The sequence below is a fragment of the Chaetodon trifascialis genome, chromosome 4, assembly GCF_039877785.1.
Source record: "Chaetodon trifascialis isolate fChaTrf1 chromosome 4, fChaTrf1.hap1, whole genome shotgun sequence".
Lineage (NCBI taxonomy): Eukaryota > Metazoa > Chordata > Actinopteri > Chaetodontiformes > Chaetodontidae > Chaetodon > Chaetodon trifascialis.
The window spans coordinates 15,823,373-15,895,235 of record NC_092059.1 but is presented as its reverse complement, the minus strand read 5'-3'; the positions used below and the strand labels follow the sequence as shown (position 1 = coordinate 15,895,235).

General features: G+C 42.7%; 3 protein-coding genes and 1 long non-coding RNA gene across 4 annotated transcripts in view; 1 reads left to right on the top strand and 3 right to left on the bottom strand.

The window, feature by feature from the left end:
- The first annotated feature begins 14,786 nt into the window (after positions 1-14,786).
- LOC139330702 (uncharacterized) lies at positions 14,787-43,374 on the top strand. Its single transcript, XR_011602144.1, has 4 exons — positions 14,787-15,107; positions 27,543-27,663; positions 39,270-39,392; positions 42,343-43,374. It is a non-coding gene; the product is annotated as an uncharacterized lncRNA (long non-coding RNA).
- A 5,501-nt stretch (positions 43,375-48,875) lies between these two features.
- Positions 48,876-57,389, bottom strand: LOC139330701 (uncharacterized). Its single transcript, XM_070961757.1, has 9 exons — positions 56,977-57,389; positions 56,070-56,222; positions 55,673-55,778; positions 55,285-55,408; positions 52,211-54,670; positions 51,753-51,921; positions 50,965-51,127; positions 50,729-50,861; positions 48,876-50,171 (listed from the first exon to the last, which is right to left on the bottom strand). The coding sequence occupies exons 1-9, from the start codon at positions 57,039-57,041 to the stop codon at positions 50,005-50,007; spliced, it is 3,540 nt and encodes a 1,179-aa protein (XP_070817858.1). The 5' UTR covers positions 57,042-57,389; the 3' UTR covers positions 48,876-50,004.
- Positions 57,390-58,409: 1,020 nt separating this feature from the next.
- Positions 58,410-64,312, bottom strand: LOC139330092 (alkaline phosphatase-like). The gene is made up of 11 exons (XM_070960825.1): positions 64,237-64,312; positions 63,685-63,801; positions 62,326-62,441; positions 61,810-61,984; positions 61,405-61,577; positions 61,062-61,187; positions 60,842-60,911; positions 60,215-60,353; positions 59,741-59,931; positions 59,491-59,610; positions 58,410-58,672 (listed from the first exon to the last, which is right to left on the bottom strand). Exons 1-11 carry the CDS (start codon positions 64,310-64,312, stop codon positions 58,410-58,412), a joined length of 1,566 nt encoding a protein of 521 aa, XP_070816926.1.
- A 3,526-nt stretch (positions 64,313-67,838) lies between these two features.
- The window catches only part of alpi.1 (alkaline phosphatase, intestinal, tandem duplicate 1), an 11,627-nt gene continuing 7,602 nt past the window's right edge, over positions 67,839-71,863 (bottom strand). The window contains exons 6-11 of the mRNA XM_070960839.1: positions 71,431-71,565; positions 71,266-71,341; positions 70,242-70,376; positions 69,747-69,938; positions 69,356-69,472; positions 67,839-68,139 (exon numbers count right to left, since the gene is read on the bottom strand). Of these exons, the coding sequence (XP_070816940.1) occupies positions 67,865-68,139; positions 69,356-69,472; positions 69,747-69,938; positions 70,242-70,376; positions 71,266-71,341; positions 71,431-71,565 (930 nt within the window). The 3' untranslated portion in view covers positions 67,839-67,864. The remainder of the gene's footprint in view (positions 68,140-69,355; positions 69,473-69,746; positions 69,939-70,241; positions 70,377-71,265; positions 71,342-71,430; positions 71,566-71,863) is intronic.

Below are 71,863 nucleotides of genomic sequence, written 5' to 3'. Positions count from 1 at the left end.
GATTACACCAAAAACTGTAATTTACAAAACTTACATGCAGAGTACAGAAGATCAAAACTTTCAGCATCCATTGAAATAGTAAAACTTGAAATCTGCTCATGTATCAAAATAAGAAAAAAAATCAGTTGAATGCCATTTAAAATTCTTTATTGCGATGAGGAAGTTGATATTTGACATATTTCAGTAATCCAGGGGGTCCAGGCAGCAATAACTACCTCATACAGTGCAATGTAAATGAACTATAATATTCCAGAATAATTTATGCTTATTACTGGTTATTGTAGCTTTTGCAAAAGGGAAGTAAATAGAAGCTGCAATTATCGGGTAAATGTAATCAACAATACACACACAACTCAAATGACTAAAATTGCTAACAGCCTCAAAATGGGAACACTTAAAGTACCAGTACCATAAAAATGTCAGAAAAAGCACTGAGCTGTGGCCCTCTAGTGTGTGAGATTCTGCTTTTCCTCGAACAATTCACATGTAAACCTGCGTGGTGCTGGAAGGCCAGATACAGACATTGCACCTACTTGTTAGTGAGACTTTGTTTCACAGTATTTACATTATGCAAATATGCATATGCTAATTTCCATATACTACATGCAGTTTTTTGTGCTGCTTCCTTGTCTCCATAATTAAAATTTCACTGCTACACCAAAGTCATCCTGACTTCTATCAAGTTTTAATAATTATTCCCAAGGCAATAGATGCATATCTGTCCACAATCTAGTTTACCAATCAGCTTATCTGATACGCTGCAAGTGAACTTTGTTCACACCCCACATGTGCTGTCCCTGTCCCCTACACCATACCCCTCCTCCCCTTTTCCCTTGCTCCACTCCTTTCATCACTCCACATCCACAAGGGAGATGTAAAGCTTTTGGAGTAAATCAAGGCTTTCTCCTTCATAAACGCCTGTGCAATTAACTTAGCTCCTTCTCCCACTGATTTACGGCAACCATGTTGGGGACTGGAGTCAGCCAGGCCCTCTGGGTTTCCAAAGAGAGGGTTAGTTGGCTAACTTCCCTCTCTCTCTCTCTCTCTCTCTCTCTCTCTCTCTCTCTCTCTCTCTCTCTCTCTCTCTCTCTCTCACACACACACACACACACGTTCAGCCATAAACTGTAGGCGCACATGCACACGACGCATTCACATCTGCTTCTCTGAAAAGAAAATGATGAGTGAAACGGAAGAAAAGAAAGAGCTGTGAGTGAAATGATGAGGCATAATGGCAGAATGATTGGAAGCCGCGCCACAAATTCACCTGACATCAGCCTTCTTACAAAGGTGTGTGTCATAAAACATACTTAGCATTGAGCCTCAGCCATTGTGTTTATATGTAAAAATAAATTTGCCGTTAATAACGTGTTAAACACGCACTAAAGATAATTCGGTGTTGGATAAAGGTTATTTAAAAAGTGGCAGTCGTTCCTTTTGTCTTAAAGTAAGACCCTTCTGCAAATTCTTTCATACATCAAGCTGTTCTGGCAACATAGTGCCATGTGGGAGTGATGGTGCACACATTTTGGAAAAAGCCAACCACGTCATTCTCCAAGTGGTTGGTGCGAGTTGGAAAATCAGGGTTTATTGGTTGACCCAGAATTTTCCCACACAGACAGTCGTTGCTCCTCCCATTCAATGAAACAGCTGCCGTCCACAGGCTTTGTGTGTGTCTCCACTCCTGTCAAAATCCCACTCACAATGAAATGTGAACATGGGTGATGAGAAAATGTGACAAGTTCAGCACGGAAGAAAAAAAAAACACCCACCTACGTTGCATAAATGTTGCACAACATGGCTGCTGTACAGAGAACACCTGCAGTTTGGTGGCTGTCTTTCATGAACTTTGAGGCTTTGCATTACACCCCACTGCATGAACCCCTCTGTGTGAGCTGTGTAATATATAACTACATGGGAAAATGTTCTTTAGCGTGGTTGCTCATAAACACTCACTGGTGTTCCCATGCAGTGCACAAGAGAGGAAGATTCCTAATTCCTAATACAACACCATGCATTATGGAGTTTAGTGTTATAGTTCCTTAAATGGGACTTGTGATTAAAACTACATCACAAACACAGAAAACGAGAAAAGTTGAAAACACAATCAATACGAATGCAACAAATGGCTACTGGTTATGGCTTTCATAGAGTTTGAAAGGGCTCCTGGATGGAAAGGGGTCAGAGATATAACCCTGTGAACTTGACATTTTGTGTCTGAGAGAGTGTGTCCTGCTGAAGTGTCCTCGGGCAAAACACGGTAACACCCTACCTGCTAACTGAGTGTAAGCAGCTTCGGATAAGAGTGTCGGCTAAATGGCTTAAAAGTTAAAAGAAACACTGACATAGTGAAGTCAGATTTAGTTTCGTAATCTTAATCACAGTTAAATGTTGGAGTAGACTGTGACAGGTTAAGAGGCTGACTCCAAAGTACCTTCGAGAAATCTGAGCAAGGGAAAAGGAGATTTTAAAGGCATAGTTCAACTGAGATTTCATCCTATACTCAGGTAAAGTTTGGAGGATTTGAGAATGAATTTTTACTAGACTAACAGGTTCATGTGTTCGACAGCTACCCAAGAATACAGTACCCCAAAGCAGGACTGTCCGGATGGTTTGAAGCAGTAGTTTTTCGGCAGCATGTGCCACGAAACTCAATAATTATGCATTTTCTATATTTTCCCTTAGGCTGAGCTAGACCTATGGGTATTAATGTGCCATGTTTGCTGTTTCTGTGAAGTTCAGTGGAGTTTGAGCTGACAAGAAGGTGAGACGACAATGACAGAATTTTCATTTTGAAGTTCAGTATTTCTTTAAAGACAGTTTTTTTTTTCTTTTTGCTCAAATCCTTTGAGTGCTTCTTTTAGACAAGCTGCTAAATTTAGCATGGAAACATCCATGATTTTAATAATTTATTCCTAAACTAGCCTGTAAGGACCAACTCTCACATCCTTCAAGGGCTTTGTGCTGTAGATGCGGCCACAGATCTCCCACTTTGTCATAATACTCCCAGAATGTCTCAGAATCTATTTGCGACTCCGTCTATTTACTTAATTGCATTTCAGACGTATAGGCCAGGGCCCCTCCCAAAACCTACCCACATTTCCCAGCCCTCTGCACCCCCAACACACACATACATACACACATGCCCCTGCAAAACCCTGGCCCTGCCCTTGTCTGCTGGCTGCCCTGCTGCACACTGGCTCCATTCTTCCAGGCCACGGATTGAGAGGGGCTGGTGTGTCTGTGTGTGCATTTGTGTGTGTGTTTAGGAGTGTATTGGTGCATACAGTGCATTGAGTGTGCTGGGAAGCCAGTGTATATGTGTGCTTGAGTGAGGCCATGCATCAAAGACTACAGTTGTGTGTGTTTCACGTTTTTTGGAGTGGTTCTGCTGTTAATGTGTGTGCAGAAGGCACAGACTGCAGATGGGTCTAATGCATGTGGGAGGCTAATGTGTGCATGAGTGTTTGCATGTGACAGAAAGAGGGAGGGAGACCGACGGATTCGGCATGTCAGGATGTGTGCAGAAGTATTCAGGCAGATGACCCCTAAACCTCTCTCCTTTCCCTGACAATCCAGCCCGCCATCCCTCCACTCTGTAGCCCCCCCCCCCCCGCAAACCCATCCACCCCTCTCACATCTCCACTCCACTCCCCGGCCTGCACACAATGTTCTCACCGAGGCCAGCCTGTCATCTCCTGGCACAGGATTTCAGAATGGAGGTCTCAATAACTTCACAGTCACCCACATTCACTCTGTAACACAACAATTTGAATTGAAGAATTCCGAGTGTTTCGTCATCTCTTGATCACACCTTGACTGGAGTTTTTAGGGACACGTAACATTTTGTCAAACGTAAGAAAACGTCTCTCCCAAAACCCATGATGCCTCTTGTCACAAAGACGATGTTACTCCTCCATACAGCTTCTTGGGATTCCTTTGATGATCGAGAACAAGTGTAAAAACAGATACATATATGTAACTTGAAATACTGTTAGAACGACACAGAGAAATTAGGATACTTGCATAATGGAACTGGAAAAAAAGGATTTCTGTTGAAGTTTTGTGCCACAGATCCAAAGTGCTTCACCTCATTAACGACCAAATGGGATCCAGATACACACCATGAACAGTAGAATGTGATGCTTGTCTTGACAATGGTATAATAGCTTTTTTTTTTTTTTTCAAATGTGTCTCAAATTAACGTGCTAATAATTTTCGATCTTGAATGCAGCAGAAACTTCATGTAATTCCAGAGTTCAAGAGTTGAGCACAGATGTAAAGCATCTTTCTAAGATGCATTTTTGTTTCATCTGGAAAAATATAGTAAAGTGTAAAACTGTGTATCCACAGTCTTTGATCACTGAAAGACATAACCATTGAAGTAGTTTACCATCAAAACTAAAATGCACAGCGTGATGCAGCGCAGCGTGGTGCTGAAACCCTGAACCTGAAATCTACCTTTGCTTTCCACTTCTTGCACCACATGGGCACTAAATCACAGAGACAGGAACATAACAGCAGCTTACCTTTGTGTCAGCCCAAGGCGCCGAGCGCTTTCTCCCTCCCTACATCTTCACTTTGTAGCCCATGCCAAACACTGTCACCCCAAATCTCCTACTAACCTGCCTCCTTATGGCAGCAGTCCTCAGAAGGCGACCGCGGTGGCATGGCAGAGCCGCACGGCACCATCTGCTTCAGCGGGGCACGTGGTGGAGGAGGAGAGGGACGGGCTTCCTCCCTGCCTCACCCACCCCATCCCCTCTTTCTCCCTTCATCCAAATCCTTCATCCTATGTCCCGTAGATCACCCCCCTCCACTCCCCAACCCCCCCAAAAAATCCTCCTGATAATTTCAAGGAATGAAGGGTCCCTCTGCGCTTGGATTTATGAACTCCAGTGGTAGCCATGGCAACCACGGGCAACTTTGTATTTGAGGAGGGGAATAAGGGGGGAGAGTGGGGTGTTTGGGTGGGCAGAATGGTAGTAAGATGTGTGTGGGGAGAGGAGGGGGGCAGAGAAAGAAGCAGCATTGTTGTATTGGTATTCAGGGTGTCAGCAAACCAGAGTAATTGCTGGGTCTTTATAAAGGGGAAGAGGTAAAAGCTTTTTTCTGGGGGGGGCGACTCTAAATACTCCCAGCACATGGCTGGAGGGAATAAACACTCGCTCTGTTTATATTGCCTGTTGACGGGAAATTATTTTTATAATTTTTCTGGCACAACAGCAATGGAAGGGTCAATCCAATTTGGCTGGCAGCAAAATGAGACATGGCATGGCTTTTTTTTTTTTTTTTGCTAAAAAATGTCCTCACTAACACTCGCTGCCCATGTCAGGTGCAAAGATATAAGTTAGCCGGCCTTTTAGCATCACCCCACGTTAACGCCTCTGTATCATATGCCACATGTAAATCCTGAAAACATAATGTATGTGATCTGTTTGCCGTCTCCCTGACTGTGTATCTGTGGCTCACTCCAGGATGTATATATCTGCCTTCAGCCTCTTATCAGGCGCTCACAGTGTTCGCTGTAAAGCACAGACTCAACCACTATAGAGACGTACTCGCTGTGAAAAGACTGTGAGGGAGAGAGAGAGAGAGAGAGAGAGAGAGAGAGAGAGAGAGAGAAGGAAAGAGGGGGATGGAAAAATGAAAAAAAAAAAAAAAACTCCTGACACCTCAGACTCCACTTCACAGCCAGTGAAGGAAGAAAGTGAGCGAGCCGCTAAGCCTTCCCTCCCTGCAGCCGCCTGCAAGGTGGAGATATTACCGTTCACATTTGGACAGATGTGAGAATCCTACTGTGGTGCGTGTGTGTGTGTGTGTGTGTGTGTGTGTGTGTGTGTGTGTGTGTGTGTGTGCAAGGTTAAGGCCTTCAACTGTCAACTGATTTTCTCATAAAGTGAATGTCTATTACCGCTTGATTTTGCTAACCATCTTTTTTTTTTCTGCTCCCTGTCCAAGACATCTGTGATTTTCGCGTCCATTCAAGAAAAGAAAATGTCCTTTGTCCTAAACTTCAGGAAGCATGTGAATCTCTGTGTGGTTGTGGTTGAGGTAGCTGTTTGCATTTACCTCCGGGAAAGTTGGACGCTTGCTGGGAACAATGGACGGATGCTGGGTTTTACGTATCCCAAATGGTCAATTGAGAGAGCCTGTAAACGTTTGTGTTATGGTCATATTTCTAAATGCACAGCAGGATTATGTCTGAGTGTCAGCTTGGAAAGGCTTTATGATTGAGCTGCTAGGGGGAGCAAAACAAACACACTGCAAGAGACAGGGGCCCTATTCGGTGTAATACTGTGTACTTAGAGAACAGCAAGACAATAATAGCATAATCAAACATGACATGATCTTATTGCCCTCCAAATGTCAACTGCTGTAGCAAACATTCAGGACCACTGACTCTCAGAGTAGCCAAGCAAAGAAGAAAAAACATCGCAGTGTGCACAAGGCTGAAAAAGCTTGTAAAATAAATACACACACACCAACCCCCCCCCCCCCCCCCCAAAAAAAAACAGCTGCAGTCAGCATATGAACCAACACAAAATGGATAACTAGGAGGAAGTCTGAGTGACTTGTCCAAGCCCTCGTCTCATGTCTTATGCACTTTCATGTTGCATTATATTTAATTATAGATCATACTGGGGCAGCCCTTAACAGGGCCTGCTTGCCTCACAGGTACAAACAGTTGAATAATTCAGTAGCCGGCGTGTAGGATAGGATGTGGTGTGAGTGCAGCAGGAGAATAAGCTTACTGTTATTCAACCCTCAGCTCCATCTTGCTGCGGGACAAAATGGAGATTCAGTGAGGTTAAATGGCAGATTTTTACAAGCTTGTACAAGGCACAAACCAGCCAGGGCACCTTTTAGGTATCCAGCAGAAAAATACCAATGTTGCAGTTTACGAGAGACTGACAGCAGCTGCTTGCTGCCGTTTTATTTTTAAAGCCAGTGCAAGTCATTGGCAAGCCATTTATCCCAAAATCAATTGTAACGCAGAGTAAGCGAGAGCGCATTAAACCATGCCCACGTTTTCACACCGCACAGTTTATTAAGGTTGACAGGTGACTGCTATCATATCCAACCAAACCCATTACCGTTATCTTTCTTTTATCCTGGGTGCTCAATGTTTTTTTGTTTTTTTTTACACATCCTCCATTATGAGAAAGCAAATTGCAGGTGGAGCTATAAATAAAAAGAGATCTTATTGTATGACAAGGGGAGAGAGAAGATGCTCAGTTTTGCATTTCTGTTTGGAGCAGGAATCAAAGGACTGACCTGAATTGATTGGCAAATCAGAAGTGATGTAATCCTTATGCTTCCTCTCCCTGCCGAAAGACTGAATATACACATAAGGAACGCTGTCTGTTTAGAGGAAGAAACCGTATTAAAACTCCTATGTTTTGATCAGCGGCCAATGAACCGATTTGATAGCATTTGCCATGTTCCTTTTAAGATGAAAAATGAGAATATAATTCATAACTGAGGTATAATTTGCACTGACACTTCTGTACAGAATGAGGCCAGAAAGAAAGCTGCTTCTTTCATTTTCATCAAACATGGCCAACTTCAGTGGGTTTGTTAGGATCCTCGGCGCGGATGACACAGCTACTCTTTGTGGAGTTGAAGTAAAGCGCCAGTTCTCCTGCTTTCATCTTTTGATTGAATGCACTTTTTTACATTAGTCGCTCGGGTCAAAGATCATTCTAAATTGCATTGCGATAAATGTTACATTCTCATGGATTGCAAAACATTTATTCAAAAGATTTTTTTGGGATATCTGAGGCACAGTTATTGAAAGAAAATATAAATCAGATATGACCTTTAACCCTCGTGTTGATTTTGTGTTCAGCCTCTATGTGGCTGGTGCAGACGCGAATGATACAGCAACAGCAAATGATGTTTTGATGTTCTGTTGGCTTCAGAAAGGGCTTGCATGACAGCTTTTCCTGCACAGATGGGGTCAGCAAACTGAATGCATTGTTTTAAATTCTAAGCAGAATACGTAGCCACATTATGGTGGCATTTTCCTCCCACTCAGCCGACACAGCAAACGTAATCACCACTGTGGCAATACTATAGTGTTACAATTTCACAGTACAGGCACTGTTTGGAAGAAATAGGCTACAGACACAATATGAGAATAAAGAGGATGCTTGTAGGAGCATTTTAATGTTTCCAGCTGCTGTCTCCGCTGACTGTGTTGAAAGCAGGCTTTGGATGCACAGCAGGAGTCAGGAGTGGTGGGAATGTGTTCTGCACTCCTCAGTGGTTCCTGCTGAAACTTTGGAATGAAAAGGAAAACTTTGGATATTCGTGCCAACAAAGTAAGCGGCTCATTTCTACCAGCCAGTGACAGGAAAGAAGCCCACGGTATAACTCCACTCTAGGTGTTTGAATCCAGGTCAGACATTGGCAGGGAGGCTTTTATGGGAATTTAACACCGCATGTGATCGGGAAAATCGGATACCATGTGTTTTTCTGGTGTTTAAGCATTTTTTTACGAGAATTAGTTGGATTTGAACTTTGTGCTTTAGTTTGAACTTTTAATGTAGATCAGCTGTGTTTGGCAGATTCAAAACCATTTAGATATTAAAATGTATCTTTAAAAAAAAAGACAGCTAAATGAGAGGTTTCAGAGTGTGCGTGGGAAAATGGAGATGGTTTATGGGACAGATAGTAAAGAGGAAGACATGGCCTGTAGATGCAGGGTTGTGGGGGTGGAGTGACAGAGAAGAGGGAGAGAGGGAGTGGATGCAATGAACAGGAAGCATCCGGAATGAATTCCCAGAGATGGCCACGCATGGCTGGGCTGAACTGGCCTGGATCCGGGAGGTGGAGGCTGGGTGGGGGGGTTGAGAGGCTCCTGCACGTCCAGCTGGACAGAAAGAGAGAGACAGAAAGACGACAGAGCGAGAGAGAGGGAGAGAGAGAGGCCCCCGGGCGCCGACAGGTGTAGCCCTCCACTCCAGCTGAGGCCTCACAGCTGACCTGGATCTCTTGATATTTCTCTCTATGTGTATGTCTCTCTCTCACGCTCTCTCTCTCTCCCCCCACTAAAACACATGCTTCAACTCTGAGGGTTACGCACACGACATGCTATGGTATGCTACACCATGTTCGCTACTCTTCATATAATATGGCAAGTTCCTCAACTTGGCTGTGTCACACAATCGCCTGGAATTAAAACACCCTTTGCTCGAAAAGTCACCCTCCACGCATCCGCCCTGTATCTTATTGCAGCTAACTACTTTGCAGCAGAAGCGTGCATCGCAGCACACTGACTCTTAACAAGGCAGTCGGCTTTCCACATGCAGGAAGTGAGTAAAACTTTCTTCCGTCAAAACGCTTCCTCCAAGGATCAAACACAATGTAGCACCATGCAGTAATAAAAAGTGGGTCTCCTATGGTTAGATCTACATGTCTGACTCATGAAAGCAACTGTCTGAGCACAGACAGAGACTTCTTTTAATTGTTGCCTCGGCTGACAGTGGTGGGCGACAGGAAATACGCCATGACGTGAAAAGCGTCTTTGACTGGATTCACACCCAGGATATTGTAATTAAATGACTCAGGCTGGACGCAGGAGAATCACTAAATGGATTGAATGAGCAGGAAGCTGACTTGATACAGTTGCTGCTGAGATGTAAACCTTTTAGAGAATAACACATGGCCCCCCCAAAAACTTAATATCTCTGTATTTCCCCCAGTGCTGGTGTTGTTGATGTTTTTTTTTTTTTTTTTTGTTAAAACTAAAACCACAGCTTCCATAAACTCTGTTGCTTCCTACCACAAAGAGAAACGAGCTTCCCCATCAACATTTGTCTTTTTGGTGTCACTAAGAGGATAAATACGCTGTAAGTGACTTTTTCCACTCGCTCTAAAACTCAAAGCTCTTCCTGTTTTGTGATGGAAAAGAATTCCAAAATTTCCCACTACATGTCACCAATAAAACAAAGCGTAAAATGCAGTGTAGAAGCAGCTGATCTTACAACTTGTTACTTTAATTAATTATATTTATTTCTCAATGCCAATACATAACACAGTTAAGAAATACTGCTCATTTGATGTGAAACAGCCTGAATAAAACCTCCTCCTGGTCCTCATGTTGTGGAATATTATAATATTTTAATATTAAGAATTATCCCTTCCATCTCAAAAACATCTTTTTACCAATTAGTGCCTCTATCATCATCATCCAGACCTTTTTGTCCTGTACTGTTATTTGAAACATCAACACGATTAAAAGTAGCCCAGAATTAATTTAATTTGCCTCACTGGCTCGTTACGTGAGGCGACTCTTAACATGACGAGTAAATGAGTATTCCAATATGACAAGTTAAAATGATAAGGTCAGTGCTGCTGAACAAAGAGGGACCATTTTCTGTCATTCGACAAAAGACTAGATTACACTCATGTTAAATAAACAATGAATTAGAGCGAGTGAACAAGAACAGATTGATTTGCTGTTAGCAGCACGGCAATTAATCTTACACCGCAAATGAGGGTACAGAAAAAAAATACAAAGAATGAAAAAACACAATGGGCGCCATTGTGAAAGCAGCATTGTTTCATGTCATTGTCAAATGTAGTGAGTGTAATGTACTGTACTTATTACACGCTGTGTCTTCCCCTGCCTAACAGGGGTTTCATACTTTGTTGTCTTAAAATTGTATTTCCTTAAAAGAGGCACGACAATCTGCAAATTGGATAATTTCATTTGTTTCTTATGCAGGTTTTTGTGTGAATATCAACACTGAAATGAGGCAGATAAGTCCATTTGCATAATGTCACTCAATTTAACACATCCTCATACGGGACTACTTCCTTTGGAAAGCCATTTTAAGGAAAATCAGGATGTCAGAGTTCATTTCTAGATTAAATCTCGTTATTCACGCCGATGTTTTTGCAGCATTGCAATTCATTTGTGTCTTGGTGAGTTTTGTTTTTGTGTCGTACCATTTATGAGTCCTGAGAGCAAAGGCATATCTCATGTGGAAACATATCTGCTCACACTTCTGTGAACATTTGGCACCAAACTGTGCATCAACTTTTAATGCCACAGGGACAGGCAGTTTTGTCTTTGCTGTGATATTTGACTATTTGGGCAAACATGCGAGTGTGTGCATCCGTGCATATTCCCACCCCGCCCACACGTGCTCCCATCACCTAAACCGAGCCTCTCCTTCTCATCACACGCCCATCCACCCAACCACACACACATACACTCATGTGGATATTATCAGCGGTGCTCAGCTGAGGCTCCAGGCCTGTCCGGTCCCCACGGCGGAGCAGTGACCAGGGGAGGAAAAGCTTATCTCGGCCCCAGGCCCCTCCCTCGGCCCCATGCCTTGGCTCCGGGAGCTGGGAGGCAGATGCCATGCAGGCCCCCAGTGTGGCGTGTTTCTGTGGCCAAAGCGTATAGCGTTTAATGCTTAAGGGACAGGCTTTTGAACCAGACAGTCCATCTTGTCTGTGTGTTTGTGTGTAAATGTGGGTGTTTGTGCAGGCCACACAGCAGATGGAGGTAAAGGCTTTTAGTATGACCAACTCCCTCTGGCCCACCTGGACCAGATCAGAGCATTTGGTACTCAGATACACACACACACACACACACACACACACACACACACACACACACACACACACACAGACTTGCACCGGCTGTACTCCCTGGATAATAATAAGTGGGATTGAATTATAACCAGGTGTAGTGTTATTCCAGGAGTATTTGCTTCCTTTAAATTCATATGGACATGATCAGTGGGATGTGGTGTTAAATCATGTGACGATGGAGATGAGCGTAATGAAGATGGAGCCTAGAGAGAGAAATCGTGTGATACTGTATGAGACAGTCAGGGCACTTCTTACACCTAAATTCACAGTTTTTTTCTTAAACCGATTTCAGATAATAGAAATTATCTCATGAGCAGCTGAGAGAATCAGCCACCTCCTCGCATCCGGCATGTTCTCACAGTCACACTGCACCATAATCTCCATTCACAACAAACTATTTCCTCATTGAAATGGAGAGCATCTCATAGGACAACAAAGGGGAGAACAGGTGTTTTTGGAGTGCGCAGCGGGAAAAAAATGAATTTTAAAGAGATGGGGTTAACAGCTTCGAAAAGCTCCTTTCGTCTCAGCAAATTATGCTAAGTGTTCACAAAACATTGGTCTAAATATAGGGCTGGTATGCACAGCAGATTAGCTCGCACAGTGATGGGTCTATAAGACGGCGGCACAGAGCTGTCTTCCTTCTTTGACTGGCACCGCTTTGAACCCCACTGCTCAAATTCACTCCACAGTGGATATCTGCGAGTGCATGTGTGCTTCTACCTATTAGCCTGTCTGTGTATCTTCGTACACGAACCAAGGGTGAATGGTTTTTCTGTGTTCAGAGCAAATCCTATGTGTTCGCTTGAAATCGCTGACGTATGAGGCATACAGGGCACCGAGGTAGAATGAAAACGACGCTACTGGAGTTTATTTTAGGGCGAGACCACCTTCCTCTTGGCTGCTAAAAGGCATTAAAGAAAAACCGGCGTTGCACCTCTTGGGGCTAACTATGTCGTGCAGGCTCGAAACACCCCGAAAACACTGAATGGTTCGTCTTGCTCAAGTCCTATTTCAGCGAAGGCGCCCATGCTCTAATACTGGAGTCTTGCCTTTGATGTGTAATCACACATGCGCATGTCTACCACTCACACAGGCACAATACATCTGCTGAGATAAAGTGACTGCAGTGTATGACCCATTTTGCAGAGGCAGGGTTTTACTTTCATAACGATGGGGTGTGAGTGAGCGCGTGTGTGTATGAATGCATAACCGGTATCTTACACTGGGATGATGCAGCACGACAGGCTTTTAAATCTTGAAAAGGAAGTGCTAGGTTGGTTTCTGGTAAAAACGCTACTGTCACACGTCCGGTCATAATGCCGTTAGCCATACACCTCCCCTGGGCGACGGGCAAGCCAGCACTGAAAGTGGCGAGAAAAGGGGAAGCATTATCTTGAGTCAAAAAAATTCAGAAATCTAGTTCAGGGGCTGTATTGTGAAATATATTTCATGTTACTTAAGTGTGGCGACAAGCCTCGAAACCCCTGAACATGCTCCTCAAGCAGTTAATAATCATTGTTTCACGGTGTTGGAATAGCGAAGCGAAGATAATGTTTTGTGTCGAGATAACGCGTCGCCTTATTCCTGCCGCCTCCCGTTAACGCACGAGACAAATGGAACGGGCGCATCGCCTTGGAGCCATCCAAATGAGGGTGTCTGCCATGAAGTGAAGTGAAGTGAAGTGAAGGAGGAGGAGGAGGAAGAGGGCGGGGGGGGGCAAGTGCCACAAAAATCGGGGAGCGGCTGCTCGACCCTCGCGGCGCATCACGGCAGCAGTCAAGTGAATGTGAAAACAAGAGAAAGCTTTGCGGAATATTGATTTAATGCCGCAGCCTGAGCAGGGGAAGATGCGCGCTCCAGATTACGTGCGCTCTATTTCCCACCCATACAGAACCTTGAGTTCCACTGCCTCCACACTCCAGAGAACCACAGAGAGACACAGAGAGGACTTCTTTTATGTGCTGTTGCCCTCTGTGACACCCAACTGTGTAGAAAATCAATGTGGAAATACAGAACAAGGTAGAACAGCATTAATATGTAAAACATATCAAGCTCCCTTTGTTTCTATACATGTAAAAGAGAACATCAAGGCATCTTCTCACTGCCACCTCCCACCACAGCACCTATAGACTGCAGCCCTTCCTTTCAATTAGCTCCCTGTCTGCTAAATAATAAATCAGCTTCAGAACTTATTAGGATCAAGCAATGATCGCAAAGGTTGATTTAGGTCTCTGCCGTGGCACCAGGACAACACAGAGTCACACCAGTTCTCATTGTAGAAGCTGACTGGGTCATTTTAGCGTTTCTTATGTTGTGGATGGTGAATTCTCTCTTTTGCATTTTGGCTTCTTCTTTTTTTTGTATCAGTTTTGATCATCAGCATGTGAGGATTTCTTGCATTTGAGCCATTGTGGTTCCTTTGTTAAGTGTCCTGTTAATACAGTTCCTGACGCACCTGTGTTGGCTCATTTATCCAGGAGCACAATGCACTGAATCAAACTATGTGAGCCTCAGATTAGATGATTAGTTTCTGTTCTGGGAATCCTGTACATCACGAACAGACACGAATGTCTGTTACGTCATATTCAAATCAGACACAAGCATACGCATGTGTTGAGGTAGCTGAACTCTGCAGTAAAACACTATTGACTGTTAGCCGTGCAATCAACAGAAAAATTCTTATATCAATGACATTTAAGGGTTGAAGGTTGATTGACTGCAGTCTCAATGGGAGCACAACTGCTCCCTCGCTGTCTTTTTACACGATTTTGGCTATTTCACGGCCATTTTTACCCTTCACCATAATGCTGAACATGCCCAAGATCACGTGTCCTCATTCAAAGCGTCCATATCTTCAACTTGACTGCAACTTAAAAGTTGACGTGTAGACTCACCACACTCTCATTCATTGGTCTTTTTTTTTTTTTACAGAGAGCAAACAGAACGTGTGCCTTTCTCCTCGCTGTCCTCCGCGTAACTCTGTGCGTCGATGACAAAAAACAGAAGATCTTTGGAACAATTTGTTACTTACTGCCCCCCCACCAACCCCCCCGCTGGCTGCTGAAAATTATGAACAGTGAGCCGCACTCACATTCTTGCGCACAGCCAAGTGAGGAGGCGCCTCCGCTCCCGTCCTGGGCCAATGGCGCACAGAGCAGCCTTATCATACTTATCCCCGGCTGGCCAATGGCGCACCTCTCCCCTGCTCACATGACGCCTTTCTGTGCGCTCCCTCTCCTCTCAGCGCTCAATCCCGGCGAGTGCAGGCATCACTGAAGATCTGACACCGGCGGAATCGGACGTCCGCTGTGCTCGGCAGAATTAACCAGGTGTTATCTAACGCAAACTTTATCGCCATCTGATGAGGCTGACCGTCCTGTCGATGAGATCGACCCTGCTGCGCCGGAGGAACAGACTTTTTCCGTCTCCAAACCACCGGAGAGGCGCAGGGGCGAGACAATAACGCCCAGAAGTTATTGAAATGAATCGTAAGTAGGCGACGTTATTTTTTCCTCTCTTTTAATCGCTTATTTACTGCCGCCAGGAGTAAGTAGTAGTTACATTTATACGCGACTTCAGTTTTAAACGTGTGACTGAATGTGTCACTTTTGTGCCGTGTGCTTTCTGTCCTTTTTTTTTTTTTTTTTTTTTTTTTTTGTTTACATCTAAAGGAGAATTAAACATTTCCAGACGCTTCAGTCTTTTATTGTGAGACAAACGTGACTTGACGCTTGAACGATCTCGAAGTTCGTTTTCTCCTGTCGACAGTCTTTGTGCGCCTCTGTGAATTTTCTCGTTGTGGATGCGTGGCTGTCTGCGCGCAGCGCCATACCATGAAATATAGATAAAAGCACACGGTAAACCCGCTGACCCCCAGACAGGCAGACTGTGCAGCCGGTCCACACGGCTCAATGAGGACAATTAGTGGGGGACGAGAGAGGAAAAAATGGAGTACTTGAAGCGCAATAAAACAGGGCTGCACTTCACTTCAACCCGCTAGGCAGGATAAGGGTGGATCTTCAATAACCTATTGTGACATTTCCAATGCAGGATACAACAAAAAACAAAACAAAACAAACAAACAAAAAAACGTTCCTTAAGTTTGTGCTCAGGTCAGGCTCTGAGAAAGATGGTAACTATTAATTTCCTTCACAAATGAGTTGCTCCACCAAACAAGCATTTATGTCAAATTCCACTGAATTTGACAGACACTCTATGAGGTCATGTCATTCACTGAACCCTTTAATTGATTGGAAATTAGGGGGTAGCGAGGTCAACAGAGGAGGGGGGGGGTGTAAAATTTATGTACACTTGGGAGTCAAAGCAAAAATGGGTGCTCTCTGATTTTCCATGAATTTTGCACAATCAGAGGGAAAGAGCGGGGGACCGGGGCCATTTGATGTTTTGAAAGACTTCAGATGGCTTTAATTAGGACCTATAAAATCTGTCTGCCCCTTTCTCTGAGGCGGCGCTCTGGAGGAGCGACAAGGGAGGGGAACTGACAAAAAAAAAGAAAAGAAAAAGCAAACGATACAGAAAGTCACTTCGGCAAAGGACTGTCTAATCAAAATTTTATAACCCTCCTTTTTTCTTCTCGTGGCTCCCTCCCTTGCCTCCTACCCTCCCTTCCTTGATGCTGGTGGTATGTAGGCAGCCCTCTTATTCCCTCTTTGTCTGGCTGCTGTGTTATCTATACTCACCCCCCTCAATCCTCCCACTACCCTCAACCTAACTACCGCCTACAGTCGGCCTGAGCCCAGACACCTGAACGCTAGACATAATGATCAAGAGAAGTTTCCAGTCTGTCTGGGGCACAACCAGTTGTTTAATGTTTTCTTCTTCTTCTCCGTCTTCTTCTGCTTCTCTTTTTTTTGTCCTCCTGCTGTCCTGGCTGGCAATCAAGACACGCAATGTTGTTTGTGAGTTTGTAGTGCGTGTGTGTGTGTGTGTGTGTGTGTGGTACAGGGTTGCAGTTTCCTCACTACTGCTACCGTTGCTGCTGCTGTGTAGCCTATATGGATCTTGGATGGAGTGTGGGTGACTCACACAGCTGCAGTACACACACTCATGAGGAAACATCAAAGACTTCTTCTGTGTGTGTGCGTGTGTGTGTGTCTCAGGGTATGTGAGAGAGCGAGATTTCAGCTATGCTGTTTCTGGTACGTGTCTGCAAGAATATAGGTATGGCATGGTGCCTGTAGTTATTTTATTCTTTCTGTTTTGTTCAACTCGCTGGGGTTTATGCGCTGTGCTACTTGGCTCTTTTTAAAAGCGTTAATTGTACTAGATCACACACACAAGAGGCTCTGAAGCTTAATGATTTCCCAGTTTTTAATTTTTTCCAGCATGATGATGTTAAACCTGAGTCTTGATCTTGGAATTTAAAGGGACTGGGGTCAATGAAACAGTGTTAATCCATTATTAATGAATAGGAGTTGAATGTTTCGAGCTTCAAAAATAAACATTTAATGTAATGCCTACTTGAAGATTCCATTTTTACTCTGCTGGAGGTTTTAAATGAGGCCCTCTGACGGTGGGTGTCTTTGAGTTGGGCTTTAAGCCGAGGTGGCTTCTGAAGTGGAGCAAAAGGAAATGCAAAACACAAATTAGAGGTGGGAGTTGGTAAAAATGCTCCGATATGTGTATTTATGTGATCGACAGATTCATCTTCAAGAGTGTCCTCCTTTTGAGGAGTACACGTCTTTGTTTCTCGGCTTGTGTTGGTTGGGGATTACGTCATTTGGCTGCTGCTGGTTTAGCTAGATACCATTAAGCTAGCTTGCTTTATGGAAAATGGCTGGTTGGAGTCTTTGTTCGACATCTTTACTTGACAACACACGTCAGAACAAGCAGAGCCGCATGCAGTGTTTTTCCGTTTCAGGTCCAACGAGCCTAATAATTTTCATCGCGTATTCGGAGTTGTTTTTCTCAATGATGTCCATTTTTGATAAACTTGTTTGTTGGGAGATTATCCCCTAACAGCTGGAATGGGCTCTGCCAACCATGTAATCTTCTCAGTGTTTTGAAGAGCAAGTGTTGGTGAAATTTGCACAGAGCTTCAGCCGAAATCCTGCCACTTGTTTGTGTGTGTTTTCTGAAAGCTGACTCTGTGTATCATGGCATCAAGGAGATTGAGGATGTCTCTTCCTCTGCCTCCACCCTTTGAAGGGGGAAGCAATAAAAAGCTCAATGGGTGCAACAAGCTGTTCTTCCCTCCTACACTTTGAGGCTTTCTACCTGGAGATGAATAGGAGGCCCCTCCATAACGAAGGGGGAGAAGAGAACATTTTATTGAAGGCTGAGGATGTGGGGGGATGCGCCATACCTTATAGACACTTGGTGTGAAATAGTCCAGTTGTACCAGATTACAGGATAGCACCGTCTACTGAGTTTGACGTGAGAATAATTGTTATTTTAGGTTCTATGAAGGCATCATTTTCTAAATCACTAATCTGCCGACATGTTTGAGTAAAAATGATGTAAATCTATTAAGGTTTAAGTGGGTCAAAAGGGTGTTATGTAAACATTACCAAATTGTCCCGTAAAATCCTGCTTGAAGTAAAATACTGTCTTCATAGTGTGATAATACAACATCCATGATAATGACATTGGACAATCACAAAGCCACAGATTAGGATTTTAAGTAACCAGCTTTATGCGTGAAGGAGTGAAGTCATGGTCAGGAATGTAAATGGCGGAGTCATTCAATTACCACCGTGCCCTTTCCTGGGAAAAGTCCCCAGCCGTGAAGAGGTTAATTGTTTTTGAATCTCCATCCGAGGGGAGAAAATGGGCGAACGGGAGGGATAATTGAGCCGCTGATAGTTGAGTGGATTATGGATTACTGTGCCTTTCCAAAGGAGAAAGAAAAGGAGGTGAACGAGAGACGGAGGAGAGAAGGGAAGGAAAGGCCCATGTTGCGTGATGCAGCCGCAGGGGTCGTCTGGCCTTCTTTTGGAAGAGGGAGAACTCCAATCCTGTTTAGCCCGCGAGGTGACCCTTGACCCCGCGCATGCTCCTCCCTGCTCCAGGTGCAAGCCCTCAGTGCTAGCAGCTCACACACAGCAAGCTAATTTTTCACACACTCTGCAAGCACTGGGGGGAAACGCCGTATGAAAATGCGGACTCTTTTCACGTTTTCGCCCCCCTGCTTCTTTTTCTTCATGGCATTCTATTGTCAGGGGTTAAAGATCCCAGCCTGCCTGTCGGGGTGGGGGAGTGTTGTGATAATATCAGGCCTCCTTTTTTCTTCTCCCCCCTTCCTCTGAAATATTTTCTCGGCAAGAAAAAGGATGGCTGTCTTTAAACCTGGGGAGAAACGACGATCTGACATGGTGCAATAATCACAGGAGTGCTAATCAGAGGGATGTCGTGTATAATTACTACAGTGTTTGATAACACCACAGCGAACCACCTCAGGCCATTAGCGAAAATTTCCCGATGCTATTAATGGGTGATAATAAAATTCAAGAAAACCCGGATGGAACGAGCCCTCTGCATGGCCCACTGGTTAAAGCACTGTAAGGTTAATGAACCAATTTACATACTTTCTGCCGCCATCTGGGTGAAATGACGAGGCAGATGCTCCCCGCTCAGTACTGTTACGTTGTGCTGCTCAACACAGAGGAATGTGTCAGGGCCACAGAGGTTGATGAGCACATTTCACATTCAGCTTGTGGTCAAAAACAATGATGAATGAACAGGAAATCGTTGCTGCTGGAAGGTCCTGGAGAAATACACTGAGCATCGACCTGACTGCTTGTGTAGAATGTGTTTAATTTCATTTAACCCCGTTGTAAATGGGTGAATAATGAGTGCTTGGTGGATGCTAAATGGGACTGCTGTCAAATTTGACTACAACACTGCATCACCAGCCTTAGCTATTGTTCTTCATAAAAAGTGACGCTCAAGTGTGGATCATAGCTTGACCCCTCCCCAATTAAAAAAAAAAAAGAAGGAACGTCAGGGAGAGGGGAGTCATCTGCAAATCAGGCGATGAGAAACTCGACAGGCCATCCAGAAGAATCACCATAGACGATGCCGGGGACTGGGGGCAGAAAGAGGATTAGTGTCTGTCCACCTCTCTGCCATCCTCATCCGGGTGATCACATTACAAATAGAGCATTCTCGAAGCGCTCCTTTTGCAGGGGAACACAATGAGGTCTGTCGGCGATCAATAAAGCAGTGTGAAACCAGAGGGATATACTTTAAAAATCAAAGGCGCTGGCTGGCATGGCCATCATCTTGCCCCGTCTGCTGGAATCAGATAAGGGAGCGGGGCCTTGCAGGAAAGGTTGTTCGGCCCCAGGGCTGCTTGACTTGACGGATATCCCCCCTACTGGCACCCGTTGCAGACTGATTTCATCTGCAAATGGGAAAACCAAAACATTTCTGTATGCATCTGGTCCCTCTCTGATACTGTACATGTGGTAGAACAGCTGAAGGGATAGATGGGTAAAAGGGAGCATAATATATAATCCCCGCAGCGTGTTTGGGGAGAAAATTCGCAGCTATTTCTCTAAAACCTCTGTTGTCCTCCATGGATGATGGCTTTTACCTCATGCTTCACTTACATGATTTAAAGAAAATAAAATCACCCTGGTTTTGGTTTGACAAAGTGTCAGAGCTGGTGCGAGTGTTCGTCTCAGATTAGCTCTTTGTGCCGTGAGGAGAGAGAAAGACGGGGTGGGGGGGGTCAGGGACGGGGGAACAATACCGCCGCGATCCCAGTTGAAAGAAATCATTTGCACAATTTTATGAAAGCTGTATTTGTCCGGTCGGATGGTTCTATCAAAGCCCAACAGCCACGGTGGAACGTGATTTAAATGACGGGTGAGCTACAAAGCCGGCAAGATGTCGGGTTAGAGTCATTTCTCAGCTGAACGCTCTCCAGGTAAATGCAGATAATGCGCTCTCGAGTTTTTCTTTCTCTTTCTTTAAGAAGTGTAATTTCTACAGATGGCTCTGAGCTGACACCAGCGCTGCCAGAGCTTCTGTTCTCAGAGCTAAGCTTGTACAACATTTATGTGGCGAAGATGAAAAGACATCATGGCTACACTTTATGCTTGTAAATTCATGCCTGAAAAAGTAGCTCAGTAAAGCACTGAATTTCTTGTTCTTAAAGTATTAGCAGTGATTTTTTTTTTCTTCTAATTTCATCCCAGCTCTCTTTCCTAAAACCCTCTTTAAACTTTAAATACCAGGTGGTAAACTTGCATAGGATGAAAGTTCAGGTAAGTGCACAGTACATGTAATAAGAGGATGAATGCAGTTTCTGCGACTCACTTTTGATTGGCCTCGACCCATATCTGTTGTTTTCAGTTTCAGAACCCCCCCACAGTATTTCCTGGTGACTCACTTCTTTCCGAGCCACTTGTGCTTGAAAACTTCTAAGGATGAACCACACATATTCTGGGTTTTATCGTCAATGAGGGACCATTGGGCATAATGAAGTTCTGTTTCCCAGCATGAGTTTGCGAGGCTCATGATTACAAATGCTCGTCTCATTGTCTCCCATCATCTCGTGCCTAATTGAAGACAATATAACGAGACAACGGGGTCTCGCTCATCATTCTGCATCAATGGCATGCTCTATGGAACGTGCCAGTCTGTTAAAAGCGTGGTGGCGGCGGTGGGAGGGGTGTGTGTCCGTATAGATACTCGACTGCGCTCGAGCTTGTTTAATTTGGACCAAGAAGATGGACAATTAAACTACAGCTCCCGGGGGGGCTCTTCATTTTGGTCAGCTTCCCCACTTCACTGCCGCACCGCTCTTGTAAACGTTCCTGGATGTGTCTGGGTCATGCGTTAGGGGTTGGAGTGGGGTGTGTAGACAGGAAGGGGATGGGGCGGGGGTCTGCCTCTGGAGGGGTTGTCTCAGATGATTAGGACAACCAAGTGGGGAGAGTCCCTTAGCGCCCGGCCTCCTTCACCTCCCTAATATGCTCTGAATAAGTCCCCCTCCGCTGTGCGTTTGTTGTGGGGTTTGGCGGGAGGGGGGGATTATGTCTGGCCATGGTTTAGGAGTGTTTGTCATCTGCCCCCTCGAGGCCTGCACCGGCTCCTTTGTCTGAGCATCAGGCGTTGGTACAATGTCAAATCACACAATATGCCTACGCAATCAGGGCATCTCGGGTTAGGAACTGACACAGGATTTCATGTCTGGATTTTTCTTTATGTCAGTAATTTCATTTTAAGGGTTGAGAATTAATCCAGTCAGTTTACTCAATTTACTTACAGTTTTAATTCAGAAGAAAATGCATATTTCTGCTTCTTTTTTTTTAACCCAAATCCGAACTGTACATCACTTACATACAGATTAGAAGTCTTTTTAACCTTGTTAACATGCCCATGGAATGATATTGATATGCTAAAAAATGTATCAGGAGCGAAATAAGTAGTTAATGCCATGATTGGACCAATGACAGGAAGGTTTCATATGTCAAGAAACCAATCCTGTTAACTTGCAGGATGGGGCGTTCCATTTCATGATAGCATAGTCGAGCCTATCTATAACTGCTAATGTGACACTGTAGATACATAAAATACAGTACATTGCAGATCTGATGCATCAACTTGTAGCCGACCCTGTACAATTTGTTGTTCTTCGTAATTGGTTTCTGATTCAAACACGTGTGGCTGAATTACTCCTATATCACCAGTTGTCATTGTGAAGTTTACAGTAGTGAGCAAAACAGAACACGAGCAGAGCTCTGATGGCTTGTTGTTGATGAGTAGAGTTGAAGGTTAGCAGATACGCTGAAGTTGCAGGCGAATGGTGGAGGAGTGGGTGGAGGTAGAGGCAGGGACTATTTGCATATTCATAGCTCCATGCATACTAAATGAATTAAAAGGTGCAGAGGTCCATCTAAGCCACGTTGAGGCAAAAAAGGGATTTTTTTTTTCATGGAAAAACTTCTAAATATGTATTTTTGAAGAACAGAGGTGAGTTTCTAGACCAGGAGAGGAACTTCTAAACAGCTACTGCATCATGTTTCTTGCTCCACTCAGTAGTTGCATTGTCTTTTTTTGTCTTTTTTTCTTCTATTTCAGTAAATGACTTTGCGTGACATAAATGTGACATCGCATGAGGATATTCTCAGAATGTTATCCGATGGAAGCACATTGGTTTCGTTATGAGTCGCTTCCAAATCAAAACAAGAGCTCTGCCATTTTGCACCGACGTTCGGCAGTCATGCAGAGAAAAATCAATCACAGAGGAGGAAGCAATGCTCATTTCTCTACAGAGGTATCATTAACGAGAATGCTTTGCAGCCACAGTTTGCATCTTTGCTAATCTACGATTGCTAGTGTGCAAAATCCATCAAACTCTTTAACAGCCTTTTTTCTAATCTGAACAATGAGTCGCAATGGCATTGTTTGTTCCCCGTTCTCACAAGGCTATCACTAATGCGCTCTTCTCCACATGTGAAGGCTGATGAAAAGCAGCTGGAAACTTGCAGGGTGCCACCAAAAGAAGGAAGAGAATTGCAGTATTTGCAATGCTTGATAGCTAAATAATGGTCAGCGATATAGAAGTGTAACAGTATGGCAGAATTCACAGGGTTAATACTTGCTTTCTATCAGCTTACATATATATAGTGGCCTATTCCTGGTGCCTGCATAGTCTGTAATTAAGTTTAATGGTCTCAAAGGTGTTACTATGGTTTCACACAGTGCATCTCTATATGAAATTTGAAAGAAAGATTCATTCATCTCCACACAATGGCGAACAAAGAGGGCACTGAGCCCCGGCCAAATATCACAAGTTACATTGAAAACAAACAAAACGGTCTTGCTGCATACTGAAGAGGCAAAACCTCCCAATGACTGATAACAGCTCTGGAGGATTTAGGCGCTGTGGGAAAAATGGCTTCTGTGGCTTTGCATTCAAGTCACTTGGCCATTTTGGAGCACCAGGAAATGACACACATTCCTCCTTCCCAGTAACAAAATAAACCCAAATCCATCTTCCTACTATTCCTGCACAATAATGTCTACAATTTCAGTTTTAATTACTCCGCTAGAAATCGTCAAATTGATTTATGGGCTTGATTTCACTGCACTTTGGGGACCGTTTTATCAAAATCGGGCTTCAAATAAAGTGGACCTTGTGATTTAGAAATTAAAGGTTTCTTTGAAAACAGCATGCCTGTGTTCCTCCATAATAGCTAGTGATAGAAATGAAAAGGCGCTGTTGTACGTGGTTGAGTGTTTTGAAATCTTGCAGTTTGTGCAGAATAATTAATGAGGAATACACACTCACACACACCTTCTGAAAAGGTTAGCAAAAATGTAACCGCGTCGTTCAGGTCTGGGTGTCCTGAATCATATAGCGACCTATGGGAACACTATACTTTTCCACTCAGCATCTCTCAAGTCGAACTTGCTGCTAATTCTGACTCAGAAAGGTACGCTGCATTGACTTAGTATCACATTCCCTTGTGACCATATACAGCCCCTCATAATGTGCATTCTCCAAGGGCGTACCTGCCTACTTTGCAGATGAGTAAAGTCAGGTGGATGAGTTTCGATGACACCCAACGAGCTACTTTTGATCATCTTAGCCTTCGCCTGCTCTTGTGAGTGGCAGTTTCAGGTGTTTCTCTTACAGCTGTGGCCTCAGTCTCACCAGTGTTTTATTTGGCAGAAACTATTTCAAACAATGAAAATATGAGATGTTCACTTGATCTGCCCTGCTTGTGGAGGTTTTTTTTTTTTAGCTTCTAAGTATTTTCCACTTCATTTGACTGTGCCTGAAGGTATATTAAACCTATTTTCATAAATAAATATTCTGGAATAACCTGTAAGATGTTTTTTATAGCCAGGGTTTTAAGGAGTGTAGCTAGACACATCAGCGGCAGTGCGTGTGTGTTGGGGGGCGAGGGAGCAAGTAATTACAGTTGTGTGTGTAATTGCATTTTCCTGGATTTGGGGTGAAAGTCTCATCTGACCAATGGAAATGTGTTCTTTGGTGCTTTTTTAGCCTGCTATTGCATTGTTGGAGTGGGACAATAGTTGTGGTATCAAAGCAGTTTCAGTCTCAGCATGATATTGGTGGATATTAAATGCTTCCAAAATTAGTTGCACCACTTCCCACAACCCAGAGTCCTCAAAAGCTGCGAAAATGATGGAATTTCACTGAATTTTGCTTGCATGGAAGCACAGAAATTCAAAAACTCCAATGTTACGTCTTTTTCGGTCGCGGAAGAGGTTTTAGGAGGTTGGGGTTAATACACCGGCAAATATATCAGTCTATGTAAATCATCCATCAAATGGAGTCTGGTAATACAAGAAAGCAAATCTGGTGCAGATGATCTCTGTGTGGGCAGGAAGCCTTGAAGGTTTGCATCATGTCTGCCACGTTCTCCCTGAGGGCAGTCTAGCTTCCTTACATGCAGATACACACATGCACACGCATGTACTCACGCAAGCCACCGTTTTTCCTCACAGCGCGGCAGGAGCCTGTCTTCATCTGTCCTATTGATTGATGAAGCAGGCACAGCTGGGTGTCCAAGAGAGGCAGAAGTCTAGATCAAGGCTATGAGCTGCATCACTGGCAGTCTCACTGCACGCACACACACGCGCACGCATTCACACCCACGCACGCACACACACACCCACACACACACACACACACTTTCACTGTCTCTGTCATGCTCTCTCTGTGTCTGTCACAGCAGACACTGTGGACACAGGCAGCCATGACACATACGTGTACACACATGCATACTGAGAGACATGACACACACAGCAGTGCTGACACGCACATGTCGTCATAGCTCATAAATACACCACATCACACACTCACACACAGAATGAATTAGCATGGCTTGGCTGCGCGAGTGCCTAAACTGGACAGGCGTTTTCTATAAACATAATGCTTGTAGATTAGTTGGGGTTAATGATCCGAGCTGCCACGACGTCTGTGTACGTGCGTGTGTGTGTGCGTGCACGTGTGTTTTTGGCTAGGGGGGAAAGGCGCTGCTTTACTGCGCTGTCTCCCTCACTTCCAAATGAGACATGCCCCAGGCACCATTACAAGAGCAGTATTTATGATATTAGAGAACTGGGTTTGCGGTGCTAGCAGTGGTACCATAACGAAACAGCTAAAATTATGTCTTGACTAACCTCAGTGGGCAGGTCCAGTATTTTCTTTGCATAAATGAGAAATTACAAGTTGTGTACTTAAAGGCTATTTTTGCAAATCGCTTGTTGGACTATCACGCACATTATTTCTGAGCCATGTAAATGTAAAAGCCAAAGAATTTTTTTGTTCTTTCAGAGCTGAAATAAAAAAATCCAAAGTCAGAGCTTTTTTTTCTCTCTCTCTCCTCCATCTTTACTTTGGTGTTTAAAATTAGCTTCCTAGCCCAAACCAGAAATAGTCTTCTGCAAACAACTTTCAGTTAACTGGAGTCAGGGGGTTCAGTGAGTGTGCAGTCCCTCTAAACCCACCTCCCTCCTCCCCACAAGCACTCTGAGAAGCCCCTCACATGTAATGCTGAATGGACAGAAAAGTACAGGAATCAAAGAGAAGAGAGACAGAATGGCTGAAAAAAATGACTGTAAGACCCCTACGCCCCCCCCCCCCCACCTACATATTTTCTCCTATCCCTCCCTCCTCCATCCTTCGTTCCCTCCCTTCCTCTCCTCTGGCGTTCCTGTCGAGGCATGCCTCCATCCCCACCAACCAGCATCGTCCGGGGCAGGGCGAGGGGGCAAGAAGAGAGGAGGGGGAGTGTGTGTGTGGGGGGGGCAAACAAAGGAGCACTGTTGATGCCTCGCTGGGGTTTTGGGGAGGGTCGACACCAGGCTGGAGAGGGCGCGGGTGGAGGGGTGCAGACGGAGCAAGAGTGTGACTGAGGAGGTTTATCATTAATAATAGAGATTAAAATGAAAGGGAGGGGAGCAGGGGTGTCTGCTCTGTTCAGTCATAAAGAGGACAAGCAGCACCAGTCATACACACACACACACACACACACACACACACACACACACACACAGTTTGCAATGCAGCAGTTAGTGAGTGTGTGTGAGTGTGAGAGATAGGCGAGGGATGGGGACAGGTCATTGTTTCCTGGCCATTGTACAATATTTGCTTAACCCTCATGCTTTATCCGTGCAGCTGTATGCTACAAATGAGATGGGCGAAGAGCGTGTGTGTGTGTGTGTGCAATGGCGGCTGTCACAGCTGTTAGCAATTTCATCAGTGCACTGTAAGACACCCCCTCCACTCTCACACACACACACACACACACACACACACACACACACACACACACACACAAACCCTGTCAATTTATGCAGCAGCATGGCCGCGATAGAAATTGCTCTCCGAACAGCACAATTGTGCGTCAACTTAGTCTCCGCAAACAAAAATTGAACGACGCAGCAACAAGCCAACGCAGGTATGCAAACTGTAAATGGCAATCATGCAGCCATATTGGAGCATAATAATCATCATCCTGTGGCTCCTTGTCGCCACTGCTTGCCAGTCAAAGCTCCCTGACCCCAGCGTGAACTTCATTCCTCCTGACTTTAAGCAATCTCGCTCGACTCTTGCGAATCCAGCGCTGCTTGTTGTTGCTCATGATGAATATATGTTTTTTTTAAATAGTTGCTCAACACTGAAATAAGACTTAAGAAAATACATGTTGACTTTCTTTAGGTTACAAACCGCACGGGTTTGTAATCTCTGTGCCTATCTTGTCCACACAATCTTTTCACACGCTGAGTAAAGAAAGCGTTTCGAAAGAGAACTGAGTTTTAGAAGCAATAGCTGGAATCCCACAAGGCCCGTCTCCATGAATGCTTTTATTTATTTAGTTTTCCTGATGTGGGCTTGCTGGTGGAGATGTCTCTATTGCACTCGAACAGTTTCTAAATGGTTTGCTTCCCCTTTCTGTCCTTTTCCGTTTCAGGCCACGAAAGCTGGCACGAGAAGAAGAGATGGAGCGAGTGCTAGCAGCGCTATTCTTCACCGCTGAGGGAAGGAAGGGAAGCAGAACGCAACAAGGAGAAGACAAGAGCGATGAAAGAGCGGTAAGAGAGCTGGGTTTGCCCCAGGGTTACACATTGTCTGTTGTGTGCGCGTCTGTCTGTCCTCTGTTGCCCTTCCACCTGAGTCAGCTGTGTACTTGTGGTGGGTGTGGTGTTAACATGCATGCGTGTGTGTGTGTGTGTTTTTGTTATGTGTATGAGTGCTTTCTGTGTGTGTCCCTGGCCTCGAGCCACAGCTGCCAGGTGAGGAACGACCGTCCTGGCTCAGTCACCTGCTGCACTCCCCCCCAACTTTCCTATTGTCTTTATCTCTTCATCTTTTTTCCACTCAGTCATTTCTCTGTACTGAAACCCACCAGAAATTCTCATCTGTATCTGTGTTGATGTATTTCTTGATTTATATGATTAGGACTCTTGGAAATGCAGAAATTACACAAAGTGGGGCTGTTAACAGGAACTGCTTTCTTTTCTTCTGTTATCACGCCTGTGGCTAACCGATGGAAGCCATCTTTAATTAAAAGTCATACACTTGTTTGAAGAACACAGCCGTAGAAGAGCAGTCTAAAATCTGATTTCTTTGCACATTTTAATATTTTAATTTGATAGGTAGGTGTTTTTTACATTTAATTCAGAATTTATCAAGAATTTTGTTTAGTTTCCTCTAATCATCGTAGGCAATATGCATCACTTTGTATTCAGAAAACATTTAAACTAAAATCAAGCCACTCAGTAGAGATGGAAATTCTAAGGAAGACATTATTTCATGTATTCTTTGGTCATTAATATTGTATATCCAAAAGTAAGCACATAAGTGGCATCATCTTATTGAATCTGTATCCTTCTGTGTCCCGGTGCATCTGTGTTATCACAGATGTTTAGCCCGTTCCTTTTTTGTGTCAGGACACAGAATCCATTTCGTGTTGTGAGGATTTGATCTTTTCTCTCCAGCATCCGTTAAAATTGTGAAAAATTCCAACGACTCGGGGAAGCGGGGAGTCAAAAATAAAACATTACCTTGGAGAGCAGAACAGCCAAAAGGCAAAACACAGGAGTGAAACTGGGAAAAGAGCCACCTTATTGTCTTAACTGTGTTTGAGCGGATCCCAAAGTGAGCAGTCTCTCAGAGAGTCTCTCTCTCTCTGTGAGGCTGGAAGCAGCAGTAAATCATTTTCTGCCATGCAGGCATGGCCAGAACGGCTGCCACCGTACACAGAGAGGGAGATGGTTCAAGACGAAAGGCAGCGAGAGGAAAAAGAAAATGTTTTTTTTCTCAGTTCTTGTCATTCTCCTCTCTGAGGAGACTCTTCAACCTCAACCTTTCACCCAGAGGGTTCAAAAGCAATGGTGTGATTTTTTTTATTTATTTATTCATTTTTGCTATTTTTTTTTTGGATCCAGTCCATAGACGATCCACTGCACTTCATGCAGGAGATTACTATCCTACTATTCTCACTTATCTAGCCATAAATCTAGGTCCTCTATTCTATATTCTTATTGTTGTGACACTGTAGGCTATTTCAGTGGGAATGTGCAGGATCTGTTTTTCTTTCTCTTTGGTGATTCAGTTTTGTGTCTTCTCTTTTTTCCTTCCTTTTTAACTTCTTAACTAACACCAAATACAAAAGCTTCAACGGATTTCATATTAGTTTTAAATACTATCACAGCACAACAGTTGTTAACAAAAGGCCAAAATGGGGATCCAGAGGAAACAGGATTCAGTGATCAACACACTTTTCCAGAAACGCTGGCCGTCAGGGAAATGAACCTGTAACTTTTCTATTACATGACAAAAACGTACCTCGCCGGGGCGCCCCGCCAGCACAAAGGTTCTTTTCCATCACTCTCTTTTTCCTCTGTCCAGGTGTCTGAACGGTGAACTGTATCTCACAACGGCTTTGCAGAAGACAGAAGAAAATTTAGTTCAGCTTAATTCAGTTCAGCTCATTTCATCTGAACCCAGTCCAGTCGAACTCAATTCTCTCTTCTGGCTCTTTGTCTCGCGCCCTCTCGCACCTATTTTCAGCCTGCCTTAGCCGTGTAATCTTCGCACATTTTCAGCTCCCTTCGGTTCTGTCCCTCTTGAGTGACCGCAGCCTCAGAACAGTCCTCCCCTTTTCTCAGGTTTATACACATTCAACTAGTCTTTATCTGTTTTTGCATCTTTACATCGCTGCCTTTCTTTCCTCCATCTGTGCTAGATGTACTCACACTGCTGTTGCATATCCGAAACCTGTCCACAACCACCAGAAAAAGGCAATTCCACCATTTTAAAAAGCGGGAGATGATGAAGGAAGAGGTTAGGAGCGATGTGGCGGTGTAGAGCCATGAGTTAAAACTATTGCCCAATGCCAATAGTAATTGTTTTTAATTATTGGCAACCCTCACCTTTTGAATCTGTCCGAATCAGCGCAGACAAAGTTTCAATGTTTTGCACTAGTTTGAGGAAGAAGTGCCTTCTGCTTCTTCTTTCATCATTCTTTTGATGGATATACTGTATCAACCTACTGGGATCGGTGGAGTCACAAGTTGTACAACTACACACAACCCCATTGTTTCTAGAACTCGTCAAATGATGCAAGGGTAGTCTGGGGAAGAAAGAAAGGAAGAAGGTGGAGGATGTTGTAAGCAAGGATCCAGACATGCCACTGCTCTTTCCTCTCCCCCCTTTTTTCCTCTCAAGTGTGTCTGTCCTCTGCTCCGGTGGAAGAAGGTCTTTCAGGAGCAGCCGAGTCTGTCTAAGCTGGCTTTAGAAGCTGCAGGACTCGAGAAGCGCCGTGGTTCTCCTTTGCCGCCTGGGTTGTGTATACTGAGGCGGGTTTGCAAGACTGAAGCCACAGTGTGTCACACGGTCTCATATTTCAAAAAAGGCATATGGGAAAATGACAGGAAAATGAGTCACTCCGTCAAATCATATTGATTCACTGCAGTGACTGGGGGACAGAGCGAGTAATTGTCAGTTACACACTCGCAAAATAACCGGCAAATGATGGACGATGGTTTACAATGGTGATGGTTTGGAGGGGGGGCATAAAAGCGGGCATAACGGGCATAAAAGCCTGATGGACAAGTGTCGAAAATGGTAACATTTGTGTCTACACAAAGGAAAGCATAGAACAACAGAGTGCTCCTCTCTCAAAGCACCCCCCCCCCTCCCCCAAGCAAAGACACCCATCAACCACCAGGGGATTAAAGATTAGAATGAGACCTCTTATTGAGTTTGAAGCCGCAGCAGTTTCAAAATGGGTGGATGGATGGATGAAAGATTGATGGGCATGAGGGGGCAGAGATAGAAAAATTACAACAGAAAGAAGGCGGCTGGTAGACAAGATTTCAAAGAGAGGAGGAATCAACAAGAAAGGGGAAAGGGTTGTTGGTGGAAAAGATTTCAAAGTGAGCATGAGAGCATTATCTATGAGAGAGAAACAGAAAAGGGAGCGATAGTGTAGAACAGCGGTGAGGGCCAATGGAGCGATGCCTCTAATGTCTTTATAAGGCCATAAAATACTGCACTTCCTGGCCTCTCTCTAATTGCTGCGAGGGATGGGAAGGGGGGAGACTCGACTCTACCTGCCTACTAAATGAGGCCTCTAAATCCTCACTGCTTGGCCTTGGGGGCTTTTCTTTTGGATTGCTACGCCAGCAACATGGATGCAGAGAGAGAGAGAGTGTGAGAGGGAGCAACTCAGAAAGGGTCTACATTTGATTATTCTTTATTGTTTTTTTTTGCTTGAGATTAAAGTTGAGAACGAGAGAGAGAGAAATTCAAAGAAAGGCCAGAAGAGATTTGGGGAAATTTCAGTACTTTAATGATCCCCTTAAAATGATCCTAGCAGAAAATAAAGGTGAATGGAGAATGACAGAATGGGGAGTGAGAGGAAAAATCCAAAGACACAGAGCTAAGAGTAAAAATATAATGTACTTTAGGCTATTCCTAATAATAACTGCTTGAAAATAAGGTCGAGAAAGAACACACAGAAATAAAGAAGCAGGGGGAGAGGAGGATTTTATTGACTCAGTGGGAAACGACCGTAGAAATGGCTATGCTTCCCCGAGGAGCTGTATGCTGAACTCTTCAAAATGTGAAAAGTAACGCTTGCCATCATTGGAAAAGAAAACATTTTCATTTCATAAACTGCTTGTCTAAGGGACCCTGCCCCAACCTCTAACCCTCAAATAAGCACAGTAACTCACAGAGCCTTCAGAGGCAGAGGAAACTGTGGAAAGGCAGAAAAAGGCGCAAACTCACTCTAAACCATGCCCTACATACCTGCTCACGGACGCGCCATTAGGATCAATATTTGTTCCGAAATGAGACGGCATCAGCTTGAGAACAGTGATCGCATTGTGAAAGGTTTGGGACCGTGACTCATACGAGATAGCAGATGAAAAAATAAGCCTGGAACCACATCCAGGTATTTTATATTTATTCTAACCAGATGTCCACAGATGGATGGATCCGTGGACAGAATGGGAGAAAAAAAAAACAGTGTTATCTCTTCTGTCATCATATTTCAAATAAAACAATGACAACAACAAAGGCACCACACAGTCACTAGTAATGCATTATGAAGTCATTTTTAATCATTTCTGTACCATTAAAGGTCTGTTCTCTTTGTCACCGTTGACTCGTTCTGCACCACGCACATTAGGCCTTCCCTCTATATACTGCATATTCTGAATGAATGGTAATTTCGGGCTTGTTTATAAAAATGTAAATTCCACTGTTAATTTTTCATCCTTTGTCACTGAGTGCACGAGCTGTGCTCCTAACTTTTGCTTATTTTGATGGCTGGAGTTCGGGGCTGTATTGTGTCTCAACTTGCCGCGCTACAGGAGCTGTATAACAGTTGCCTTTTTTTTGTGCTGGGTTTTATCAGTGGGTGAGAGAATGAAAAGGAGTCAAAGGCAGCCCCCTAAGCTTTCCATAATGCGTCCCGCGAGGAGACAAAGGGCCGCATTCACTGCTGGGTGTCGATAAGACCTATCATTAGTCTGCCATTGGAGGTATTACCAACACACACAAACACCCGTACACACACACACGCATACAGAGTGCAGTAGGGTACTTACTCCTGTACCCATTCTCTTTTTCCACATACACACGCATAAATATTCCATGCGTGCCAGAGGAGTGAAAGAGGCAGCCAAGCTCGACTTGAATCGAATAAAGGCAGAGGAGTGGACCCCCTGCCGCTTTCCCATCACAGCAGAATTCACTCAGCCACACATGGCTGGGGCATCCACGCTCAGCCATAGCCCATCTGTGTATGCATGTGTGTCCCTGAGTATGTATGGCTGCAACTGCTACGACATGCAAAGAACACACAGGAAAACGAAAAACAAAAGAATGTTTGTACGGACCTCTGTCGGTCATTCATGAGGGAGAATCTAGGTTAGATTAATGGCCGTGTATTTCCATAACAGTGCACTATATAAGTGCAGCCATTATCCAGAGGACTGATGGCTTTTTTTGTGCTGGAAGAATGGCATCGTTGTAATGTTGTGTGCCGTAAAGTACTTTGTCCGGTAAAGCAGGCTAGCAGACAAACTCCGCACGTGGTTTAAATGCAGTGAAAAGGCCGAAGGAGGCTGCCAGACGTCTTGATGATAGAACTCCTTGTTTACAATAATAATACCGATGTCTCAGAATTAATGTGGTATTGACTTATTGATGATAAAACGCTACATGTAGTACATTTACTTAACGAGACAGGAGTAAAATTAGGTGCAAGAAGAGGAGGATGGTTGGGTTTCCTATTAAGGTTAGAGTGTGTGTGTGTGTGTGTGTGTGTGTGTGTGTGTGTGTGTGTGTGTGTGTGTGTGTGTGTGTGTGTGTGTGTGTGTGTGTGTGTGTGTGTGTGTGTGTGTGTGTGTGCGTGCGCGCGCGCACTCAGAGGAGGACGACGGCACTGCTGTCTAGGTCCTAAGTAGATGATGGACTGTAGCTCGTATTCCCATTCCCTCTCATTAGCTCAGCCCCACGAGAATATATGAGGTTACTTACCTTCCCTTGCTCTGAGTTCCCGGCCAAACGCCAAGCGTTGGCTGAGGGTCATTAGCTGCGCTGCTTGGAACAAATGGCCTTCGATAGCATCTCAGCTAAAATACAACAGGAGCAGATTAACCCCTTGATCCTTGGAGGATAGCATATTGAAAGCATTAGGAAGGAAGGAGTTGACAGGGGTGATCATCATTTTTTTAGCCTTTTCCATCATAAACCAGCTCCTTCGTGCTTTTATTTTCATATATATATATATTTTTTTTTTTCACCAGATTTTAAGAGTCCTTTTTTGGGGGTGGCGGGGGGGGGCTTTGGAATCTCATTGCACTTCAGCTAAACATCACAGTTGTTTGCCTGAAAACAAAAACCGCAGAGAGAAGTGGGCAGAGGATCAAAGCCCGGGGAGGATTTGTCTGGCAGATAGTCGCTGGGATCCTGCCTGCGTAGACTCTCTCTGTGTCTTTATGTCTCTATGTGCACACCACTAGGTTGCCCCCTCGCACTGCCAGCTTGAAAATTATAGATCATGAAAAAGAACAGTGCAGTCACAACAACCTCCTCCCTGGAGCAGACGCCTTATCCTTATTACAAAGTGCAGGCATGTGTGTGCGTGTGTGCGCGCGTACACGCCGTCTTCCTCTCCTCTACGTGCCTGGCTTTGTGCAGGTTTTTCATATTATTGGTATATCATCCCATCTCTTTTGATACAGTAAACAATTTGCCACTTGATTTTCAACATCCTGCCGATTTTGTTATCAAAAGAACCTCTGCAGGAACTATTAAAGTCCGGGATTTATCACAAGTCTTCGGGTACAGCAGAAGATAATCCAACAATAAATGCTATCAAATCAGATCGTCTGTAACCTCGGCGAAAGTATCTCCTCCCCGTACTGAAAAGGTTTATTCCATCTAAGGTCAACGTGTTCACCGAAAAGTTCTTTCCATAAGGCCTCGCTGAGGTTTGTGGCCTGCTGGTTGGGGGGGGTGGCTCAGATGTCAGTTTTGGGCAGAAAGACACACCCAGAGGATGGATATAATTAAGACTAGTGACTCTTTTTTTTTTTTTTTTTTTTTTTGTGAGAAAGGAGGGTGTTTGGGTAACTGCTCTGGGTGGTCTAGCACTACATGTCTGTACTAGTTTTATTACAAACAGGCACAATATGGTAAGAACACAGACGTATCCTGACAAAGCACAAAGATCAGTGTGTGGAGCGTTCAGACATAAAAAGGTAAAGAAATGAAAACAGCCATGTCATTTGAGTACTGGCCTGTTGGTTGTTTGGACATGGCGCAGGAGGGTTTTTTTTTTTTTTTTATTTAAAGCAGAATTGATCAAAGCCGTTGGCAGACATACATGACATTCATAGAGGAACACTTACAAATGGTTATTTTACTTCACAAAGAGCGACCTGTGACTCAGTGCCCTCTGCATTTCATCACAGAGGCAGCTTTAGCAACTTTCAGCGTCAGGCCACTTGCCTGGAAGCCTTCCAAACACCTTTCATGCTGGTCTTTACTTAAACTTTTACAATTAGTTAATTGATTGATTAATTCATCGACAGAAAATGAATGGCCAGCTACTTTGATAAAGGACTAATTGTCATTTTTCAGGCACAAATGTGAAACATTTGCTGTCTGCAGCTTCTTCAATGTCAGGATTTGTCGCTTTCTTTGTCATTCATGACAGTAAATGAAGAGTCTTTGTGGTTTGGACCGTTGGCTTGAGAAGAGACACAATCTGAAGGCATCACTGTGGGATCTGGGACTTTGTGGTGAGCTTTTTTTTTTTTTTTTTTTTTTTACATTTTACAGACCAAACAATCGATTAATCATGAAAATGATCAGCAGATTAATTAACACTGAAAATAATCAGCAGTTGCAGCTCTGATTGAATTGAAGCCATCTGACATGTATTTAAGGTTACCATAAAAGACAAATGCTTCTCTGCTCTTTTGGCTCAAAGAGGCAAAATGTTTTAGAAACTTCTTGGAAAGGATTTTTCCGCAGAGAGGAGACATCTCTTAGTCTTTCGAGTATCTTCCGTTTCAACCCTGGGTGGCCCAGTGTAGGCTGGAGCTCTTAACTCTTGCAGCGTCTGTGTCGTTCTTTGTCCACCGAGCCATGCCGGACCACAAGTACAAAATTTGCCTTCAATTGCAATTAATAACCTCTGGCTGGGTTTGTTTGCTCGACCCTGCAGCCTCTCTGTAGCGGTCATTAGACATAAGGTGTCGGCATCTTGTGACTGCTCTTCTTCTGACACAGCACTGTGCAGTTTGAAAACTCTCATGCTCACCAAGGAGTGAGTGTTGAAGATAAATGTTTGACAGGATACGCAGGATTCAGTCTTCTCTTAACAGTGCAGTTTGTCTTACAGACAGTGTAAAAGTTAAACACATCAAATGGTTTACACACAGCCTCTTTTCTGACACATTTGGAAACGAACTGTAACTTACGCGAGGCTTCCTTTGTTTTGTGGAAAAAAACAAAAACGGCAAGACCAACCAGTCCCACAACAAGCGCGTTTCAAGCACCCAATCCTGATTAATAGCATCTTCTCGTTAACACATAAACACCCCGCGTACCATCAAACCCTCAAACGTCCGTTAATTTGCAACTTCTTTTTTTTTTCCGTTCGCTTGAATTGGCTCATTTAGCCGGCAGAGAGAACACAGATCTTTATTGTTGCGTTTTGTTTTGAGGGGGCAAAAAACACATGGGTGGTCCCTTTTTTTAAATGCACTGAGCAGCACATGGATCTGTTAATGAGAGTGAAAATTGGTGACTCCGTGCCGGGACCTTAATGACGGTGTTGCCCTCCCTGGTATCGGCAAGTCTGCTTACTGGAGCTGAGAAAGAGCGAAGGATGGGAGCGGGGGGAGAGAAAGAACAATGAGACAGAAATGGAGAGAAGGGAGAGAAATGATGCAGGATGGAGGTGGTTAAGAAAACGGAGTGAATGCAGGAAGGAACAAACCGTGGAAAGGAGCAGTAAATGAAGGATACATTAGCTTGGCAAGACACAAATAGTAAATTGCATGTATATTCTGGCAGATGCAGGAAGTTGAACAGAGGGCAACTTTAGAAAGAGGAACGAGGGGGGCATTTCTTAGGCGGCATAAAAGGTTTAATTTTTCCTTCGGCTGTGGCGAGCAGCTTTCCTGTGCTGCCCCGTTTCACTGTATTTAACATCAAAGTGAAGTATGAACAATTGAGGCAATTTCTCATCTGGCCAAGGTCAATCATTGTTCTTTCTCTATGAATGTGGATCCGGCTGAGAGGAACCGTGTTTCACTGGCGAATCTATTTTAGCGAGCCACCTTTCAACAACCTTTTTGGCCATTTTTTTCCTTCTTTTTGGTGTGTTTTCATTTGCAACTAGATTTTCAGATTGTGCGTATAAATTCTAGGAAATTTCACGCCTATTTATTACAGCTGTGGTGTTATTTTCTGCATGTAGGCGCTTTCAGTAATACACGGGACTCATGTTGCATGAAATACGAAAGAAAAATAAGATTGATATGAGCATAAAAGATTACTACTGCATATAATAAAATGTCAAGGTTGACGTTGGGTCAGATCCCAAATCAGATTTCACATACAAAACTCCACTTCTGATATTTCCACAAACCAAAACTGGAGTTGGTTAGGACTTAGTGTATATATAACACGCTTTAACACAGCACATTTAGTCTTTGAGATATCTTGCGTAAGAAAGTCTTGTACCTGCCACATCTAACTATGAGCATTCACAAGAGTGTCTGAACCAAAAAAAAGTAACAAAGGACTCTGTGGCAACAGCAGGGCGCTCAAAAGAACATTATTATGGCCAAAATGGCTTAAAAACATTAATGAATATGCCTTCCACAGGAACTTTAATGTGCGTCTTGACCACAAATGAACCCACAGCTTTTCATAGTACACAGTGTGACTCATTATGAGTCACAATGGGAGACCAAATGACATTCAAATTAAAGAAAACATCATGGGATGCAGAGAATAACCATGACTGACTAATGGAAAACTTATGATGGGATCCGATACTAGTGCTAATACTATGACTACTACTGCTATATATTTTCTTTGTTTTTTTCCTTGCTGTGCAGTTCCCACACATCTCATTTTAACTTGGTCAGTCAGAATTTTCATACTTTCCTCATACAGATTTTTCTTTGCATTTTGGCCTTTTGTGCACTTTTAGCTCACTGAAAACGGAGCTTTGGAAAACTCCTTCCTGGTGAAGATGTATGGAAACTCAGTTTGCAGTGTTGACAGGGAGTTTTTGGTTTGTGACTGTGAGTGTGCGCAGTTATCTGCTTGGGTTACATGAGGCCATTTTAAGCAATGGCAGACGTGGCCAAAATAGTGCTTTAACCTTGCAAACGGGACTTTTTACATGTTTACACGAAAATGTAGAGTTACTCTTAGCGGTAACAGGTTTTTCCAGGCTTCTGATTGGCCAACATGGTGAACAGTTCAGACCACCATTCAGTATAGAGCCAAAATAATGTGTCAGTTAGTCAAATGGCAGAAAATGAATCTGATTTTGATGCGATTTGCATGTGTCAACTTGAGTTGGAGGAAATTATGACTTTCATTTTTACTGTTTTCTGACATTCTATTGACAAAACCATTGAACTAGATTATAATCAGCGGATTAGTCGGTTTCTTTTGACGTCTTGTTTAAAAGAAGTTAAACACACACTTGTCCTTTTTCTAATTTTGTTTGTATACTCGACCTTTTTTCAAACAAAGTAAATTATGTATTGGCTGAATACCAGGAAGGCTACATTAGTTGCCCCCCCCTGCTACATCTCCAGGTTGTACTGACTTTTCTTTTTTTTTTTCCTCCCTTTCCATCTGGTCAACTTAAGAAGTTGCACTCAGAAATTCTTTTTGATAATTCATTCTGTCTCAGTGCACATCACTCCCAGCCTCCTCGTGCTGTGGGCATGTCAGACACCCGGCTCTATATAATACATTACAGTCAGTGCTGTCATTATCCTGAAATTCTTTATTGTGTTTAGGGCAGATAAAAGCACATCAGTGACAATTCAGCCTTATTAGAAGAGGCACAACAGCCATTTCAACACAGTCGGTGTGCATGTTTATCAGGGTCTGATTTTAGTAGCTTCTATGGCTGATTCCATATGTTTGTGTTTGCAGGGGTCTTATTCATGAGGTATCACTGTTTTTTTCCATCTAAACCACCTAGCTTACTCCAAGCTTTTTTTTTTTTTTTTTTTAAGATGAATCATTTGTTAATGTACACACATGCCGACTCCTTGTCATTGTTTCTCAAGACCACCCAGAGTGTATATAGGAATAGGGTTGTGAGTGGTCTTGTACATATAAAATCATGTGTGAGTTCTTTAGAGGGGATGAAGTGTAGACTTATTACAGCTAATACTGTTAAACACATCAGTCAGTCCTGTTCAACAATTTAAGAGCACATTACTGTGTGTGTGTGTGTGTGTGTGTGTGTGTGTGTGTGTGTGTGTGTGTGTGTGTGTGTGTGTGTGTGTGTGTGTGTGTGTGTGTGTGCGTGTGCGTGTGTGTGTGTGTATGACATTTTAATAACATGGTTACCCAAACAACACCTGAATTTATCCTGTGCTTTCTTCTCCTCTGTTTGTTTTCTGCCCAGGTCCAGACATGAAGGAGGCACGCACGCACACACACACATACAACGGCACCTAGAGTCTGTCTGCGGTCTACCACCATCCTGCCACCCACACACACACACACACACACAAACGCGCCTGTTACGGTAAGAATCAGAGACCACCGAGTTAGGGGGATAATAATGGTGTGAATGTGAGAAAACAAACTCATTATCCTCTGCTGTTTTCTTCTCGGAGTAATTCAATGACAAATTGACTACTTGTATTCCAAAATGCTCTAAATTCAGTAATTAAAAATAAATAGCTGAATTAAACCGTTTTAACATCACAGGATACACTGTTAAAAGTCGTTTCGTAGTGCTTTCAAATAGGCTGTGAAAAAAATGTCCTTTTTTATCCAGTTTGCATGTCTCAATTTGGAACATATCTTAATTAATGCAGTTCATGTAAGGAGAAAATGAATGTGTCTGCTGTCTTGCGTGTGATTTTTCGAGTGCCTCTGTGTGTGCGTGCATAAAGCTCCTTTTTCTATTTCCATCAGTCAAAACCAATCTCCACGAGTTGAACAGCCGCACCACATATCCCACAAACACCCATATCCGACCCCCCCTTTGCCCACCCTGTGCCCCTCCCAGGCTTCCCAGCATCCTGCTTCGCCCTCTGTCCAAAAAAACATGCATGCTGAAATTACAGTGTGTGTGGCGGCATTGTGGGAAAGCCTTCCCTCCTGCTCACCCGCTGCATCTGCCCTGCTTGTCCCTCCTTATCTTTTTCTCATTCTGCTACTGTTTTGGATGAGTTTCAGATGGGGGCTTATTTTGATCTTCATTAAACTGTGAAAACAGCTGCCCGTGTTCATTTGCATCTACAGTTGCAGTGACTAAAGTTCAGACTGAGGTTAACAAGGTAGTCATGTAGTTCTAAATAAAATTAAGCTCTTTGTATTGATATTTTTTTTATTTGTTGGCCTTTGCAAATTACATGTAGGATGGTAGTTTCACTATGTTTCTAGGGTATCACATTGAAGTATGAAAAAAAAATCCTGTACTACATCAAATATGATAGACGAGGGAAGTTAACACTTTGTCATGTGTTTGAAGGTGGTGTAATGGCCTAAATTTCCTCCCACCACACAAATCAGTGCTTATGAGCCTGACTACCATTACCAGTGGATATAACTCAATAGTGTTTAATTTTTATGCGCGCTTCAGGTTTAAGCTCCTGATGTCTGGCAGCTCGTTCCCAGGGAAAAATTCTCCCAAAGTGACATTGAGGTTGGTAGTCATCATGAGCAGTGGCTGCCAGAAATGACTGAAGAGTACCACCTACAATGGCTTAAACAGAAAATCCAATGGAAAAAATAAAATTTGCAAAGGTTTTACAGCGTAACAGCACAGACGTGAGCAGGATGAAAAGATGCGTAAATGAAAAGAGGAAATTCGAGGTTTGCTGTTTGCACGAAAGCTGCTTAAATCAGAGAGACCACCCCCGTCCTCTTGTTTTCCAGCTTCAGGTTAACTCACGGCACCTCCCTCACAGCAACCCTGTTCCTAACCAGCTGCAATGACACACTCCATCAGTTTGGCTTTGCCTGCGCGCAGCTAGCTTGGTTAACGTTGGCCGAGGTGCGGCATGTGTGTGTGTCAGTGTGTGTGTGCGCGCGCTGGCTATTAAAGCACTTGAGAATCCGAGAGGAAAGGAGTTGCTCTGCTAATGGATGTGTCTATTGATGTTCCCATTTAGCAGCACACTGTAAACGATAGGGCAATGATTGTGTTGAAGACGGAAGGGGGTGGTGGAGGAGTGGAGAGCGGTTCGGCTGGGCGATGATAATGACAAGGAAGGTTATTATTTGGCACCCCGCGGAGTCTCTCTCTGCTTTGTGTGTGTGTGCGCTTGAAGAGAGAGAGAGAGAGGCACTCTTCCTCTCGCTCGTGTTGCTCGGCCTGCCTATTGGCTATTATTCTCTTCTCACTGTTTTTCCGCCTGGTCCACTCTTCTCTCACGACATTACTCACTGCAGCTAGTCTACATCCACCTCCGTTTCTCTTTTCTCAATGGCCGTCCTTTTTTTTCTAAAAACGTACAGAGCAGATTTGGTTTGTGATGGCGGAGACATCCAAAAAAAAGTCAAAGACAGACTAGCGCAGCTTAGGCAACAAAATAGTTTCTCGTAAAATTTTTAGGATAGCAGGTTGCCCTTGAAATATTGATTTTACTCACCAGCAGATATTTTTCCCAGCTGCGTTTGTGTATGTGTGTGTGTGCGCTCGCGTGCCCTGTCAGTTCCAATCAGTGTGTGTGTGATGAATATGAACGCAGTCAGCCAGCCTGCAGCCTTGGCAGGAGACCCCCCTCCAGCTGGACTCAGACCCCGACTCGAGTGTGCCTGTGTGTGTTTTGTGAGCGCGGTTGTACACGTCAGCCCGCATCTGTCAGCGCCGTGACAACCTGAGGATGAAATAGCAAAAAATATACAACATATCATGCCGCTTGGCACACGATGCATCGGAAGCCCCTCAACGCAGAGGGAAGCATCCAGTTTCAGCATCAGTGGGAACTGAACCCCTTGTTCGGCTGAATTGAGACGTACAAAGAGCCTCTGCAGGGTGAAATGCTTTGAAATGAGATGGAAATGCACGTTTCAAACCAGTTTTGCTAGTTTTGGTAAACGCTTGCAAATGTTCGGAGGTTTATGTCCATGTTTCAGTACATGCACAGCCCTGCCTTCCTCACTTCCTTTCCCCCAATTACTGTAATCAGGCCCATTCTTTCGAGTCCAGCTTGTCAGTCATTGTGTGTGTGTGTGTGTGTGTGTGTGTGTGTGTGTGTGTGTGTGTGTGTGTGTGTGTGTGTGTGTGTGTGTGTGTGTTTTCTTGTTGACTGCATATTGTTTGCTAGTAGATTAACAGTGTTTAGATTTCTAAATATCTTGTCAGTGTAGCAAAAGTCCATCTATCATTCTGAGTGTGTTTGGTGTTTGTGTGTGTGTGTGTGTGTGTGTGTGTGTGTGTGTGTGTGTGTGTGTGTGTGTGTGTGTGTGTGTGTGTGTGTGTGTGTGTGTGTGTGTGTGTGTGTGTGTGTGTGTAATTGCAGGGCAGCAGATAAAGAGGGAGACGCCATTCCAGCTGTGAGGAGACGGAAGAAGTCAACATACACACTCACTCACTCACTCACACACACACACACACACACACACACACACACACACACACACACACACACACACACACACACACACAGAGCCAGAGGCGCGTGAGCAGGTGAGTATTAAGTCAGGCAGCTAAACAGATCACGTCTCGGTATGATATCTGCAGACAGGCAGACAGAGGAGGCCGGTCTGTACCTGCAGGCAGAGAGCAACAACTCACAGCACCCTCGCCAGGAATTTCCTCCTCCTCCTGAGAGAGAGAGACAGACGGGGGGGGGGGGTGAACTGGGCTTTCCAGTGAAGTGTTTTCATGCAAACTGAAAAGTAAAGCCTGATTAGAAAGTTTTCAGGGTTTTTTTTTTTTTTTTTTTTCAAATAACTTCAGCGTCACAAACTATTTTAACGTTGACAAGAAGCAGATATTTTTGGTGTTGATTTAAAAAAAAAAATAGGGTGAAGACACATTTGCTAACAAAATAATGAGAGGCCTGTTTTTCTCATGAAGAGATTTCAAAAGAGGCTTTGGACATTCTGAATATTTGTCAGTTTTTTACTGACTTTTTATACTCAGCACTTTAATGTTTTTAGAGTATTACCAAAATTAACTGACAATAAAGGATGCTAACATCATTACTCTCTTCATCAGCATCTTCACATTTAGTGCAGCAGATAAATATAGCATTAAATATGTGGTGTTTTTATTTTTATTTTTATTGAGTGTCACAGCCACGTTTGCAGTTCTGTTTTTCATATTCAACCCATTTTAAGATAAAAACTTTGTCTCATAGATTTCTTACTAGACACAATAATGTGTCTAGTAGTATAATGGCTAAACCTAAGAGGACTGTAAGGAAAAAATACCCATGTGTCGATGGAAAGTAGCACAAAAACGGTGTGCGCCCCCTCCTTTGGTTGGCCACATTCTTAGCCCAGCATTCTCCCTTAACCCCAGCTGATGAAAGAATATCCTTTGACATAAAAAAAAAGAAAGAAAAATGTTCAGGACAGTTGCTTCTTTTGTTATTTGGAGTCATTTGATCACCTCCTGTGTGATTTGTCTTTCTGGAATTACTAGGCTGTTTTGACAGGGTCCGCGGTGCTAATTGTGAAACTTTGACAGTGTCTGTTACGCAAACTTGTTCTGCTAGTTTGAGTTTGTTAGCGCTCCTGAGAGCTGCTTTGACATTTTTCTTTTTTTCAGCACTTTTATAGCTTCCTCTCACTTGCAGTCTGCTCAGCATATGTGTCCTTTATCTATGGCGTCCTGTATCACATTCACAGTGATTCCCCTTTGGGTGATGCCCATTGCAGTTGTGGTTTTCTGCTGAGCAGCCTCAACTGCTGTTGCTCAAGAGAACCTCAACAGCAGTTACTAAATAAAGGAGCGCTAGCAGCTCACGCCTCCTGCATACATTTTCCAAGCAGTTTACTCAGCCTTAAAGTGCGCTCACCGTTATTCCTAAACCAAGTTATTTTCTGCTTGTGTTTCTTAAAGCTCTTTATATTCAACCAGCAAAAAAATTTTTAAAAAGCCTCCTGAAATTTTTACAAGTCACTACTCTCCCCACACAAACTACCACATCCACTTATCTAAAAATGATTCCGTGGTTAAATGTCAGAGCTGTCCGTGCCATTAAGGCCAGCATGTTTGAAGGAAGGACACCCATGCCTGCCCTCTCCCTCCTCCCCCTTCTGTCTCTTCTTATTCTACTCTTCTCCTTCCTCTCTCCCCTCAGCTCCCTCATCATCCACCCCCCTCCCCACCCAACCCAGGCAGGTTTGAGGGCTGATGTGCAGACCTTGTCATTCAGATTAGGGCCACATTGTCAGCTCAGGGCCCTTCTCTCTCTAGTCGCGCGTCCCGGATCTTTCTTCCTACTGTCACCCTCGTCCTGCGGCCAGAGAAGACCTTATAAAGCAACATTCCTTCTCATCCACTTCTGTCAATTCCAACACTGTCACTCAGATCAGTGTTCGGGAGAGTGGAGAGGGGCCGAGTTAGCGGTGTCCCTCGCAGCAAGGACTGTGCTTTTTGGTCTGAGCTTGGGTGACGTGTCAGCAGCTAGCAAACTGTTTTTTGATTGAGGTATTTTGAGTTATGTTTTTTTTTTTTTTTTTTTAAGCGACAAGCTTTTCAGAGAAATACATTAAGTGAGATACACAGGAAATGACAATGTAGAAACAGCTGTTGTGATCCAAAGGAGAAAAAAGAAGCAACACACTCATAGTGGTGTTTTAAACTGTGTTGTCTGTGAGAAATGAGTATTTGGCAGGGCATGAGATAACCACCTCATCGTCTTAGTCACTCCTTATCCTGTTCTGTAAAAGAGTAGCACCATATTTATCATCCAACCACATCTTGACTCACCGCCACAGCTTTATTGTCACGTCGTGTCTAATTGCTGCAGCAGGCATTTGATGTTTTGCGCTCCTCACAAACTGTGCTTTTTGTCTCACTATGAGCAACAATGATTCAGCAGTGTGTAATGAAACCCTTCGTGCAAGATGGCGGACAGTTCCTTTACTGGTATTAGAGCAAGAAGAAGAAAAAAAAATTGCCGCAGTGTGCAGCCACAGCGCCACATCATAGCGAAAACAACAGACGCTATTGATCTGGGTGAGTCGGCAGTTTCATACCCGGTGTCTTCCTCACCCTCCACCTTGCATGAAGCCCTCGGGGCATGCACGTTACTCTCCAGAGGCCAAGGTGCTGTGCTTTAATACGGCATATGATGACAAGCCGCAGCTTCTGCCCAGGTGCTGTGTTTACTAAAACTCACTATGAGTCAGTGAGTTTCAAGATGACTTCCCTCTTTTAACTGCCACTTGCAGTGAAATAAAATGTGCTCCCATTCCCTGACAGTCTTTGGTGTCATGATAACCACGTGTCATGGAGGTTAATAGTGCGTACAGCCACAGTTGAAGAAGAGGTGCTTCTTTTTTTTTACATGAGCTGTGAGGAAGTGCTTTTAATAATAAATCTCATAATGAATGGCATTTCATATCTCTGCATGTTTGTTCCTTCATATTAATCCCTTTTCCTGTCTCATCTTCAGGCAACAGTGTGTGAATGCCCAACACTTGATGCATATTGAAAACTCTAGAATTAAGACCACTGATGTAGATGGATAGAGACCATGGACGTTTATGGTTATCTGATGAGCCTCGATGGAAAAGATAGCGTCATTGGAGTATGTTAAAACACTCATGACTTTTTCAGTGTCCTTCCCGCTCACAGAATGAAAGCGGGTGAGAGTTAGAAGCCTCTCTGCCCACAGAGAAGACTTGCTCCCTCTGCATCTCTAAGCAGACTGTCATCCCTGGTCACCATCAGGTCTGTGCTCGCCCCAGTGAACATTCAACGCTGTCGGTGAGTTTGAGCTAAATTGAAAAAACCATCGACCGTTGATTGTACCCTGTGGCCGGCCTTTGTCACTCAGTGTCTCAACGATTGAGGAAAAAAAAAAAAGGTAAAACCTGAGCGGAAACCTGCACACAGGCACGGCCAACGACTCCTTGAGCAATCGCACGAAGAGCCTATCCTCCACAAACAAACAAGCAAATACTTCAGCTTCCAAACCACAGCAAAGGTCACAATCAACATTCATTGCTGTCGGTGGGTTTAACTGTGTGGAAGAGCTCACTGAACGATGAATGCAACTGTGTCCCAGATTTCATCTGAACGTCAAAAGGAATAGCGTCCCGATATGCTGATGATGGCATTATTTATTTCTCCGCCTGTCTCTTCGCCCCCCCACCAACAACAGGCACACACAGGCGGTGTGAACTGACAGGCAGTTCAGATTGCATCTCGATCACGCTTGCCGGGGCGGAGGGGTCTGAGTGTGGCTGCAGCAGCAGCAGCAGCAGCAGCAGATGAAGAAGAACAAAGATGTAAGCGATAGAAGAAAATGACCTTTAAAGAAAAATATACAGAGTATGTGGCTTGCATTGCAGCTGGAGTCTGGTGAATGATTTAGTTGTTTAAATGTTCATGTTACATGTGAATGGATGCATTCCAACAGGGTAAGTGGCTGTTTTGGATTAAAAAAAAAGAATTTAGTCATTAAAAGTCAGAATTTCATAGCTTTATATTATATGGAATAAAATAAATAAATTTTTTTTCTGTCTATCAAACCATTCATGAACCATGAAGTTGCAGGATTTAACGGTGTATTTGTTATAATACTGCATGCTGTTTCATGTTGTTGTAACAAATAAATTGTCACCAGTTCAGCCCTCTTTGTGTATGTGTCTTTCTTTGTTCCTTTGTTCTTCTTTGGTTTGGTTAGAAGTGATGTCAAAGTGATGAGGTTGGATGTAACACAGTCAAATCCCTGTCCTTTAAACATTCAGGAAATTCATTTGTGTAAACACAAGCTGCTGTAGATTTAATGGTATTGATGAAAGCAGAACAGCAGTGATCTTCTGTTTGATTAAATTGAGTAAACATTCACTGTATTACTGACTATTGATAGGCTTCTTTTTTTTGTCAGTAACAGTTTTGATCTATCATTACTTTTTGTATCAGGTGAATGTGGTGCCCCCTGCTCAACTCAAATTGTACTGTAAGAAGCTATTGAACAGCTGCTAAATAAAAAAGCATGTATTATATTTGCATAGGCTCTTTATATTTACAGTTTTCTTATTATTTAGTGGAAAGAAAATGCAACATAAATACACTATTAATCATTTAAATGCTGTAGCCCTGTAATTTTTTTTATATTAAAATATATATAGATTTTTTTCTTATTTTTTATTTTTTATTTTTGGTTCAACAGAATATTGATCAAATTACTTACTTGCAGAAAACAGCAGTTATGACAGAAATCCACATGCAACTTGACCAGCACATTGGAAATACAAAACTTGCGACTGACAATGACAGTTTTTTTGGACTCAACACACAAACATGAAAAAGAATGCAAACATTTTTTTTTTTTTTTTTTCCCAATGTTAGTCTGCCCTCATTATTTGCCTGAATTCACTGAGGCCTCAGTGTAGACTAGCCAACTATGAAATGAGAAGATTCATATTTTCTCACATCATTTTAGGTCAAATAGCATTCATGTCTGCGAAAGCCAAAGATAAGGGATGTAATCTAAATAAAATTAGTGAGTTTTAGTTAAAGCCAACAGTAAAATACAATGTGAGACACTGTAAAATTCCACTAAATCAAATTTAAATATGTTCATAAGAAAATCCATTTCACACCATGTCTATGCTGTGACCCCTCTAGTGTGTCAGCTTTTTCCATTATAGTGACACGGGACAGTTTGTTCCCTCATGTTCACCCGTTGGTTGAGTTTGGTTCAGTCTGTAAATGACACAAGTGTGCTGATAAAACACGCATTCGAGATTAGATACCGGCTTACTTTCACAGTCTGCTGGGAGCGTTATGTGCTTGTTTCTGCAGGCTTCTGTCCTATCTAGTTGGGAAAGTACCTGCACAGTATTTCAACGAAAAACTTAACAGTGCTGATTCTGTAGCATAACCACTGCTTGACCAGTAGAAATGAACAGCAGTACTGGTGCAATTGCAAAACCCCCCTTTACTTGGTAGTTTCATTTATGCACCACATGGGCCACAAGTGTAATTTCCAGCTTTCAAAGTAGCCCTTCAGTATAGCACTGGAGACATACACTCTCCCCAATCTTTTAAGTACACCGCTAGTTTATGACTGCATCTACACTATTTATCCTGCACAGTCAAGACCATTACCTCAACTTGTGAAACGTGTGGACAGGAGGGCAAATATTTAAGTAAGACACACTGCTGATCAGTCAAGTCATTTAATGTCCCTGTGTGGTGTTTATTGTGAAAACCACATTGATGCTGGTAAAAAAAAAAAGGGAAAAAAAAAGAAAGAAAGAAAAAAACATTGGCTAACCACTAGCAAGAGGCTGCAGATCTTTGAAAGTGAGTCATGATAACAGTAAATGAAGACCATTGATACCAAAATAGACTTCATTTTAACAAGAAAAAAAAAAAAAAAAATCAACTCATTCTTGCAGAGCAAAAGACATTATGGCTCACTAAAGCTAAAATCTGACACAATTGTAGGGACTCTCAGTGATTTATAGATTAAAATATTAAACTACACTTGTGGAAATGAGAGTGAGTTTTTCAGTATCTTGTTAAAATAGGGGTATGAGACCTAAAGAGAAGAAATTACTGTTTGCAATATTAATACGAAACACTAATTCTAATGACTCTTGGAGGATGAGGAGCAATAACTGCTTGAAGAGAGTAACTCCTAACTGAAGCACAAAATTAATGACTTCCTTTGTCCACTAGAGGGACACCACAGAACAGAACATGAAAGGGACCAGTCATCCAGCTCCGGTTTTCCGTTTGTATGTACACTTACATACATGCAAACTAAAAGGGACAGATAAACCAGCAGTAACTGTAGAGATGAATGAGTGAACTTCATGTATCATGTGACAATTGATAAAGAAAACATCAAACACAGATCATGATGCAGGAGCTTTATTTATTCAGCTATGAAAACCAAAATGTGTCTCCATGCTATTAGTGGTTTTTACAGTTAATCATCTGTGATTCCTTTTAAGAAATTAATGACATAATTATGATGATCTCATGTTTTTTTTTCAACCTGGGGATTTGGATGTAAAAAAAAATATATCTCTACGATACAATGTTTTTAAAGTGTCATTATTAATGCCTTTTGTGCGCAATAAAGAATACCTGCAGTGTTTTCCCCTGAGGTGATTATGAATGGCTTTGAAGCTCAGTGGCTTGGACATCAACGTGCAGACCATTAGATAAGACTGTCGGACAACTTTTTAAGAAGAAAGTGACTTCAATCTGGGATTTTTTCCTGACCAATAAAGATCTTGATAAAGACTCATTGCTTTTACCTGTGAACAAAATGATATAGATTATGACACCAAATGACAGCTGCAACACAAATCTCATTATACTAATAAAAAAAAATACATGTACAAACATCTATTACTATTGGACACTATCATATCATTGGCTTGCCAGCAATCAAAATAGAAATCAAGTCAAATAAAGAAAAACCAGAGCTTCAATATCAACACATTTCAGAAAGCGGAAGCTTTAAGTAGACAGGTAAAATGGAAAACACGGAAGATGATCTTAAGTGCAAAGGTGTAAAGATCAGCAGAGGATGTCACGGGTTTGATAAACTATATTGCTGATGGACGGAGAGTTCATTGATAGCAGAAGGACAGTTAAACAGCTCAGGGGATCTTGATATTGTAAACCCCATCTAACTTTTAAGTGCTACATTGTTTAAAGAAGGAATGCTTTGTACCGAAAACGAGTGGCTTTTCCCCATCTGTGCGCTGCTGTTCATACCCCCCTCCAGTGGGGGTCACTGCTAGGATTGGGCAATAAGACCCCAAAATAATAATATGGCATTCCAGGGCATTTCTATGGGAATGATACTGTTGACAATATGACAAAACACAGAGTACAATAGTAGCAATGTTGTGCTTTCAGTCAAACTTGTTGTGCGTAACAGTATGATGTCCTTACGTCAACAAGCAGATATGATTTTTACAAATGATGCCAAAATTATCGTGAAGATTTTGATACGGCACACCAGCAGTCACTATTGTCTGATGTCTGCTGGTCTGAGCTGTCTCTCACCCTCGGCCACGAAGATATGCATGGCCCGGTAGAGCAGGTGGACGCCCAGCTCTCGTTTCCTCTTCGCCTGCCAGTTGGACACCATGCCATAAAAATCCCCTCGCTTCTGATTGGTGAGCATCTTCAACCCTGGGACATTTGGAGAATTAAGTAGGTTATTGGCATGCTGTGCTGGTGTAAGATCAATGCTCGACGCAAAACGGGCAACATGCTATCCATTAAGGCAGCATTTAAGGAGCGTAGTCGACTCAGTCTGTCAAATGGCTACTGTATGATCTTTCTGCTCATCCCAGTGACTGACAAACCTACTTTCTTTTCCTCATGATGGGATAAAACATCAATAATGCAAGCTGTCAAAAGAATTTGTAGGTATTGACCCCATTTTTTCTCCCGCAGAGGCCCCTAATGTTGCTGCTCACAACTGCATCCCTCTCCTGCATAACTGCTTCAATATAGAACAGTTTCAATAAGTCTAGAATTAGTTAGAATTAAGTCTACAGACAGACCCCCTTTTGCCAGCAGTCATTAAGTACTTCTAACATCCCATTATATATTTAATATGTGATAAATAATTGAATGATATTCTCATAAAAAGGGCCTTGATGGGGTGATTTCAGAGCCTAATACAAAGCAGATTGGTGTAAATGAGTGTCAGTCCAAAGGCTCAGTGTCTGCTACACACTCACCGATGGCCTCCACCATGCAGGCCTCTCTCGTATACGCCTCCACTGGAATGACATTCTGGAAACAATGCAGAGAAATGACGCCCTGCTCGGCGTTCCACACCTGAAGGATGTGCTGCACCTTGGGGCACAATTTCTGTCACAGCAGAAAGAATAGAGACAGAGTTTGATGTACATATTTTAAATCTAATTTATCTAAATTGCGTTTTAAAAAGACTGATCACTGTGCACTGCCTTACCTTGGAGGTCTTGTCTTCTTTGTAGTACTCTAAAGCCTCATACAGGTGGCTGTACGGCCGAGAGCGTTTTCCTTTGCCCACATAAAATATAGCACGGATGAACGTCTGGAAACACTCCTGTTGAGTCATGGTGTGACTGCGGAATGGGAGGTTTTTCGTCACTCTGGCAGAGAAGAAAAACAAAGATCCATGTAATTATATTTTGAGGGTGAAAGGTGCTCATTTTACAGAGGTGTGGGTAGTTGAGAGTTGAAACAAGTCAGCCTTAAAGATACACCGCTTAATGCTGAAACCACCTTAATCTATCAAATCAGCCAGTGAACTTGTTTTGTTAGTGTAGTTTTAGCTCTGTTTACTTTATAAGAAGTGATATTATAATGGAGTCTAATGGATTCAAAATGAAAATATATGGAGATTAGTTTATGCCGCTCTCTCTACTGAGACACTGTTCCAAACATTTTGTTTGACTTTTCAATTTGATCATCTCGTAAATAACTGCCAGCAAACATGGCTGCTTCCTCTGATTGGTGGAAAGTATCCCAATGCACATCCCAAAATGACAAATCAACACGGATGATGTCTGATAATGTCTGCTTTTCACACACAGCATTGTCTACTCTCATAATTACAATCAGCGGATTCATTGTAGAAGTGATTTTCATGCAAAATAAGAACGACATTGTTTCATAACATGTTTGTCCAGTCCATATCATCCACCCTGAGAGAACTTGAATCACTGCCCAAAAGAAAGCGAAGGAAAACACACATCAACATGACAGACAGCAGACCTTGGGTCGAGCAGCAGGTAGTTGAAGCAGGACTTGATGATGCCCTCCCTCCACTTTCTGTTCTCGTCTGGTCGGTCAAACTGCTGGCTAAAAGCCTGCTCGTCAGCGTGGCAATCAGGCAGCTCGAAGGTCCGCAGGGCCCGACACAATTCTGGACTATAACCTGAATCTACATGAATAATATAAGAATAAATGATCTGCTGTGTCAGCGACAGGAATGAGAAGCGTATATATAATAAGTATATACAATACAATATTCTAATAATGTTTCTTAAAGTGAATTTACAGGCAAATAAAGGCCAGAAATATTTCACTACCTCACAAGACAAACATACATTTAAATAGGAAGATAATTCTGAATTTACTATTTAAAAAACTATTTTAGTAAATACTGTCATTGCCTGATCATAGCTCAAGTTAGTTGAATAAGTAATAAAGAACTTTAAATTAAAAGTTACCTGTTTGTGGCTGGTCTATTTGCTTCCGGTGATGTTTTTGGGAGTTTGACTCCTGCAACAGGCGGTGAAGCCTCCGTATGTAGGTGGGCCTGGTGCGGCTGCTGATAGGGCCCGGGCTCTCCCCCAGCTCTAGTAGCCTTGATCTCAGCTCCTTGTCAGTCATCCCTTTGGTCTTCAGCAACAAACTGTGCTCATCGTGTTCCTCCTTGTGTAGTGCCTTCTCGGGTTTCTGGTTCTCCTTTCCTCTGTTCTTCATCATGTCAGTCTGCATGGAGCTCCAGTCATAAAGGATGGTCTCCTCGCTGCTGCTACTACTCATGCTGGAGCTGAGTGAGGCATTTGCTGTGGGGGGAACATGGGTCTCAATCAGCTTGTGGCCCTGTTCCATATCTGTGTAGAGGTACTCCACCGGTTCATCCAGATCCTGAATGAATGGACGACCTCCAGGGGTGTAAGACAGCCTGGCCAGGTGTTGTGGCCTGTGGCAGCTTGACAGCCGGCTCATGCTGTACCTGGGGGTACATCCAGTGCCTGGAGTGCCAGGAGGGTCAGAGTCTTTACTGGACTTCCTCGGGGAGAAATAGCTGGAGCTGGATGACGATGACACAGAGTCCGGCTGAGAGCTACAGTCATCCGTGATCCAGACATCTTTGTTTTTTAGGCTGTCTGGTTTGTCCTTATCAGGGGCTTCATTTACATTTCTCTTTGATGTTACCTCATCTGTACTTGTCAGATCATCGGTCAGAAACTCTCTGCCTTCGGCAAGATCATGTTCCTGCATGGCCAGTATAACCTCTGCAAGGTTTCTTTCATAAGCATCCACTGAAGAGACCTGGTTTCGCTCCAGTAGAACTGTGTCGGACAAAGTCTGTGATTCAGCAGCGGAGTCAGTCACGCTCTTGGAGAGGATGAGTGTGTCTGCTTGGCTATTGCTAACACCTGAACTGAGGGTGCTGGATTGCGTGTCCTGGCAATCAGCAGGCAAGGAGTCTCCTCCTGTGCTACTTCCTAAATAGGATGGTGTATAACAAGGAGCGTGTAGTGTATTGTAAAAGTCTTCACCGCTCTGACACTTGGGCGTCTGGCGGCGTGTTCGAATGGGTGTAAGGAGGGTTTCCTCAAATAGAGAAGACGTGTAGAGGAGGCTGTCTGGGGTTCTGCTTGTTCTCAGTGAACAGCGACTCAACCTTGAACGAGTCCTGCCTGTTACAAAAGGACTTGGTGGGAATGGAAGATTGAAGTTGTCCTGTAATGCTTCAGATGCATCATCCACTGGCTGATCGAGGCCACCTTCACTTAAAGTGTCCGCAACACAACCTCTACAAGCCTCAAATCCATCATTGTTGGAGTGTTTTATTTCAGACTGGGCCAGTTTATCAAGCATACCTGGTAAAGTCTCTATATTTTGGGTTTTTGTATCTATCTGAGGTTCTATTTGAATAGGTGCAAGATTTCCATCTTGTCTTGTAAACTCAGAATCAGACTCTGTGGAAATCTGAATCTTTTTGTCAGATTCAGCCGAAACCTCCTCTACCGCTGGGAGTAAAAGATGTGTGGGGTGCAGAGGAGCATCCAGAGCACTGGTGTAATGATCACTCTCACAGCTACTGTAATGATCACTACCACTACCACTCCCATTGCTACTGCTAGCAACACGGAAAGCGGCTGGCTGCTCAGATGCTTTCACCTGAGCCTCTTCTGCATGTTCAGCCTCCTGTTCATCATCATTCTCTTCCAAAACACGGTGACTGAGGACTGTTTTCTCCATGTCCTCTTCTGTGCTCTCACTGCTGTCCCTCAAAAAAACATAAACATGATCTGGTGATGTGACGTCGATGCCCTGCGTGTTAAAAATGGTGGCCACACGTTCTGAATCCAGGAAGTCAGAGTACTCAGACAGGTCAAAGGGTAAGCTGCTGGTGCACCGGCTGCCGTCAACAGCAGCGTGCTGTTTGGGAGATTCAGGACTAAAAACAGGGAAATATTCATCTACGTCTCTGAAGCTCACACTCTTACGGCTCACTCGCCTGGGAGGGCATGATGGGAGAGTGTCTCTTCTGGAAGGGGAGACTCTACCATCACTTGTAGCAGCTTGTCCGTTTGCATTTGTTGTGAACACACCATCATATGTACATATATCATCCTCCTTAAGAATCGACATTGAAGCCGCAGGTCCGAATGCAGACATGCGAGTGCTCGACAGCATGGAGGGTAATTCAGATGCCCAGTGTGAGGAGGGATTGTTCCAGTGATGCTTCTTAGTATACATATCAGAAAGTCTGTTACATGATATTCCTCTGCAGCTTGGCCTTCCATTAATGTTGGACGTGTTGAAAAATGACGAGCGCCTTGTGCTGCTCAATGGGGCTTCACCTATGTCACTTATCAAAGAAGAGTGGGAACTGAAGCTGGTGTCTGATTCAGGATAGCTGGAAATGTCTGTTTGGTCTGAATACACAGCTGCGGAGAGAAAAATGAGACACATAAATCTGGAGGTTCTATAAATGTGAATTATTACCAGTCGCTAGCCAAATTCTAGCAAAAAAAACTCATTGAGTTTGGCCTTTGCACACTTTGAGACAGTTTGGAAGATGATCTGCCTTGTGTTTATTTTTTGTTTGGCTGGAAAAATAGTGAGTCTTAACTGGCCTTAAATTTAGAAGTAAACTGGGCACTGATGACAGATATTGACAAAGTATTTTCTGCCTTTGTTCCCTCTTTTCAAGACACAACATTCAAGATCAAAACTGGTAGAGTCTCCACGGCAAGATATTCTGTCAGATATCTGTGTTTGTTGGAATTTCAAGGGAATTGGCAAGTGATCACTATAATAACTGTGATATTACTATAATATGACAATCTGCTTGCAGCCAAGAAAGATGTTAAACACTGGACTGGCTGAATAAATGGTAAAGTAATATAGTGGAGCTCCATGGCATTTCTAGCACTACTGGATAAGCATCGTTTTCCAGTTAGGAAATAAAAGAAACAGGACAAAGTAACTGCATTCAAGCGGTATTTTACAGCATCAAGTTTTTCATGTGACCCAAAAGCCTTAAAAGAGACTTTCTTACAGTATTGGAATCGAGGCAAGTCGTCATCCTCTGTGTCCAATGAGCTGAGCTGGTACTCCTGAAGGAGCTGGGCACATTTTCGATTCTCCTGCTGCTCTGCAAGCTGCGCCGGTGTATTCCCTTCCTATATAAATAAAGGACAGAACGGGTATAAAACAATCTGAAACAAACATTTAAAGTCACGCATTTGTAGAAATCTTGTTACAGCTTGGATATTTTCTGTGTATTGATTCAGCTGTAACACACAGAAATCGCAAGAACTTTAGAATCACTGTTAACAACAGGTTATGCTGAATGCACCTATGTAACTATGAACTGATTCTGAATGTTCTGCTCTGTTGTCTAAAACTAGATCTGTGTGATTAATAAAGCTGCAAACAATTCTTACATGATCTTTAATGTTTGAGTTCCCTCCATTAATCAGTAGCAGCTTCAGATTTTGATAACATCCCCACAGCGCAGCAATGTGAAGAGGAGTCAAGCCATCTGCTGACCTGGGAGAAATACAAGAAAACACAACTGTACATCACATCACATAAGAAAATCTTAGAATAATTTTGACAGCGTCTCGTGCCAACAGTTTACCATATCTCCAAATAAATCGATGGATATCAGACAGAACATAATGCAGTGGAAGATTGCTCAAAAATCTATAGAACCTTCATATCCACTTAGTGAAGGTACGTTTGTCAAACTGATCAAAAGATATTTAAAGAAATTTGTTATATATTACACAGATGGAAAATGTGAAGAGGAAAATGATCTAACTGTATTTTTAACCACACCTGATATTTGGGTCTGCTCCATGTTGCAGCAACATTTTCAAGCAGCGTGTGTTCTTCTCGGTCTCTTTGCCAACAGCCAAGTGTATTGCAGCCACCCCTTTACAACCCACCAGGTTGGGAGATGCACCTTGTGACAGGAGCAGCTCCACAGATCTGCCACAGGAGAGAGAACTGTTATAGTCTGACATCTATTCTACTGTGGCATCAAGTTTTACCGTATTGAGAACATGGGCATGATGTCCTGTACAGTGCTGCAGTCGGGACGCAGGGTGGACAAACAGCATAATCACTCATGTAATAGCCCTGTACGTATTAAGCAATTTGGTAAATGTCTAGTATTTGTTGAGACTGTATTAGTTCAACTGAAGAATAATTGCTGAGATACTGGTGTGTTTTGTACTGCAGAGGGTCCGCTTATTTATTGATCATGAAAATAAGTGCAATTCAAAAAGCTACCTGTATATCGATAAAACAGTGAATGGCCACAGTCACTGTCCAAATCAGTTGTCCCTGTTTGACATTGAGGACTCTCAAACCTGCATGTTTAGCTGAACTTCTACATCATGTAGACAAATTATGTGTAAATCAGCAGCGTTAGTGAACATTATAGATTCAGCACAATGTTGTATCGCAAAGGGAAAAAACACTGAAAGGTCAAAGGGATTATGTGTTTTACACAAACCTCACTGTTAAAGGGAATAATGCCAAAACAATGATGATCGACCACGAACACACGATTAAGTTGAAGATAAATTGATTACTATTTAGCAAGGACTGGAAGAATACTCAATGTACTTCCACTATTGCATCGGGAAGGCTACATGCAAAAATGTAGGTCAGAGCTGCCGCATCTAATCCACAAAGGGCATGTCGGGACAAAACAAGGGGAAGGGGGACTGAGCATCACCTTGGTTCTCCATCGTTCACAGCTTCACAAAGTTGACTTTCGGGGCTGCTTGTCTTTTGCTCCATGGCCGGCGTATTCCGTTCATAAATTATATATCGGCATTTTCTGAACTAGGTCATATACGAAACCCGTGCAGCGAAACATGGACAACTTTTAATCGAGGCTAGCTAACGTAGCTAAGCTAACCGCGACAGAGAGCCTCCACAAACCTCCGCACTGCGCGCACAAGTCAAACTACATTTTTATGTACAGTTAGCCAACAGTTGGTGTGTATTATCCGTGGTTTTGTTCCATAAAGACGTGAGGTATTTCAAAACTGTAGAGACCAGCTGTTTATCCACATAGTCTTTGTTTTCAAGGTGCCGCACGATTATTTTGATTTCCCTCCAAGCAGACAAACCCTTCTCCTCTTTGCTGGCAGCAGGCGGAAGTCCCACCCACAGATGTTACTGATTGGACAATGTTTGCGTTGCATCCAATCAGATGAGACCTTTGTTGAAAGGCAGGTGCACGTTTGAAGTTTCAATCGATACGCACACAGAACCAGTTTCTGTATCTTTACGGTACTTCTCGCCTGTCTCTGTCTAAAATTAAAAAAAAAGATGTGTGGTCTTCTGCTAAAGAATGATTCCGCTGTTCAGTATCGTGAAGCCTGACCTCACTAAAACGGTTTAGCCTAATTTATAGTAAAAAAAAAAAAAAAATACCAATGTAGTCAGTCTCACTTTATAATAGCTTTTAAGAGACTCATACTGTACATACAAATCCTGCATACAAATGCAATAACACTCGAGTGATTGCGACATTTTTATTTATTTATTTTTATTTTTTTCTGATACTGACAAGGCACTTAAACACTGCACAGTTAGCATAATAATGACTAATGTGACAAGTCCGTTTATTTTTAACAAATGCATTTTGGTTATGTAAAGAGGCTTGAACAGAGATACAGCAATGGTCCTATTCTTTCAAGAAGAATAATTGAGATGAGAATAACTGGGATGGAGGCAAAGGATGTGCCTCCTAAGCTTTTGTAAGAATAAATGAAAATAAAGTGGAAATGTGAGTCAGTAAAAAGGCTGTGAGAGGCTCAACAAATATGAAGAAAATGACAGTACATGACATCTTGAATCATGAGAAGAGTATTAAGCAATTATCATTTTTATCAAAAATATTTAAAAATATAATTACAGTCATATTTTCATAGAAATACACTCAATTGAGTATGAAAAGTCATTGCTCTATGCAATAACATTAATGCCTTTCACATCTGAACAAGAAATTACTGAAAATAGCAGTGATCTCAAAGTTGTGCGACTATACAGCTTTTAAATTCTACACTGAAAGTGTGAAGAATAATTCATTTTTTAACCAAAAGGTCAGATAGCACAGTTATTCCAAGATCAGGACAAATTCTCTCATGGACTGTGATCTCAGGCTGAGCAGAAGAAGAGAAGGAGGCTCATCAGGAGGAGCAGCAGGCTGGGGTGGATGGATCCAGCGTGGTCAGGCAGTCTGCAGTCCACGTAGGGATCCAGACAGGCAGCATAGGCCATGACGTGGGCAATGTAGTTCTGTTCCTGGACCCCGTGGAAAAGTTGTGCCATGGGACCTTTGGCAAAGATAGCTACATCCTCTATGCCGTGAGTCTCTGCATCGAGAGGAACAGCGGCTTGCTGAAGGTAATCATCACTCGCTGAGGAAGAACAGGATAAAGGAGCATTATTAGGCAGGGAAATCTTGGATTTCTGGCATGTAGAAAAATTACAAACCTGCAGTTTGTACATATAGAGAGTGTGTTTAGGTAGACAATATGAACTCAAATTCAACTAACGACATCAAACAAGTCAAATCTTTGACACAATAGAATATTCTAAGCTTTATATAGACTTCACTGCAGAGCTAATATATATTTACATTATATCGTAGACAGTCTTTACAGTAAAGTAAATTACACCAACATTTAAAGAAGGTCTGACTTATTGATCAAATTATCTGACACTTATGATGATAATGCTGTAGTATTTTTATACTGTGCACAGTATATGTGTGTTCTTATCTTCTTATAATATAATAACAGTTGGTAAGAGGTCGTCTGTTTTCAGTTGTAGCTGGAAGAAAAATATTTATGACATCTGCTGTGATCCTTTTCATACGGATGTTTTTGCAAATTAACTTTATATTCGCAAAGCTTTTGTCCATACTACAACATATTCAGTGCAGACAAATATTTGGGATGGAGGATACAAATGATAAAGGTTTTTCGTATTCAATAAAATGTTAATTGCTGGGGGCTCTAGCTCCTCTTTTTTTTTTTTTTTTTTTTTTTTACGCGAGTGAGCAGGTTGGGGGTTCAATGTCTTGCTCAAAGTCAGTTTCTGTGGCATTCATGTGATACTGAGCACCAAATTTCAGTTCTTCATTGTGCCTCTACAGCAGTTATACTATTACGCCACAAGATGGAGCTACAATATCACTTGGTATTCTCAAGAAAGATCTGAAATATACACGTACATGAAATACTGTCATTCACATCTGGGCGCTTTCCATTGACGACCTGGTATCCTGGTCCATTTCCATACAAAGCAGTGGTGAAGTGCTTCCAGTCTATTGGAGACAGTGTGCGAGCCACCCCTGCAAATCACAGAACGAATCAATATCTAAAGACTCAAAGGCTCAAACTTGGAGCAAAAGATGATATTCACTTTTTATTTTAAGACCTCCCGCAGAGCAGCTCTTATCAACTTCTATGAGTGCATTTTACCAAATGGAGAGTTTCCCCTGGCAGAGTATCCTCCAAAGGCAAAGACATGGGAGTGGTCAGCAGTGACCACAGAGAGGGTGTCCAGCTCACTGGTGAGTTCAGCTGCTCGCCCGATTGCCCGGTCAAACTCAACAGCCTCATAGAGAGCTTTCTTGGCCACCCCAGCATGGTGAGCATGATCAATTCTCCCACTTAAAGTCCAGAAGAAAGTATTTGATTAACCAGCAAAATTATTACATACCTCATATTAATATTTATCTTTTAAAACATGCAACTCCATATTTCCACTATTGTCAGGTGAGACCTCAAAGGTGTTGAAATGACCTTATGTTGGATTAAATAACCACTTTAATTAGATTTTGAGCTTTCAGTGGTTTGAAGTTAATGTTTCAATTTATAAAGATCCATTTAAGGTGTGAAAGGGACAGATTAACGCAGATTACGTGGTCGTTTGTCCACAGAAAACCAACACACTTATCTTCAACAAAGAGGTAAAATCCCTTTGGGTTCCTGCTGAGAATATGAATTGCTTTCTCCACCATCTCTGTCAGGGAGGGGTCCAACGACACATCACGATCCAACTCGTAGCGGCAGTCTTTGGGCTCAAAGAGACCTAAATGCAGAGAGAGACAGCAGGCCTCAGTTTAAAGATGTTGGCATGCACTTTGAATTGAGTTGGCAGTGTTAACTCAATGATGTGATTAAAAGTGCACAATTTCACTTTTTCTGCAAAGCAAAAAGATCCAAAAAAACCTGTGTTATCACTCTAAATTGAAAACTGATGCTTAAAAAAATCAGTTTTTTGATCGAGACCCTGTTTGATTCACCCTACTGCACCAGGACTGCTCAGTCAGTCAATAATGCACCAAATCTTTAGTCAAAATTGTCGCTGATGTATAATTAGCACCCAAGCTAATGATAATTCATGCAGGAAAGATCTATTTTAAATCTCATGAAAACTGCATGGTAAACTGTGAGTATGCAGTTTGTGTGTCTCTACTGTATCCCGAGTGACAAAAGGTTGCTTGGCGACTTTGACATGTGTGTGAGGTACTCCTCCTTGTACCACATGACAGCACCTGGTGAATTTAACAGTCTTACCCATCAGGAAGTTTGTGTTTCTAGGATTGACTTTATCAAACTCAGCTTTGTTCCAAACGTATGCAGCATTCTGTAGGAAACAAAAAAAACAAATTGGTGTTTGGAATGGTGGTGGTGGTTCTTTTTTTAATAACTCATTCAGAAATAGAGGAGAAATTGACGTTCACACTCAAAGAAAAAACCTGATGAGCACACTTTTAAAATCTTTTTAACCATTCACCTTTTTGCTTTTTTTCCACTCCTCAACAAGATTTCGTCCATCTTTTCGGGATCCATATGAGTTTGGATACTCTGGGTCTGGCACGTTGTTTGGAAACATGTACTGACGACCTCCACCAAGAATGACCTGGATCAAGAGATGGTGACAGTTTATATACGTCTCATACACTGGGTATTATAAGCTTTTAGCAGATTCACTAATCCAGACAGAGGTCCCTACTGTGCCCCTACGCTGGCCCTTTGATGCACTCTGCATGTGTGTAAAACAATCTCTAAAGAACATCTACAGTACCGGTTGAGTTATTTATCAGCTGAACCATTAGTGTGTTCATATCAGGGCTTACATCTATCACTGTGTTGTTAATCAGCTGGTAAGCAATGTCATGGCAGCCTTCTGCAGCAGCAGAGCTGGGCATGTCAGAGTCGGCGTACCAGCCTCGGTCAGGAGTGTGAGCGTAGTTTGCACCAGGAGAAGCATGCTGCACCCTGGTTGTAGTGACAATCCCCACTGATTTTCCTAAAACACACAAAGCAGCTTCGGTCATAACCCTTTTATACTGTATATACTGACTTGGACATATACACTAAAAAAAGCTGTTAAAGAGTAAGAGTACAGAGTAACACTGTTCTGTCTGAGTAAAAATCCTACTGGTTAACACATCAGCACAGACTAATCTGAACAGTACCGGAGAAGCTGTAAGTCCAAGTGAAAGTGAAACCACTATAAAGTAAAGTGAACCTGAACCTACCTGCCGCCTTAGCCCGGTGCAGGACTGATGTGACCTCGTTCCCAAAGGTAGCCTTACAGTTGCCCCTTGGAGTGGAGGCACTGACACCCAAGGTGCCATAGTTGGCCTTCACACCACATAAGTAAGCTGTGGCTGTGCCAGCACTGTCTGGCATCTGCTGGTCCACATTGTAAGTCTGCAGGGGCCAATTATAATCACACACGACACAGACAATCAAACCTCAAAATACATCCTGCTCCTATCAAAATCAAATATCTGAACAGTTATATAAGTATATTGCAATCTTGTTAGTGTGTTGTGAAAGTACAAGCAGCTCAATCGTGCATTGTACTTGGCAAATGAAAATGTTATTAAAATGATTGTGAACAACATGGCAGCTCATATGACACTGAGTCAGTCTGAGATCATTTTCAGATTTTTAAAGTGTTATGAATGCATTTGTGGTATCTTGATTCAGACAGTTTAAATACACATTCCTCTGCAGCAGTCTGAAGGTATTGGTCAGAGTGTGCCGACCTTAGACAGGGCCACGTATGGGAAGGTATCCATAACCAGACTGCTCTCCTCCCCTGATTTATGTGCCAACTGGCCTTTGAGGATCCGTGTAGCGGTCACTGTTGGTATCCCCATACCTGGAAGCAGGTGGAAGCACACCTGAGTGTTAGATAACATCAGCCAGGCAGGCACAGGGCTGCCATTGTGCTCTGTGAACCTCATAAGGCTCAGCTGATGATGAGAGTTTAAATGGCGGTGAAAGGCATCCAAGTTATTTAGAGTCACAACTGATGGACAATATGTATTTGCGTATACGCAAAGCAAATACAGCAATATTCCAGATTTTTTCTCTTCTACAAACATTATTATTCTTTCTCATGTCTCATGTCTTTGGGAATTCACTCTCCATTGCTGCATATTACAGTTTGAGACTGAATGAAGCATGGGCTAATTTTCTGTCTGCACTGCAGTCATGTGCAAGGAACTGCATGTAAACCATCATTCTGCCATTGACCATCAGATTAAATATCTTATCTTCAAAATGTCTGCGCATTCATCCACTGTCAGTTGCCAAAGTTTATGGTCGAATATGTCATTCCTCCCAAGGAAGGTGTCATCTACAGTAAGAACACTACAATTCATTTCTATAAACCTGTCACTTATGGGGTGATTTAATATCACTGATAAATTCTTAAATGTGCTGCTGTCAGCATGCGTGGGTTAGGATAGCTATAACCATAAATACATAATTCATTTATAAAAGTATGATTAGTCAAGTGGAGATGCCAAATGAGGATCTTGGATCATGACATAAACAGAAGGAAGTGAACAGCAGTGATTACTTTATCAGAGTATGAAGTCCCAGGTCATGGCTAAATGACCCCGTTCAGTTTCTTCACACAGGATTTACAGTTAATCAGAATCACTAACAGTCATCCTGCCAGTGTAGAGATGTTAGTATTAAGAGGAGTAGATTTAATAGGCAGCCTAAAACTTCAGCTATGTACCATGGACTTATTTGAACTCTTTGCAGTGGGTTACCTTTTTTGGTGCTCAGATCAGTTAAGGACTTAATAGCTACACATGCTACATAGACTGTGGTTTAGCCTCAGCTCATTCTGTTATGCTTGGCTTTCTGAGCAGTGGTACTGCTGGTGATCGGATGTCAATGTTCAGCATTCAACTTTCTAGCCATAAAGCCACGTTTTTTGGGGTCACATGGAGCATTGGGTTTGCATTGCTTTCTCTCTCTCTCTTGTTGAACACCACAATGGTGATGAGAATCACACTTTTGGGCTCTGCTGGATCGTTCTGAACAAAAGATTTGAACTAAAAGGAGAAAATGCAGTACAAAGAAACCACTTGAACTGTGGGACTCACCGTCCCCCAGGAAGAGGATGAGGTTCTTGGCTTTGTGGACATTACGCTGAGCATAAATGGCAGCATTAAGAGCCTGCAGCGCTTTGTTGTTCCAGTAGCTGGCCTGAAGCTCTTCCACTACAAGCATGAAAAACACAATATGAGAGTGCTATCCACAACCAGAAGTGGCATGTTAAACATTGCAAATGTACATGAGGTGATGCTTTTCATTTATATGATTTGTAATATAATCTCATGGAAGAGGCTGATTATGTGAGTGTTATATAATGAAAGGGTGTTAACAAAGCTAATATTTTAAATCAAGTATTTTCTGCAGCATCAGTAGAGTCACCTATTTTCATCAATACCATTAAAAAAAAAAAAAACACTGCCACCCGGCGTACAATATTTTGTTCTTGTCACCTGAATTGAATGAAAGTTGATTATGTGCTGCTGTGTGTATGGCATGTCTTTGTGCTGTCCTTGAAATCCTGTTGTATAAGTCTGAAAGTAAGCATTATTAGTTTCTGCAATATTACAAAAACCCAGCAGCGATATGAAACATATCCTTACCTGGAGCAGACACAGTCCCCTGGATTGAAATGAAAATCAATAATCCAGTAATAATGGCTTTATGTTTGCTGGCCATGGTGTTGACTGTAGGTGAATGAAAAAAAATGAGGACTTGAGTGCATCTCTGCACTCTGAGGTGCCTTTATAGCTGCAGCTAAGGAGCAAAGGGCACAAAGCCTTTTCAATGTAAGCCAGAGGTTACATACAAGACACACACACACACACACACACACACACACACACACACACACACGCACACACACACGCACACACACACGCACACACACACACACACACACACACACACACACACACACACACGCACGCACACACACATGCACCCAAACACACACACACACACACACACACACACACACACACACACACACACACACAGGCACGCACACACACAGGCACCCAAACACACACACACACACACACACACACACACACACACACACACACACACACACACGCACACACAGCACCCAACACACACACCACACACACACACAACACACACACACACACACACACACACACACACACACACGCACCCAAACACACACACACACACCACACACACACACACACACACACACACACACACACGCACGCACCCAAACACACACACACACACACACACACACACACGCACACACACACACACACACACACACACACACACACACACACACACACACACACACACACCACACAGCACCCAAACACACACACACACACACACACACGCACGCACGCACCACACACACACACACACACACGCACTAGTACTTTTACTTTAGTTACTAGTTACTTCACAAGTGAAGATTTTTCCATCCAAAAACATATGAAAGTGTTCAGCACAGCTCAAATGAATAGTTGATTAATCAAGTGAAAGAAAATTAATTGGCAGCTGTTTTGATAGTCGTTTAATGCTTTGTTCATGCAAAACATCTGGTTTACAAATGTGGGGATCTGCTGCTTTTACTTTTGATTGGTTTCACTATTTTAACAATTTTGAAGATTTGTTTGGACAAAAGCTTTGCGAGGGTGTCGCTTTGGGCTGTGGGTAATTTTGACAGCATTTTTTCACTTTTTCCATAAACAATCAATCAATTAGTGGAGAATACTTTTATAGTAATTTGTTAGTAATAGTAATATCATTATATAATATATGATAGTATAGCAGTCACAGGGGACATTTCTCTGCATTGAGTACTTTTACTTTCAGTAGTTTAAGTACATTTTCACAATGCAGGACTTGTGGGAGTATTTTTACAGTGTGATATCACACACACACACACACACACACACACACACACACACACACACACACACACGTGCAGACAAGAGCAAAGTATTAAGTAACTTTACTTCCAGTTTATGACGATACTGTAGAATCCAGACGTTCTCAGTCAACTGCTGGGATGGATACGTTCATTATTTTGAAGTGTGTTTGGTTGACAGAGCAATACATTACAAGTCAAATAAAAAAATGTGCATGAGATTTATTAATCATTGATCACTGTGATTTGATGAATCAGTTTTCTGTTTTTGTTTTTGTCTTGTTTTTACAGACCACTATCTGGTGAATGTTAACCAGAAGCGGATTTAGCGATTAATGTCTAATAGCCACAATAAATCATCATTTAACAATGACGATTACATTGTTTTATGGTGCCTTATTGCAATTTTGCAAATCTCTGCAGCTAATATTTAAGCAGGCAAAATTCAGCCACTCCTTTGTTTGAATGGTTTTATAACAGAACAACCATTTATTAGAATTTGTGGCGAATTAATTGATAACATGTGAGTCTGTGTGTGCACAGGTGGTCTTTTTCAGCAGTGTGGATAAGAGCCCTCAGCTCTCCTACACTGACTGGCCTTGTGGTTCAGACAGACCATCACAAGGTCACATAGTTTCTTTGTCAGCATCAGCACTTGGACGTGCTACAGCAAAGGGTTTTGTGAACTGAGCAAAACCTCTAAAAGGCAGAATTGACTGCCCATGGACAAATAAAACTAAGTTTACATTCATCCACAACAAAATCACTAAAGTATAAGATAATGCTGCAATAATGTATTTCACTTTTGCAAGGATCCACAGAATGAAACTTGAATTTCTCCAAAGGACAACACCATAGATTTGCTATAACTGGGTATGCTTTCATGTTGTTGCAGTGTGACATTGTTAGAGAGAGGTCACGACCCTGAATGAATGAACTGATGTAAAAATTGTGCTTGATCTATATTTTTCCTTTCTCTCTCCACTTCTGTTTTTTACCTATTCTGTTGATGCCATGTCTGTTGCTGCTTGGTGCATGTTCATGTGGCAATTTGTTATGTTTCCAGGGTTTTTGGTCTGTGGGAGGAAGCCGGAGTACCCAGAGAGAACCCACGCATGCACGGGAAGAACATGCAAACTTCACACAGAAAGGCCCGACCCGGGAATTGAACCAGCAACCTTCTTGCTGTGAGGCATGCGCACTACCTGCTGCACCACTATGCAACCCAAGCTGTCTTGTTTTTTTTTCTTAAATATTTTTTTTCTATAAGAGGCACCAAACCCTAGATCAGTTGCTATCAGCTGCTTGTGAGGAAATCTTCCAGAAGTCCATGAAATAAGGCGTTCACTACTATCAAATGAATTAGAGAATATAGTCACCAAGACAAAGTGATGTTTTTCATCCTTATTTAAGTAACATTTGCAAAAACACAGTATAAAAATACATTGACAATATTTGCTTACAAAATACATTCATGTACAATCCAAATAGATTACATATCAAGAGACAGACAACCTGACAGAAAACAGATTTACTATTTGGAACCAATGAGGTCAAGATACAAACTTGATATAAAAAAAAAACTTAAGAGCTACATAATTTCCACTCCTGAAAGAGCTACAGCATCATTATGATTTCTTCTAAGGTCTGTGGGTGTCGCAGCTTGGCATGGCACAATGGCTTGTGGTTCAGGTTTGTGTTGCGACCATAGAGTCGTTTATTTCATCTGGACAGTGATGAGCATGTACAACAATAGGCGTGTGTCCTCTGTCCACAAGCTGAACAGCAAGCCCTCAGCCTGCTTGCTCATTTCAAGTTATCCTGGCTACCGCCCTGGATGAATGAGTGACCAGCAAGTTATAGATCCTTTGCAAATATTTGATAGCTCTGATAAACGAGCAGAGTGCTAGCAGAGAAGCAGGCAAGATGTAACTACCTAATGAAAGAACTAGTTAGTGCAAGTTAGTAGTCATGTTGCAGGTAGAGGTTGGCAGTCGTGATGTAAATGCTGATGATCTATAAACTTCCTGTGTCTGAATGAGTCTGTTCTAGCCTGCAATGCCTGCCTGTTTGTTAGTTTGAATGTGAATAAGAGTTAATACATGCATGTTTAAGCCTCAATTTTCATACATTCCAGGTTCCACACTTGTGAATGTACACTGTGTGATCAGGATGTATGTGAGAATATTCCTGTTAACACATACAGTACTGTATATGTTTATCCCTGCATTGTGACTTGCCAGCCTGTTTGCATACAGTGAATGTGTGCACACGTACTGTATGTATGTGTAGAGTATTAAGTGTCTGTATTGCTGCATGTGCGAGTGTGTGTTTGTTGGTCATCTGAGTAAAAAGAGGAAGCCAAGCAGGCCGAACAGGAGGCTCGAGGGTGTGTTCACTGTCCCACTTGAGGTATGGGTGTGGGGGTGAGGAGGGCAGTTCGTATAGGGCTCTAAGCAGGCAGCGTAGGCCATGACGTGCGCCACATAGTTCTGCTCTTTCACCCCATGGAACAGGTGAGCCATTGGGCCTTTGGCGTAGATGGCCACATCCTCCCCACCGTGGGTCTCAGCATCCAGTGGAACGGCAGCCTGTTGCATGTACTCCTCATCGTCTGGAGAAAAACAAGTAACAAAACACCATTTCACGCAATTTTCTGCTTGCCTCGTTAACTGTCAGAACAAATGCTTTGACAGACTGATAAATTAACCATGATGTCAATCCAGATTAACTTTAATCCACACTTGCAGTACGTCACCCGCAAGTACTGTAGGCTGTTTACCGCAATGTTATAATATCACTATTTGCTCACAGCTTTGAAAGTTAAAAACTAAATATCCTGCCTTTGACACATTGACATTAGTTAAGTGCGCTTATTACAATAGATTACACTAGATTCCCTGTGCCTGTCAGGTCAAATACCATCCACATCGCAGGACATCTCTGGATAGTTTTAAGATTACATTCCTCATCATAGATGTTTTGTGGCGGTTTTGCTCATAAAATGGTGTTTTGTAAATCTTCTGTAATTTACCCAATTAAACTTAATCACGACATTTTCAAAAGCCAGATGGGAATTTAAGTGCTTTTGATGAAATTACAGCATTTACTGCCTGAAGTTAACTGACAGAACTTTTTCCTCCCCCCAAAAAACAAACATACAATGCTGGAAAACAAGTCGGATACTGAAGTGCTATTTTTGTTATAATGTGAAACAACTGCAGGCTCGATTAGTGGTCCATTTAAAGCAATGTGGATTGATTGATGCAAAAGTGATTTGGCATCATCAGAATATAGATGCTGACTTTTGCAGCGCTTTACATTTCTCTAGATGGATTAATAAAGTTTTAGAAATGAATCCCTCACTTGTAATTGCATGTTCATTTAAGGCACCAGTGCACTTCTGAGACACAACTACTGGTTCCAAAAACATTAAGTATGCCAGGTCATTCCAAAAGAAAAAAAATGTTGTTGTGTTGTTTTAAAGGCAATCCGTCCTTGGATAGAAGTATGTCCACCTTCAAGTGTACACACTCTTGCAATGACTAAAGCGAATGGTGCAGAACAAGAGGAAGGAGGAACTGGATCATTGCTGCCAAGTGTTCCACAATGAAATACAAATAGCTTTTTCAGTGGAGTTACATGTACACAGTGAGGCCTGTGCAGAGAAGAAAACAGAAGACAGCACGGTGAATGCTATAAACATCATATTTCATCCTTGATTTCCAAGACACGGTCCTGAGTCAGCTGTAACCACATCAGTTCACGCTGTCTGTACACACATCAGCACAGATGACTGCAGCATCTGAAAGACATTAGTTTGTGCTTACAGTAATCCACCATTGTGATGTTTCCTCTGGTTCCATTTATGTGGACATAACCGGGACCGTTGGCATAGAGGATGCTGGTGAAAGGCATTCTGTCATCGGCTTTCTTTGGTGCCAGACCTGAATGACAAATAAAGGTGGAGATGTTGAGCAATAATACATTGGTCAGTGTATCTTCTTGCACAGAGGCAAAACAAACACAATTTCACATTTACTTTATGACACAAAAAAGGACTCATTCCATTTGTGAACACCTAAACCTACTCATTCCAGGCTAGTTTGATTGTCTTCCATGTATTGTTTAATTTCAAATAGAAACCCACTTTGTTATTCCACACTTTTCATGTCAATTTCAATGCAGACTGAATTCAAGTGTTTGTGCCTTGGACCATACCAAAGATGGGATTCCCACGGGGTGTGTTACCACCAAACGTGAAGACGTGGGAGTGGTCAGCAGTGACCACAGTGAGAGTATCGGATTCTCTGGTTAGCTGTGCAGCACGCTGAATGGCTCGGTCGAACATCACAGCTTCTGTCAGCGCCAGTTTGGCGATGCCGTCATGGTGGCCGTGATCAATTCTCCCTCGTAACAAAACAGCGAAAAACAAGCAGATCAGACCTGGTCCAAAACAACTGATTAGTACACCTCATGTTAACAGTAGCTTAAAGGAAAATCCCTGTTTGACACCTTCAAAAATAGGTGTTATAGATCTATTTTAAAGGCATAATTAAAAAAAAAAAATTAAGATCTCTGTTTTACATTAACAGCCATGCATTCTTGAAAAATTGGGTTTTAAAAGTCACTCAAGGTACAGACAACCATCATGACCACAATTCTTCATGACACGCTTGTTGAGATTTTAAGTTAGAGAGCTGCTCATATACTCATCTTCCACAAACAGGAAGTAGCCTTTAGGATTCTTGCTGAGGATTTGTATGGCCTTCTCTGTCATCTCCACAATGGAGGGATCACGTGTGCTGTTCCGGAAAACCTCAAATCTCATGTCCTTTGGCTCAAACAGACCTGGTACCACCGAAAAAAAAGAGGGAAGGAGTATTTTCCTGTTTTTTTTAATTGATTTTGGCACTTTACGGTGGTGATGATGAGTTAAATTTAAACTTGGCCAAGGCCAAGTGAGAGAGGTAGGAGGAAAATCATTGAACTGAACAATTGTAAACTACATATATGGGACCTTGTTATCAAGCTGTCTTGCTATGTTCTCAGTTACAATCCAAGCTTGTTCCAACCCATTGACCCCCATGAATAACAGACTACTGCATTTACTATTTCTATCCATCCGATTGATCAAAAACATGCACCGGTCATATTGATAATGCTGAGAATAAAACCAAATTGCTATTTTAAATGTAGGGACACTAACATTAGTAGAGTTCAGATTGTACAATTTCATTTATAACACTCATGAAAGCAATAGAAATGTGCAAGATGATAACAAATCTATTGCATCTGCATCACTGTCATACGCATCACAGCAAGAAACATGCCCTTTGGTTTTTATGACCATAGTTAGGGTTGATAATACCAGCTAACTGTGAATTTACAGTGCACCGTCATGATTACTTTGCGTGGCTGTAAAGATGAAAGCTGACCTTACTGGACTCGTCTCAAAGCCACTGACAAGGGTTCATGATTTAGATAAGAAGCCTGAGTAACACACGGAGGTTGAAATTGTGTGTGTGTGTGTGTGTGTGTGTGTGTGTGTGTGTGTGTGTGTGTGTGTGTGTGTGTGTGTGTGAGTGTATGTGTTGTGCATGTGTCATGTATTGTGGATTTTTTTCAGTCTTTTGTTCCATGTGCATGGTGCCAGTGTGTGTTTTATCGACTGCAATAAGCTCATGTGTGCTTATCTGTTCAACCTGATGTCTGCCTTTGATCACGTAGCTGTACTCACCCATGAGCCGATCAGTAGTTTTAACATTTATCTCGTCAAACTCCTTCCTGTGCCAAACATAGTGTGACTTCTTGTTCTGAAAAACAAACGAGAGGCCTCTTGAAGCTGTGGCTCATATCTTAAAATATATGGCAATATCCAACAGCAATGTTAAATGGATCCTACTGGTTTAGCCTTCAGCCACACATCAATGAGGTTCCTCTTGTCTTTGCGGTCCCCCTTGCGAGAGATGGAGGTAGGGTACTCGGGGTCTGGGGTGCCCTTTGGTGTCATGTACATCCTCCCTCCCCCCAGAATCACCTGAAAGTGACAAACGAGAGAGTGGAATCATTACATTTAGAACCCAATGATGATCAACATACTGAAGGATTATATTGCCATAACAATAGAGTTCTGCGTTTTTACAGACCTGCTGCTCCACTTCATCTCACATCTCATGTGTAAATAATTATTTGATTATATGCCTACAATTGAAACCAGTGAGGCTCTATGTGTCCTGAAGGTCAAGATGGAAAATGAAAATGACTGCAAGAGTACAGTACAGTGCAGTCTACTCATATGTCTCTGGCATTTTAAATGTTTAAGTTAGGTGTGTGCA

Bases quoted from the DNA above. Each gene is read 5' to 3' on its own strand.
- LOC139330092 (XM_070960825.1), bottom strand. From the start codon at position 64,312: ATGGCCAGCAAACATAAAGCCATTATTACTGGATTATTGATTTTCATT. The intron at 61,985-62,325 runs GTCGGCACACTC...TGGCCCCTGCAG, and splicing joins CATACGTGGCCCTGTCTAAG to ACTTACAATGTGGACCAGCA. The intron at 61,188-61,404 runs GTAAGCCCTGAT...CTCTTGATCCAG, and splicing joins TTAACAACACAGTGATAGAT to GTCATTCTTGGTGGAGGTCG.
- LOC139330701 (XM_070961757.1), bottom strand. From the start codon at position 57,041: ATGGAGCAAAAGACAAGCAGCCCCGAAAGTCAACTTTGTGAAGCTGTG. The intron at 51,922-52,210 runs GTAACTTTTAAT...TTATTCATGTAG, and splicing joins AATAGACCAGCCACAAACAG to ATTCAGGTTATAGTCCAGAA. The intron at 51,128-51,752 runs GTCTGCTGTCTG...CTTCTCTGCCAG, and splicing joins TACCTGCTGCTCGACCCAAG to AGTGACGAAAAACCTCCCAT.